A 70172-nucleotide genomic window follows, 5' to 3' on the forward strand; every position below is an offset into this window, starting at 1 on the left:
TCAATGTTCTTTGATTCTTGCTGTTTGCTGCCGTCGTTTTGTCGCTTCTGCTCTCTTTGGAACGAACGCGCTCAGATTGTCGTCTCTGTGCCGCTTGTCTCCTTGTAGCTCTAGCCACTCAGACGCAATGCACAACAACAACAACGAAGGTTTTGATTCTTGCTGTGTTTGCTGCCGTCTGCCGTCGTTTTGTCTCTCCAGCTCTCTTGAATGTCTGCTCACACTAATGCGCCTTCTTCGACAAGTGTCTCTCTCGCACTTATAGGCCAGACTGCAATTCAATTTCGCACCGCGACCGATCTCTTGTGTCACCAGTCTCGTGTTCGCCAAAATTTCCCAATACACGCACAAATCTCACTTGCAAATGTTGTTGTCTTGGGCTTATTTTCGGACGAGCCCCCAATTTGTAGTAGTTTAAGTTGCTTGATGGCAACGAGTAACATTTATTTAATAAGTATGTTGGACTTAAAATTATAACAGCTCCAAGTTTTACAAGTATGTTTGTGACTAATTATATGCGTGTACGTCTGATGCGTGGCTGAACTGACAACTGACTGATCTCTCTCTCTTGCTATCGGCTCTCTCAGAGCCGATTACTGCTCTATCCCGACGACACGACGAAAACACGACCGCTTCGTGTCTCTCCCTTTCCTTCGTTTCCTACAAACATTGTGTCGACCGTGTTTGAGGCAGTCAGCAATGATCCGGGCATGGATCGTCTGTTGGCCGTGCTGGAGCGCAATCGCAAGGGCTCCCTCAAGAAGCCCAAAAACTTCTATCAGATCCGGAATGACAAAAACGATCAGTACCTGCATCAGACGGATACCATGGTGCGGGAGACCATGGCGGCCATTAGCGACATCATCGACAAGCAGGTGCGGGTTCGGTCCTGCATTCCCCTGCGCCCAGACCTGAGTGAGTTCTACGACCTCATCCTGAAGACTATGGATGAGCAGAAGAAGTGCCGCGAGAAGCGAGAGAACGCGCTTAGTGGTCTGGCCGACGACTTCAACCAGGATGTGGGTTTACTCGATAGCGACAAGATTGCTTCCCGGTCTCGCATCGTCAAGAAACTGCTGCGTCAGTACGAGGAGCTTCCACTGGCAGATCAGCGTTCGGCGGCCAATGTCCGAGATGAACTTCTCATGGACCTCATGTACCTCCGCAAAATGGCAGACTCCGTGGAGCGCAGGCAGCGAAATGCCAAGCTGCAGGAGGTGCTGCGGCAGACCAGCATGAACAACGAGTACTCGCCTCGCTTCACCGCAGAGCTCTTCAAGGAGGCGGACGAGCAGCAGGCTAGGGCCTTTGTGGGACTCTAAGGTGGTTATTTTTTTATTATACCCGATACTCAAAATGAGTATTGGGGTATATTCGATTTGTGGTAAAAGTGGATGTGTGTAACGTCCAGAAGGAATCGTTTCCGACCCCATAAAGTATATATATTCTTGATCAGCATCAATAGCCGAGTCGATTGAGCCCTGTCTGTCTGTCCGTCTGTCCGTCCGTCCGTCCGTCCGTCCGTCCGTCCGTCCGTCCGTCCGTCCGTCCGTCCCCTTCAGCGCCTAGTGCTCAAAGACTATAAGAGCTAGAGCAACGATGTTTTGGATCCAGACTTCTGTGATATGTCACTGCTACAAAAATATTTCAAAACTTCGCCCCGCCCACTTCCGCCCCCACAAAGAACGAAAATCTGTGGCATCCACATTTTTAAAGATACGATAAAGCCAAAAACGCAGAATCGTAGAGGATGACTATATGTTCTAGAATGTAAAGTCTCAATCAGATCGTATAATTATTATAGCCAGAATCAAGAAAACAATTTCATTCTTTCTCGCTCTGTCTCTCTCTAACACACAGGTTTCAGGGTCGGCTTTGCCAATTGCAAAATATGAGTTCAAGGATCTCAGAACCTATAAGAGCCAGAGCAACCAAATTTGGTATCCACACTCCTGTGATATCGGACCTTGACCGTTTCGTGTCCAAATTTCGCCACACCCCCTTCCGCCCCCGCAAAGGACGAAAATCTGGGGCATCCACAAATCTCAGAGACTATTAAGGCTAGAGTAACCAAATTTGGTATCCGCACTTCTGTTAGAACTCACTATAAAACGTATAACTCAGAATTTCGCCCCACCCCCTTCCGCCCCCACAAAAGACGAAAATCTGTTGCATCCACAATATTGCACATTCGAGAAAACTAAAAACGCAGAATCATAGATAATGACCATATCTATCAGATTGCTGAATCTGGATCAGATCAGATCATTTTTATATCCAATAGGAACAAATCAATTTGCACTGGCTACGCAGCCCCCGACGTCACGCTCAGACTGATTTTCTGTCTCTCTCGCACGCACTCCTTGTCGTGTCGTTTAATATTAGCGGCGTCTGCCGGAGGAGAGCCATACTGACTTAGTATCGGGTATAACTGTAGAGTTGCGGTCTCCGCAGCAACTCACAACGTTCCCCCTCGTTTTTATTTGCATTTGAAATTCGATATATTCACATTTACCAAATTAATAGTAGTTTTATTTTATGTCACTCACTTTAACCGACTGTCAAGATAAACACGTATAAGATGCAGGTTTCATTGCTGCATCGATGCACCAAGATGGTGTTGCTGAAGAAGCAGGTGAGGCGCAAGGGCTGGCACCTGAGGAGCTACAGACACCAGGCCTATCGGCGGCTGCGCATGATGAGCCAGATCAGCGATGAGCTGCTCCGTAAGGTGCGCAAAGCAATAGAGGCCAGGCAGAGAGATATGGAACAGGTGCAAAGGGATCAGGCAAGGCATGAGGTCGCCAGAACGGTAGCCACATACAAGAGATGGCTGCACAGTTGGTCCAAGTCGCTGATGTCGCAACGCTGGCTGATCGTGCAGCAGAGGCAGGAGGAACGCACCCAAACCCAAGTGGCAAGTGGCAAGTAAAGAACTGACTCCGAAAAAATCCAAAAGCCGAAAACCCAATTCAGATCAAGCTGGCTGGGAGGCAGAACTTTCTAATTGAGTTTTCTCTGTACCTTTTGAAAGATAATCTGAATTGGAACGAATCGTACCCAGATTGGAATATGATTTTCTTACAATTCTGGTGGACTCTGATGGTGCTGGGTGGTTCCAAGTTGCTCCCGGCCGACTCGGAGCCGTCGAGCAGCGAGAAGTTGCGCAGTTTCAATCGGGCCGTGAAGGAGGCGCGCGGCAAGATTCAGGATCTCTACGGCCAGGATCAGTACCGAAGACAGCCCAGGCACACCATCGACGATATGCTGGCCAGCTTTGCCCAGACCAGCAGCGGAGAATCGGAGGACAATGCCATGGCGGAGGCAGCCAACGCCTGGTATCGGGACTTCCAGACAGGCCACAAGAAATCACATACTGTCAGTAAACAGAGGGGCACGAACTACGAAAGTAACTACTTGAAGGATATGCAGAGCACAGAGATCGGCAAGGTGAAGCAGAAGTACAAGGATACTGCGGTGGATCCCATCACTCTAGTGTTCGAGACCACCATGGCTCCCTTTCAGTACGGTGGTAGCGGTCTCACCTACCTGGACATCAAGCTGAAGCAGGCCCAGGAGATTCTAAACGAGCATGAGAAGACTAGCAAAAGGGATCCATACCGGGTGAAGGAGTATCACAAGAAGGCAGAACTCAACGACGATCTACCGGAGTTTGAAAACAGGCCAGTGCCGGACGGGTTGTATGAGCAAACATTACTCCGGCTCGATTCGCCCAAATGGAGGCCGAACAATCTGTTGCACGATTCCAACTACAAGCTGTCTAAGATCGAGCAGGAGGCCTCTGAGAACGCCCAACGGAAAATTCCGCCCAAGGGCAGGGGTTTGAACAAGCGCAGCTCCTATCACGGCTTCAATCCAATGAACGAGATCAAGCTAAAGACAAGCAACCGCCTCATGCTCAAGGGCATGGGACCCTCGCTGCCGAGCAATGCGCTGGTGGAGAGCCAGCATGCCCATCTCGTGGACGAACTGATAAAGCGCCGGGAGCGGAAAATGAGACGGGAGCAGGAGCAGCAGCAGGATCCAGATCTGTATCTGGATCATTATCAGGAACAGAATCAAGAGGGATACATGAGCGATGGTGGTGAACGGCGGCAGCAGTACGATGGCCTCAGTCCGATGACCAACAAAATGAGGCAGTCTCCGGAGGTTGTATCCTCCGGTGGCCACAACATGTTGGATCTGCCCCAGAGCTACGACTATCGCCTGCCCCCGTACGATCGCTTCCATGCTCTCAGCCAGCGGCAGATGCCCAACATGGTCGACTACTTGCACCCCAATCGCAGGTCCGTTGGGGACCCGGGACGCTACAAGCGGGAGCATACCTTAAATATGACCCTGGCAACGACAGCGAAGGTGGCCGTGAATGAGTCAGGAACTAAGGCCGAGCAGCTGGACATCCCGAGTGTGCCTGCGCACAAGGAAAGTGAACCAAAAGTCGAAGAACAACAGGATGTCAAAGTGGAGCCGGATAAAGAGCCAATCGACAGCAAGGTGGTGGGTAAAGCTACTGCTTTCGAAAAGGTGCAAGTCGAGGCTGAAGCAAAGTCACTGAAAGTGAGAACGGACATTGAGGTTAAGCCTACGGAACCTACAGAGCTGAAAGATGATGCTGTATCTGTATCTGAGGCGGACATTTCAACAAAGCCGGAGGTGGGCGAAAGTGCTCAGGACTCTGCTGTTAAGGTGGAAAGCATCGAGGCCAAGACAAGGCTAGAAACAGATGCCATCTCTGAAGCCGAGGGTAGCCTGGAGACCCAGAATAAGTCAAACAGCCATGCCGTCCTACAATCGGTACTTGAACAGCCACAGGTTCAGGAGAAATCCCAGGCGGCAGCCAGCATTAAAGATGCAGTGCTGCAGGAGAGCATCAAGCTGACTGTGGAGGAGTCGTTCGCGTCCAGGCCAGCCGATGAGGTTTCCGCAGAGCCTGAGAGATCAAAAATAGCACCAGGTACTCCCCATTTGCCCAATCCCGATGCAGTGGTCAAACTTCTAGCCAATGAGCTGTCGCATTTTAGTGGCGACAAAGATCGCAACAAGCGGCACATCCAAAGCCTACGTCGTCGCTGGTCTCCCAGGAAAAACCGGCGCTCCAAACGGTCCATCGGAGAAGAGCAGCAGCCCCCGGAATGCCCCGAGAGAACCAAGCGCATGGCTGCTCCTCAGCTGGACGACCTGGAGGACCACAATGGGAATCACTTGCATTTTGGAGACCTTGGAAGTGGCCTTCTTATGTCCGATGTCGAGGAAGAGACCGATCCTTACGGAGAGGACGAGGCCAGTCTCTATGATGCTTCTAGCGTTCAGGTGCCCATGATGAATCAGCGAGCTAATGGAGTCTACCAGTTAACGCAGCAGCCTCTGCAGATACCACAGCAACAGCAGCCGCAGCAACAACAGCAGCAGCAACAGCAGCAGCAGCAGCAGCAGCAACAACAGCAGCAACAGCAGCCGCAACAGCTACAGCAACCCTCCAATTTCAAGGCCAGCTTCAATTTGACTAACTTTTTTAATGAGCTTCAGAAGCTGCAAAAGAATCGTCCGCTTCAGCTGCAAGAGAATCGTCCAGCGCAGCAGCAGCAACAACAACAACTGCAGCAGCAACAGCAGCAGTCACCGATTCAGCATCAATATCTGCCACAGCAACAACACTTTCCACAGAAGCCATATCTGCCAAAACAGCAATACCTGCCACCTCAGCAACAGGCACCTCTACAAACCCAGCAAAAGCAGCTGATAGCGCCGCCGCTAATGAAGCAATCCGCAGTCCATCGATACTTTGGTCCTTTCTTTAACAAGCAGGTCAAGAACAACATGTTGTCCACAGTGGATCCATGCATTACACAAGTTGAACCACTGACGCGGCCCTCAGTGTCCATAACCATTGATCCCAATTGCATATCAATTACAACGCCCGTCCCCAACATGATGACGGAGTCGACTACACCAGGGTTTGGTGGAAACAAAACGAGTATTCCATCCATGACGAATACTACCGATACGTCAACGAATGCAACGGACTCAGGAGGGGCTGATCAGGGTAAAACTTCTGGACCTGCTGTGCCGACCGGCGATGTCTGCTATAAACCAGATGCCCTGAGGTTGAACGTGTCCATCAACGCGAACGTGTGCGGGGATCCAAAGACAAAACAGTTCTATGGCAACGGATCAATCAACATGCAGCCAGCCTTCGATCAGATGAACACCGACTTGATGCTTGATTGGGCGGATTCGGCGGATTCGGCAGAGCACGGGAGTGACGATACTTTAATGCAGAATGATGATCGATATGCACGCGAAGCGGGTAGAAATTGGAGGGATAATACCGGCCACAGAAGGAATAATAGGTGGGGCAAAGAGAAGTCCAAGGGGAAAAAGGAGTACAAGCCAGAATCGAGCAAATGGTAAGTAGTACGAGATCCTGTATGGAATGTTCCTTTGTTCACATCCACATCACATCTCTTCTTGCAGTAGTGGAAATGCCGAATCCTGTGATGACAGCTTGGAGAAGCTTATAACTGGCAAAACGTCGGAGGACATTGTGTCGGCCGTGTTTGAGGCAGTCAGCAATGATCCGGGCATGGATCGTCTGTTGGCCGTGCTGGAGCGCAATCGCAAGGGCTCCCTCAAGAAGCCCAAAAACTTCTATCAGATCCGGAATGACAAAAACGATCAGTACCTGCATCAGACGGAGACCATGGTGCGGGAGACCATGGCGGCCATTAGCGACATCATCGACAAGCAGGTGCGGGTTCGGTCCTGCATTCCCTTGCGCCCAGACCTGAGTGAGTTCTTCGACCTCATCCTGAAGACTATGGATGAGCAGGAGAAGTGCCGCGAGAAGCGAGAGAACGCGCCGAGTGGTCTGGCTGACGACTTCAACCAGGATGTGGGTTTACTCGATAGCGACAAGATTGATTCCCGGTCTCGCATCGTCAAGAAACTGCTGCGTCAGTACGAGGAGCTTCCACTGGCAGATCAGCGTTCGGCGGCCAATGTCCGAGATGAACTTCTCATGGACCTCATGTACCTCCGCAAAATGGCAGACTCCGTGGAGCGCAGGCAGCGAAATGCCAAGCTGCAGGAGGTGCTTCGGCAGACCAGCATGAACAACGAGTACTCGCCTCGCTTCATCAAGCTGGTGAGGACCGCAGAGCTCTTCAAGGAGGCGGGCGAGCAGCAGGCTAGGGCCTTTGTGGGACTCTAAGGTGGTTATTTTTTTATTTGTTTATTTTTTCGATGAGTTTATTTTACTATTAAATAACATTCTAAATGTCAAATTAAAATTCGTTCTTTAGTCTATTAGAACTTTAGTCAGAGATTAGAGAAATCGTCCAACTGGCGCTTAAAAGTGCTACCGCGAGAGTAGAGAAGAATAGAGAAAATTTAATGATTTAATGTTGAACCAATCGGTTAAACAGATTACCTTTGAGTTATTCTTTTAGGATATCAATAGTTTATTATACTCGATACTCAAAATGAGTATTGGGGTATATTAGATTTTTGGTAAAAGTGGATGTGTGTAACGTCCAGAAGGAATCGTTTCCGACCCCATAAAGTATATATATTCTTGATCAGCATCAATAGCCGAGTCGATTGAGCCCTGTCTGTCTGTCCGTCCGTCCGTCTGTCCGTCCCTATTAGCGCCTAGTGCTCAAATATCTGGGGATATTCACAAATCTCAGAGACTTTTAAGGCTAGAGTAAACCAAATTTGGTATCCGCACTCCTGCTAAATCTCACTTTAAAACTTATATCTCAAAATTTCGCCCCACCCCCTTCCGCCCCCACAAAGGACGAAAATTTGTTGCATCCGCAATATTGAGGATACGAGAAAACTAAAAACGCAGAATCATAGATAATAATCATATCTATCATATTGCTGAATCTGGATCAGATCAGATCATTTTTATAGCCAAAAGGAACAAATCAATTTGCACTGGCTACGCAGCCCCCGACGTCACGCTCAGACTGATTTTCTGTCTCTCTCGCACGCACTCTTTGTCGTGTTGTTCAATATTAGCGGCGTCTGCCGGAGGAGAGCCATACTGACTTAGAATCGGGTATAACCGTAGAGTTGCGGTGTCCGCAGCAACTCGCAACGTTCCCCCTCGTTTTTATTTGCATTTGAAATTCGATATATTCACATTTACCAAATTAATAGTAGTTCTATTTTATGTCACTCACTTTAACCGACTGTCAAGATAAACACGTATAAGATGCAGGTTTCATTGCTGCATCGATGCACCAAGATGGTGTTGCTGAAGAAGCAGGTGAGGCGCAAGGGCTGGCACCTGAGGAGCTACAGACACCAGGCCTATCGGCGGCTGCGCATGATGAGCCAGATCCGCGATGAGCTGCTCCGTAAGGTGCGCAAAGCAATAGAGGCCAGGCAGAGAGATATGGAACAGGTGCAAAGGGATCAGGCAAGGCATGAGGTTGCCAGAACGGTAGCCACATACAAGAGATGGCTGCACAGTTGGTCCAAGTCGCTGTTGTCGCAACGCCGGCTGATCGTGCAGCAGAGGCAGGAGGAACGCACCCAAGCCCAAGTGGCAAGTGGCAAGTAAAGAACTGACTCCGAAAAAATCCAAAAGCCGAAAACTCAATTCAGATCAAGCTGGCTGGGAGGCAGAACTTTCTAATTGAGTTTTCTCTGTACCTTTTGAAAGATAATCTGAATTGGAACGAATCGTACCCAGATTGGAATATGATTTTCTTACAATTCTGGTGGACTCTGATGGTGCTGGGTGGTTCCAAGTTGCTCCCGGCCGACTCGGAGCCGTCGAGCAGCGAGAAGTTGCGCAGTTTCAATCGGGCCGTGAAGGAGGCGCGCGGCAAGATTCAGGATCTCTACGGCCAGGATCAGTACCGAAGACAGCCCAGGCACACCATCGACGATATGCTGGCCAGCTTTGCCCAGACCAGCAGCGGAGAATCGGAGGACAATGCCATGGCGGAGGCAGCCAACGCCTGGTATCGGGACTTCCAGACAGGCCACAAGAAATCACATACTGTCAGTAAACAGAGGGGCACGAACTACGAAAGTAACTACTTAAGGGATATGCAGAACACAGAGATCGGCAAGGTGAAGCAGAAGTACAAGGATACTGCGGTGGATCCCATCATTCTAGTGTTCGAGACCACCATGGCTCCCTTTCAGTACGGTGGTAGCGGTCTCACCTACCTGGACATCAAGCTGAAGCAGGCCCAGGAGATTTTAAACGAGCATGAGAAGACTAGCAAAAGGGATCCATACCGGGTGAAGGAGTATCACAAGAAGGCTGAACTCAACGACGATCTACCGGAGTTTGAAAACAGGCCAGTGCCGGACGGGTTGTATGAGCAAACATTGCTCCGGCTCGATTCGCCCAAATGGAGGCCGAACAATCTGTTGCACGAGGCCAACTACAAGCTGTCTAAGATCGAGCAGGAGGCCTCTGAGAACGCCCAACGGAAAATTCCGCCCAAGGGCAGGGGTTTGAACAAGCGCAGCTCCTATCACGGCTTCAATCCAATGAACGAGATCAAGCTAAAGACAAGCAACCGCCTCATGCTCAAGGGCATGGGACCCTCGCTGCCGAGCAATGCGCTGGTGGAGAGCCAGCATGCCCATCTCGTGGACGAACTGATAAAGCGCCGGGAGCGGAAAATGAGACGGGAGCAGGAGCAGCAGCAGGATCCAGATCTGTATCTGGATCATTATCAGGAACAGAATCAAGAGGGATACATGAGCGATGATGGTGAACGGCGGCAGCAGTGCGATGGCCTCAGTCCGATGACCAACAAAATGAGGCAGTCTCCGGAGGTTGTATCCTCCGGTGGCCACAACATGTTGGATCTGCCCCAGAGCTACGACTATCGCCTGCCCCCGTACGATCGCTTCCATGCTCTCAGCCAGCGGCAGATGCCCAACATGGTCGACTACTTGCACCCCAATCGCAGGTCCGTTGGGGACCCGGGACGCTACAAGCGGGAGCATACCTTAAATATGACCCTGGCAACGACAGCGAAGGTGGCCGTGAATGAGTCAGGAACTAAGGCCGAGCAGCTGGACATCCCGAGTGTGCCTGCGCTCAAGGAAAGTGAACCAAAAGTCGAAGAACAACAGGATGTCAAAGTGGAGCCGGATAAAGAGCCAATCGACAGCAAGGTGGTGGGTAAAGCTACTGCTTTCGAAAAGGTGCAAGTCGAGGCTGAAGCAAAGTCACTGAAAGTGAGAACGGACATTGAGGTTAAGCCTACGGAACCTACAGAGCTGAAAGATGATGCTGTATCTGTATCTGAGGCGGACATTTCAACAAAGCCGGAGGTGGGCGAAAGTGCTCAGGACTCTGCTGTTAAGGTGGAAAGCATCGAGGCCAAGACAAGGCTAGAAACAGATGCCATCTCTGAAGCCGAGGGTAGCCTGGAGACCCAGAATAAGTCAAACAGCCATGCCGTCCTACAATCGGTACTTGAACAGCCACAGGTTCAGGAGAAGTCCCAGGCGGCAGCCAGCATTAAAGATGCAGTGCTGCAGGAGAGCATCAAGCTGACTGTGGAGGAGTCGTTCACGTCCAGGCCAGCCGATGAGGTTTCCGAAGAGCCTGAGAGATCAAAAATAGCACCAGGTACTCCCCATTTGCCCAATCCCGATGCAGTGGTCAAACTTCTGGCCAATGAGCTGTCGCATTTTAGTGGCGACAAAGATCGCAACAAGCGGCACATCCAAAGCCTACGTCGTCGCTGGTCTCCCAGGAAAAACCGGCGCTCCAAACGGTCCATCGGAGAAGAGCAGCAGCCCCCGGAATGCCCCGAGAGAACCAAGCGCATGGCTGATCCTCTGCTGGACGACCTGGAGGACCACAATGGGAATCACTTGCATTTTGGAGACCTTGAAAGTGGCCTTCTTATGTCCGATGTCGAGGAAGAGACCGCTCCTTACGGAGAGGACGAGGCCAGTCTCTATGATGCCTCTAGCGTTCAGGTGCCCATGATGAATCAGCGAGCTAATGGAGTCTACCAGTTAACGCAGCAGCCTCTGCAGATACCACAGCAACAGCAGCCGCAGCAACAACAGCAGCAGCAACAGCAGCAGCAGCAGCAGCAGCAACAACAGCAGCAACAGCAGCAGCAACAGCAGCCGCAACAACAGCAGCAACAGCAGCCGCAACAGCTACAGCAACCCTCCAATTTCAAGGCCAGCTTCAATTTGACTAACTTTTTTAATGAGCTTCAGAAAATGCAAAAGAATCGTCCGCTTCAGCTGCAAGAGAATCGTCCAGCGCAGCAGCAGCAACAACAACAACTGCAGCAGCAACAGCAGCAGTCACCGATTCAGCATCAATATCTGCCACAGCAACAACACTTTCCACAGAAGCCATATCTCCCAAAACAGCAATACCTGCCACCTCAGCAACAGGCACCTCTACAAACCCAGCAAAAGCAGCTGATAGCGCCGCCGCTAATGAAGCAATCCGCAGTCCATCGATACTTTGGTCCTTTCTTTAACAAGCAGGTCAAGAACAACATGTTGTCCACAGTGGATCCATGCATTACACAAGTTGAACCACTGACGCGGCCCTCAGTGTCCATAACCATTGATCCCAATTGCATATCAATTACAACGCCCGTCCCCAACATGATGACGGAGTCGACTACACCAGGGTTTGGTGGAAACAAAACGAGTATTCCATCCATGACGAATACTACCGATACGTCAACGAATGCAACGGACTCAGGAGGGGCTGATCAGGGTAAAACTTCTGGACCTGCTGTGCCGACCGGCGATGTCTGCTATAAACCAGATGCCCTGAGGTTGAACGTGTCCATCAACGCGAACGTGTGCGGGGATCCAAAGACAAAACAGTTCTATGGCAACGGATCAATCAACATGCAGCCAGCCTTCGATCAGATGAACACCGACTTGATGCTTGATTGGGCGGATTCGGCGGATTCGGCAGAGCACGGGAGTGACGATACTTTAATGCAGAATGATGATCGATATGCACGCGAAGCGGGTAGAAATTGGAGGGATAATACCGGCCACAGAAGGAATAATAGGTGGGGCAAAGAGAAGTCCAAGGGGAAAAAGGAGTACAAGCCAGAATCGAGCAAATGGTAAGTAGTACGAGATCCTGTATGGAATGTTCCTTTGTTCACATCCACATCACATCTCTTCTTGCAGTAGTGGAAATGCCGAATTCTGTGATGACAGCTTGGAGAAGCTTATAACTGGCAAAACGTCGGAGAACATGTAGTAGTTTAAGTTGCTTGATGGCAACGAGTAACAATTATTTAATAAATATGTTGGACTTAAAATTATAACAGCTCCAAGTTTTACAAGTATGTTTGTGACTAATTATATGCGTGTACGTCTGATGCGTGGCTGAACTGACAACTGACTGATCTCTCTCTCTTGCTATCGGCTCTCTCAGAGCAGATTACTGCTCTATCCCGACGACACGACGAAAACACGACCGCTTCGTGTCTCTCTCTTTCCTTCGTTTCCTACATTCGGCTGTCCTGACGGACCATTCGCCTCGGATGGGTCTAGCCAAGGTTTCATATATTCTGAAACTGTAGAGGTCTTATAGGGACCCTCAGTATCCCCAATCTTCTCGACTTCGTACCTTCCATGATTCTTTACCCTAACCACCTTATACGGCCCTAGATACTTTCCTTTTAGCTTTAATCCAGTACCATACTGAGAACGCTTGATAGCTACTAGCTCATTAACCTCATACTGTCTATCTAGTTTCCTTTTTAAGTCAAAACTCTTCTTGTTTTCCTGCTGTAACCGTGAAATGTTTTCAACTACTTCCTTTCTAATTTTTTCGCGGTCCTTGTTCAACTCTTCGATAAGTGATTCTTCCAATATTTCTTTTATTTTTGGATCCATTCCTATACGCATGTCTAGCCCAGTCAATATCTTGAAATGTGTTACCTTGGTACTTCGCGGCTCAACACTGTTGATCATTTGCTGTACTTTTCCTAGATGCTTATACCAACTACCGGAATTACCCTGACACAATTTCGACAACATAGGCACCACTATCTTGTGCATCCTTTCGACTTGACCATTCCCACGTGGAACGCCTGTGGCAATCATTAAATGCTGTATTTTCTCTCTCTCACACTATTCACGAAACAAGTTGGACATAAACGCTGCACCCCTATCCGTCACTATTCTGTTCGGATTACCAAAACTAGTCCCCTGAATTTCCAAACACTTAACGACCTCTTTAACGCCTGTACTACGTGTAGAATATAACCAAACAAACTTAGGAAATCCATCAACGACAACCAGTATATAATTGTACTGTTTTTTAGTCATTTCCATTGGTCCAACGTGATCAATGTGATACGTTTGTAACGGCCTATCACCCTTGTCTATTGGTTGCAAATAACCCTCACGTTTTCCTGTCTTTTAATTGACAATGATACACTCGACACAACTATTTATTACGCGCCATACTTTGTCTTTTAACTTCGGAATATAATACGACTTTTCAATGATATCTTGTGTCTTTTTAACTGAACAATGTCCTTGCTTATGTGCTATTGATATAATCTCATTTTCCAACTGAGCTGGTACTACGATAAGCTCCTTATCCGGATCCTTAAACAAAATCTGATTCTGAATATAATAATCCTCATATTCCTTGTCCTCCACAATACTTTTAACAGCCTTAACCCAATCGTCGGTTAGCTGAGCTTCTTTCAAACGATGAGCTATACTTTCGGTCACCATAAAACAAGATACACGACTCAACGCGTCAACGTGCCTCATCTTCGCTCCTGAGCGATGTTCTATAACATAATTAAAATCTTGTAGGTACATGGCCCAACGTGCTACTCTCAAAGGAACGTCTTTCTTTTTGATCGTCATTGTAAATGCATTACAATCTGTGACAATTTTGAACTTTATACCCAAGACGTATACACGCCATTTCGCTAAAGCTTCGATAATTGCCAGAACCTCAAGGTCATAAGCAGGATATTTATTTTCACATGGCTTAGTCCTACGGCTCATATATTGAACTGGATGGAATTGGCTGTCTTCCAAACTCTTTTGCAGTAACACGGCTCCATACCCCCATTTTGATGCATCAGTATGGATTTCTGTCTCCAACTTCGGGTTGTACATTTCTAAAACAGGTCTACTAATCAATGCTACCTTTAGTTGTTCAAACGCAACCTGATGTATCTCCTTAAATTCAAATTTAACATCCTTCCGCAGCAGATCTGTCAATGGTTTTGCAATAACAGCATAACCCTCAATAAACTTTCGGAAATAAGAAGTCAATCCTATGAAACGCTGCACTGTTTTTTTATCAACTGGCACTGGGAACTTTTCGACTGCCCTCGTCTTCTCATCACTTGGTCTTATCGTATTCTTTTCTATTATATACCCCAGAAAATTAACCTTTTGTCGTAACAGCTGACACTTTCTCCAATTTATACGTAGCCCATTCATTTCCGCTATCTTCAGTACTTTTCTCAACTTTAACAAACCCTATTCTATATCTTGACTACAAATAATAACGTCATCCATATAGACTGCTGCTTCATTATTCTTTACCAAATCTCTCAACACAGCCATTATAAATCTGGTAAACACCGCTGGAGAATTTGAAATTCCAAATGGTACATATAAAAATTCGAACTGACCATTCTGAGTCACAAAAGACGTATATTTTTGAGACTCGACTTCTAAAGGCACATGGAAAAAACCATTCGTTAAATCCAACGTGGTGAAATACTTTGCACCCTGCAGTTTCTCCATCACTGTATCCATATGTGACATTGGAAAGTTATCGCGAACTATTTTCTCATTCAGCTTTCGGTAATCACAGCAGAGTCTCTTGCTACCGTTCTTTTTGGGTACCAACACTACTGGTGATGCATACTCCGATGTACTTGGCTTTATAATCTTCTGAGCCAGCCACTCTTCCACTTGCTTGTCCACGATTTCCTGTTCACACAACGGTAATTGTTCCTGTCTTAGAAACTTGCATGTCCACATGATCCAGAATAGTCCTTCCTAAAATGGCTTCAAAACCAATATCCTCGTCTGGAATGACATAAAATTCTACCTCCATTTCAATCTCATCGATTTTCACTGGTATCGAAAAGCTACCAAAAGTTACAACTTGACTATCTCCAATACCTGTTAAACATTTCTCCTGGCCGATCAGTTCAAGATTTCCAAATTTCAAAAATACCCTCCTGCGAATTAAACACAAGTCTGCTCCAGTATCAATCAAACCTTGGAATACCAAATTCGCGTACTTAATATCCTTTAATTCCAAACCTGATGGAGTGAAAATACCTGACGGCTTATCAACGACTTTCTTATCTCGAATAATGTTCGTATTCGATCTCTTTTCTTGTCTGGTTTCGACCTTGACATTACAGCTTGCAGCACGGTGTCCTGGTTGGCCACATTTGAAACAACAAAAATCATTTTTGGGACAATCTTTCCTCAAATGCGATTTGTCTCCACACTTAAAACATTTCCTAAAATTCTCTGCCATCGACCCTTTCACCGAACTCTCACTTTTATTACTCAGCGGCCAATTCTTACTCATCGGCTTGGATCCGCCTCTAGCTTTCTGGTAAACATCGATCTGAAATTTAAGCTCCTTTAAGTTTCTAGCTTGGTACAACATTGCCTTACTTGCCCTAGCGTCTGGTATACCATCCACAAAATATTCGATTAAACTCTCATCATCTAGTTTAATTGGCTTGGCTATCTCCATTAACGCATACAAAAACTCATGCAACGACTCTCCTTTTTTCTGGCGCTTTTGCAACATTCTATGTACTTCTACGGACGACAGTTTAACACTAAACTCATCCAACAGAGTTGCCTTCAACGAATTCCAGTTACGAATATCACGCAAACTACGAGCGAAAGATTTTGCTGCACCAACTAACAACTGCTTGGCATAAATGAATAATTGTAATTGACTCCATTGAACAGTAGCTGCGCATTCTTCTAATTCCTCTATCCATTGATTGATGTCGGGGTTATTAGAACCAGAAAATTGTGACACACTACCTTCCACGTCTTTTAGCGTAAGCCAAGATTTATACTCTGCCTGTCGCGTACCTGGTTGAACTGCTACGGTATCATCCACTGCTGTTACTACGGACTCATCCTCTGACTCTTCTTCATCCTCAACTGGAAAGCCGTGATGTATTAATAGTCTATCTTGCAAATCGCGCTTTCGTCCCGTCGTCTGCAACGCAAGCTCTCTTAACTTCTCTCGCAAATCTGCGACTCTCAGTGTCATTATCTCTTCAACTTGCATCGTGACGATTTAAATACAAAATAATTGATATTAGCTTATATCTAAGAAAATGTAATTAAATCAACTTAAACAACCTTATTACTGCTGGCCTGTTAACAATTTTCCAGTTAACATCGACTCCGAAAACGCCTTTAAAGTCGTCACTGTTAACGATCGCTTCTCTGGTAACGCTCACCTTACTATGGGTTTACCCTTGTTAACTCTCGCTTCTGCGCGGCACTTTCCAGACTCCAAATTTGACGCACACACACCACCACATCCAGATCTCGCTTGCCTGTCGATGTCGCTGTTGCCGTCCTCTCTTTGTTGCCTTGCCTTGCTCTCGCTGTTCGCCGTTAACTCGTTGTCGCTTCCCGAATCGTCGCTGCTTCTGCTGTTACAAAATGGTCGTCTCCTTGCTGCTTGTCTCTTCTTGTAGTTGTAGTCTCCGTCCGACGCAGTGCAACACAACAACAATCAATGTTCTTTGATTCTTGCTGTTTGCTGCCGTCGTTTTGTCGCTTCTGCTTTCTTTGGAACGAACGCACTCAGATTGTCGTCTCTGTGCCGCTTGTCTCCTTGTAGCTCTAGCCTCTCAGACGCAATGCACAACAACAACAACGAAGGTTTTTATTCTTGCTGTGTTTGCTGCCGTCTGCCGTCGTTTTGTCGCTTCTGCTCTCTTTGGAACGAACGCGCTCAGATTGTCGTCTCTGTGCCGCTTGTCTCCTTGTAGCTCTAGCCTCTCAGACGCAATGCACAACAACAACAACGAAGGTTTTGATTCTTGCTGTGTTTGCTGCCGTCTGCCGTCGTTTTGTCGCTTCTGCTCTCTTTGGAACGAACGCGCTCAGATTGTCGTCTCTGTGCCGATTGTCTCCTTGTAGCTCTAGCCTCTCAGACGCAATGCACAACAACAACAACGAAGGTTTTGATTCTTGCTGTGTTTGCTGCCGTCTGCCGTCGTTTTGTCGCTTCTGCTCTCTTTGGAACGAACGCGCTCAGATTGTCGTCTCTGTGCCGCTTGTCTCCTTGTAGCTCTAGCCTCTCAGACGCAATGCACAACAACAACAACGAAGGTTTTGATTCTTGCTGTGTTTGCTGCCGTCTGCCGTAGTTTTGTCGCTTCTGCTCTCTTTGGAACGAACGCGCTCAGATTGTCGTCTCTGTGCCGCTTGTCTCCTTGTAGCTCTAGCCTCTCAGACGCAATGCATAACAACAACAACGAAGGTTTTGATTCTTGCTGTGTTTGCTGCCGTCTGCCGTCGTTTTGTCGCTCCGGCTCTCTTGAATGTCTGCTCACACTAATGCGCCTTCTTCGACAAGTGTCTCTCTCGCACTTATAGGCCGGACTGCAATTCAATTTCGCACCGCGACCGATCTCTTGTGTCACCAGTCTCGTGTTCGCCAAAATTTCCCAATACACGCACAAATCTCACTTGCAAATGTTGTTGTCTTGGGCTTATTTTCGGACGAGCCCCCAATTTGTAGTAGTTTAAGTTGCTTGATGGCAACGAGTAACATTTATTTAATAAGTATGTTGGACTTAAAATTATAACAGCTCCAAGTTTTACAAGTATGTTTGTGACTAATTATATGCGTGTACGTCTGATGCGTGGCTGAACTGACAACTGACTGATCTCTCTCTCTTGCTATCGGCTCTCTCAGAGCAGATTACTGCTCTATCCCGACGACACGACGAAAACACGACCGCTTCGTGTCTCTCTCTCTTTCCTTCGTTTCCTACAAACATTGTGTCGACCGTGTTTGAGGCAGTCAGCAATGATCCGGGCATGGATCGTCTGTTGGCCGTGCTGGAGCGCAATCGCAAGGGCTCCCTCAAGAAGCCCAAAAACTTCTATCAGATCCGGAATGACAAAAACGATCAGTACCTGCATCAGACGGAGACCATGGTGCGGGAGACCATGGCGGCCATTAGCGACATCATCGACAAGCTGGTGCGGGTTCGGTCCTGCATTCCCTTGCGCCCAGACCTGAGTGAGTTCTACGACCTCATCCTGAAGACTATGGATGAGCAGAAGAAGTGCCGCGAGAAGCGAGAGAACGCGCTTAGTGGTCTGATTCCCGGTCTCGCATCGTCAAGAAACTGCTGCGTCAGTACGTCAGTGCGTCACTGGCAGATCAGCGTTCGGCGGCCAATGTCCGAGATGAACTTCTCATGGACCTCATGTACCTCCGCAAAATGGCAGACTCCGTGGAGCGCAGGCAGCGAAATGCCAAGCTGCAGGAGGTGCTGCGGCAGACCAGCATGAACAACGAGTACTCGCCTCGCTTCATCAAGCTGGTGAAGACCGCAGAGCTCTTCAAGGAGGCGGGCGAGCAGCAGGCTAGGGCCTTTTTGGGACTCTAAGGTGGTTATTTTTTTATTTGTTTATTTTTTCGTTGAGTTTATTTTACTATTAAATAACATTCTAAATGTCAAATTAAAATTCGTTCTTTAGTCTATTAGAACTTTAGTCAGAGATTAGAGAAATCGTCCAACTGGCGCTTAAAAGCGCTACCGCGAGAGTAGAGAAGAATAGAGAAAATTTAATGATTTAATGTTGAACCAATCGGTTAAACAGATTACCTTTGAGTTATTCTTTTGGGATATCAATAGTTTATTTTTATTTGCATTTGAAATTCGATATATTCACATTTACCAAATTAATAGTAGTTTTATTTTATGTCACTCACTTTAACCGACTGTCAAGATAAACACGTATAAGATGCAGGTTTCATTGCTGCATCGATGCACCAAGATGGTGTTGCTGAAGAAGCAGGTGAGGCGCAAGGGCTGGCACCTGAGGAGTTACAGACACCAGGCCTATCGGCGGCTGCGCATGATGAGCCAGATCCGCGATGAGCTGCTCCGTAAGGTGCGCAAAGCAATAGAGGCCAGGCAGAGAGATATGGAACAGGTGCAAAGGGATCAGGCAAGGCATGAGGTCGCCAGAACGGTAGCCACATACAAGAGATGGCTGCACAGTTGGTCCAAGTCGCTGTTGTCGCAACGCCGGCTGATCGTGCAGCAGAGGCAGGAGGAACGCACCCAAGCCCAAGTGGCAAGTGGCAAGTGGCAAGTGGCAAGTAAAGAACTGACTCCGAAAAAATCCAAAAGCCGAAAACCCAATTCAGATCAAGCTGGCTGGGAGGCAGAACTTTCTAATTGAGTTTTCTCTGTACCTTTTGAAAGATAATCTGAATTGGAACGAATCGTACCCAGATTGGAATATGATTTTCTTACAATTCTGGTGGACTCTGATGGTGCTGGGTGGTTCCAAGTTGCTCCCGGCCGACTCGGAGCCGTCGAGCAGCGAGAAGTTGCGCAGTTTCAATCGGGCCGTGAAGGAGGCGCGCGGCAAGATTCAGGATCTCCACGGCCAGGATCAGTACCGAAGACAGCCCAGGCACACCATCGACGATATGCTGGCCAGCTTTGCCCAGACCAGCAGCGGAGAATCGGAGGACAATGAAATGGCGGAGGCAGCCAACGCCTGGTATCGGGACTTCCAGACAGGCCACAAGAAATCACATACTGTCAGTAAACAGAGGGGCACGAACTACGAAAGAAACTACTTAAGGGATATGCAGAACACAGAGATCGGCAAGGTGAAGCAGAAGTACAAGGATACTGCGGTGGATCCCATCATTCCAGTGTTCGAAACCATCATGGCTCCCTTTCAGTACGGTGGTAGCGGTCTCACCTACCTGGACATCAAGCTGAAGCAGGCCCAGGAGATTCTAAACGAGCATGAGAAGACTAGCAACAGGGATCCATACCGGGTGAAGGAGTATCACAAGAAGGCAGAACTCAACGACGATCTACCGGAGTTTGAAAACAGGCCAGTGCCGGACGGGTTGTATGAGCAAACATTGCTCCGGCTCGATTCGCCCAAATGGAGGCCGAACAATCTGTTGCACGAGGCCAACTACAAGCTGTCTAAGATCGAGCAGGAGTCCTCTGAGAACGCCCAACGGAAAATTCCGCCCACGGGCAGGGGTTTGAACAAGCGTAGCTCCTATCTCGGCTTCAATCCAATGAACGAGATCAAGCTAAAGACAAGCAACCGCCTCATGCTCAAGGGCATGGGACCCTCGCTGCCGAGCAATGCGCTGGTGGAGAGCCAGCATGCCCATCTCGTGGACGAACTGATAAAGCGCCGGGAGCGGAAAATGAGACGGGAGCAGGAGCAGCAGCAGGATCCAGATCTGTATCTGGATCATTATCAGGAACAGAATCAAGAGGGATACATGAGCGATGATGGTGAACGGCGGCAGCAGTACGATGGCCTCAGTCCGATGACCAACAAAATGAGGCAGTCTCCGGAGGTTGTATCCTCCGGTGGCCACAACATGTTGGATCTGCCCCAGAGCTACGACTATCGCCTGCCCCCGTACGATCGCTTCCATGCTCTCAGCCAGCGGCAGATGCCCAACATGGTCGACTACTTGCACCCCAATCGCAGGTCCGTTGGGGACCCGGGACGCTACAAGCGGGAGCATACCTTAAATATGACCCTGGCAACGACAGCGAAGGTGGCCGTGAATGAGTCAGGAACTAAGGCCGAGCAGCTGGACATCCCGAGTGTGCCTGCGCTCAAGGAAAGTGAACCAAAAGTCGAAGAACAACAGGATGTCAAAGTGGAGCCGGATAAAGAGCCAATCGACAGCAAGGTGGTGGGTAAAGCTACTGCTTTCGAAAAGGTGCAAGTCGAGGCTGAAGCAAAGTCACTGAAAGTGAGAACGGACATTGAGGTTAAGCCTACGGAACCTACAGAGCTGAAAGATGATGCTGTATCTGTATCTGAGGCGGACATTTCAACAAAGCCGGAGGTGGGCGAAAGTGCTCAGGACTCTGTTAAGGTGGAAAGCATCGAGGCCAAGACAAGGCTAGAAACAGATGCCATCTCTGAAGCCGAGGGTAGCCTGGAGACCCAGAATAAGTCAAACAGCCATGCCGTCCTACAATCGGTACTTGAACAGCCACAGGTTCAGGAGAAGTCCCAGGCGGCAGCCAGCATTAAAGATGCAGTGCTGCAGGAGAGCATCAAGCTGACTGTGGAGGAGTCGTTCACGTCCAGGCCAGCCGATGAGGTTTCCGAAGAGCCTGAGAGATCAAAAATAGCACCAGGTACTCCCCATTTGCCCAATCCCGATGCAGTGGTCAAACTTCTGGCCAATGAGCTGTCGCATTTTAGTGGCGACAAAGATCGCAACAAGCGGCACATCCAAAGCCTACGTCGTCTCTGGTTTCCCAGGAAAAACCGGCGCTCCAAACGGTCCATCGGAGAAGAGCAGCAGCCCCCGGAATGCCCCGAGAGAACCAAGCGCATGGCTGCTCCTCTGCTGGACGACCTGGAGGACCACAATGGGAATCACTTGCATTTTGGAGACCTTGGAAGTGGCCTTCTTATGTCCGATGTCGAGGAAGAGACCGATCCTTACGGAGAGGACGAGGCCAGTCTCTATGATGCTTCTAGCGTTCAGGTGCCCATGATGAATCAGCGAGCTAATGGAGTCTACCAGTTAACGCAGCAGCCTCTGCAGATACCACAGCAACAGCAGCCGCAGCAGCTGCCGCTGCAGCAGCAACAGCAGCAGCAGCAGCAACAACAGCAGCAACAGCAGCCGCAACAGCTACAGCAACCCTCCAATTTCAAGGCCAGCTTCAATTTGACTAACTTTTTTAATGAGCTTCAGAAGCTGCAAAAGAATCGTCCGCTTCAGCTACAAGAGAATCGTCCAGCGCAGCAGCAGCAACAACAACAACTGCAGCAGCTACAGCAGCAGTCACCGATTCAGCATCAATATCTGCCACAACAGCAACACTTTCCACAGAAGCCATATCTGCCAAAACAGCAATACCTGCCACCTCAGCAACAGGCACCTCTACAGACCCAGCAAAAGCAGCTGATAGCGCCGCCGCTAATGAAGCAATCCGCAGTCCATCGATACTTTGGTCCTTTCTTTAACAAGCAGGTCAAGAACAACATGTTGTCCACAGTGGATCCATGCATTACACAAGTTGAACCACTGACGCGGCCCTCAGTGTCCATAACCATTGATCCCAAATGCATATCAATTACAACGCCCGTCCCCAACATGATGACGGAGTCGACTACACCAGGGTTTGGTGGAAACAAAACGAGTATTCCATCCATGACGAATACTACCGATACGTCAACGAATGCAACGGACTCAGGAGGGGCTGATCAGGGTAAAACTTCTGGACCTGCTGTGCCGACCGGCGATGTCTGCTATAAACCAGATGCCCTGAGGTTGAACGTGTCCATCAACGCGAACGTGTGCGGGGATCCAAAGACAAAACAGTTCTATGGCAACGGATCAATCAACATGCAGCCAGCCTTCGATCAGATGAACACCGACTTGATGCTTGATTGGGCGGATTCGGCGGATTCGGCAGAGCACGGGAGTGACGATACTTTAATGCAGAATGATGATCGATATGCACGCGAAGCGGGTAGAAATTGGAGGGATAATACCGGCCACAGAAGGAATAATAGGTGGGGCAAAGAGAAGTCCAAGGGGAAAAAGGAGTACAAGCCAGAATCGAGCAAATGGTAAGTAGTACGAGATCCTGTATGGAATGTTCCTTTGTTCACATCCACATCACATCTCTTCTTGCAGTAGTGGAAATGCCGAATCCTGTGATGACAGCTTGGAGAAGCTTATAACTGGCAAAACGTCGGAGGACATTGTGTCGGCCGTGTTTGAGGCAGTCAGCAATGATCCGGGCATGGATCGTCTGTTGGCCGTGCTGGAGCGCAATCGCAAGGGCTCCCTCAAGAAGCCCAAAAACTTCTATCAGATCCGGAATGACAAAAACGATCAGTACCTGCATCAGACGGAGACCATGGTGCGGGAGACCATGGCGGCCATTAGCGACATCATCGACAAGCAGGTGCGGGTTCGGTCCTGCATTCCCTTGCGCCCAGACCTGAGTGAGTTCTACGACCTCATCCTGAAGACTATGGATGAGCAGAAGAAGTGCCGCGAGAAGCGAGAGAACGCGCTGAGTGGTCTGGCTGACGACTTCAACCAGGATGTGGGTTTACTCGATAGCGACAAGATTGATTCCCGGTCTCGCATCGTCAAGAAACTGCTGCGTCAGTACGAGGAGCTTCCACTGGCAGATCAGCGTTCGGCGGCCAATGTCCGAGATGAACTTCTCATGGACCTCATGTACCTCCGCAAAATGGCAGACTCCGTGGAGCGCAGGCAGCGAAATGCCAAGCTGCAGGAGGTGCTGCGGCAGACCAGCATGAACAACGAGTACTCGCCTCGCTTCATCAAGCTGGTGAAGACCGCAGAGCTCTTCAAGGAGGCGGGCGAGCAGCAGGCTAGGGCCTTTTTGGGACTCTAAGGTGGTTATTTTTTTATTTGTTTATTTTTTCGTTGAGTTTATTTTACTATTAAATAACATTCTAAATGTCAAATTAAAATTCGTTCTTTAGTCTATTAGAACTTTAGTCAGAGATTAGAGAAATCGTCCAACTGGCGCTTAAAAGCGCTACCGCGAGAGTAGAGAAGAATAGAGAAAATTTAATGATTTAATGTTGAACCAATCGGTTAAACAGATTACCTTTGAGTTATTCTTTTGGGATATCAATAGTTTATTTTTATTTGCATTTGAAATTCGATATATTCACATTTACCAAATTAATAGTAGTTTTATTTTATGTCACTCACTTTAACCGACTGTCAAGATAAACACGTATAAGATGCAGGTTTCATTGCTGCATCGATGCACCAAGATGGTGTTGCTGAAGAAGCAGGTGAGGCGCAAGGGCTGGCACCTGAGGAGCTACAGACACCAGGCCTATCGGCGGCTGCGCATGATGAGCCAGATCCGCGATGAGCTGCTCCGTAAGGTGCGCAAAGCAATAGAGGCCAGGCAGAGAGATATGGAACAGGTGCAAAGGGATCAGGCAAGGCATGAGGTCGCCAGAACGGTAGCCACATACAAGAGATGGCTGCACAGTTGGTCCAAGTCGCTGTTGTCGCAACGCCGGCTGATCGTGCAGCAGAGGCAGGAGGAACGCAAGCTGGATCGCCGGCTGCGTCTGCTGCGCGAACAGCTGGGGAGGCATCGCAGACCGCAGCGACTTCTGAACCGGTGTCTGCTTAAGTTGAAAAAGGGCCTCCACCCAACCATTGAGGGTCAGGCGGACATCTGGGAACAGGAGGTCGAGGAGGTTAGGCGGTATTTGTCGGCGCCTTACGACAGTCGAAAGAAGTCGCGAAAACCACGTCATAGCATCCTTGGTGGGTTCTCCGATTTTTGGGATATGGAAGTGCTCCGCAAGAAGCGTCCCCGAAGAGACTATGTGACAGCCGTGACCCAGAATCCCTCCGGTCAATTATACGTCGTGCCAGCGTTGCCTGCCAGGCCATCGAAGCCATGGAAGCCAAAGAAGAAAAAACATGCTGACCCTGACCCCGATACCGATTATGTTAATTTGATTGAGCTGCCCGCCGAGTACAAGAGCAAGAGGTTAAAGAAGAAACTCAAGATGTTGAAACGCAGTGATACCAGTGATACTCGTCTTCCGAAGCCAACAATCGATGAGCTGTGGCAGATGTATGCGGACCTGGTGGAGGCTGAGGCAGGACGACAATCGAAGGCGAAAAAAGCACAAAGAACAAGGAGGCGCAAGCGTTCAAGAACTCCACGCCAAATGAATCTGAAGAAATTACTAGATCTGGATAGGCCCGCTGATGTCAACGTAGTGCTGAACAGAAAAGTAGCTGGAAAAAAGTCGGGATCTGGAAAACGTAAGAGTTTATTAATATCATACGAATCTGAATCCAAATAATCCGGAAATACTTGCAGATGAACCGATGGAAAGCGGCCTACTAGAAGAGAGTAACGCAAAACCAAGGCCAGAGAAAAATCAGAGTCTGCTAAAAAGAAAACGTAAAATGAGTGGCTTGCCGCAGAAAACTGAAACACTTTCTGATATAGGCCCTAATCTAAAAAAAGTAAGAAAACACCAAAAGAAAGGTCGATCAGTTTCAGATGAACTGGACAGCCATACATCCGACATAAATGAGAAAGACAAATCGTCTGCGAAGAAGAAAAAAACTGAGAAAGGAAAAGAAACTGAAACTGAGAATGAACAAGACCGCATTGCATCCAAAAGAGACGGGAAAGACGCCATTCGCGGTGAGAATACATCCCAAATATCTCCTTTAGAAACTGAGATCACATTGGAGAATACGGAAAGCGAGAGTTCTTTGCAAAATAATGTGAACATATTCAAGAAGGACAAGCAAGCCAAGTATTCTATGGATACTGATCCAAAAGCTTTGGTAAAACTGTCCAAGAAACAGAGAGGCGTTCGAGAATCAGGTAAGCCTGGTTCCAAGCAGAAAGAAACTAAAGTGGAAGAGTTAACGCCGGGCAAGAGGAGATTACTGAGCACTGAAGAGCTCGATCCACCATATTTCGATGAGGACCGCGACTTGGGGTCTGATCCAAAAAACTCCGAAAATAATGTGAATATGGTCAGGATGGACATGCAAGCCAAGTATTCTATGGATACTAAACCAAAAACATTGGTAAAATTGTCCAAGAAGCACAAAGGCTCTCGAAAATCAGGTCAGAGCAAGATCGGTTCCAAGCCAAAAGAAACTAAAGCGGAAGACGTAATGCTGGGTAAATGGAGATTTCAAAGACCCGAAGAATCCGCTCCAGCAGATGGCCACAAGGTAGATCCACCATATTTCGAAGAGGACCACGATGTTAAGACAAGACCAACCTTCCATTTGAGGGACTTGAGGTCTGATCCAAAGTACTCGGTAGTGCAGCGCCTTCTGAAGAACGTTATAGAGAGTAATAGTGTCTTAGACGGCACGGGCGATATTCGTGCTCTAATGACAGTTGTTGGAAAGCATAATATGTGGAATAAGCTGGCAGGTCTGTACTCTGAACTGCAGACAACGGGAATCGCCAAGTCAGATATTGTGTCGCTCCTCTCCAAGAAGTATCTGGACTACCTCAGGGGCGTTGAAAATGAGTATTTGAATAATCCAACGCCGAGAGGAAAGTCTTTCACCGAATCCAGTTTCAAAATCAAAACCATTGATGTGCCTTCCGAAATAATCGACAACATCGGATGGCTCAATGAGAGCATGAGAGGTGAACACGAACATTCCTCAAACTTCACTTCTCACGATCCTTCGAACGACATGCTACACGATATGGGCAATGCGTCTGAGATAATGGACAGTGATCTGATCAAGAAACTAATCGATCAAGAAAAGCAAATGGAACGCGAGCTGCGCGATGAGCGGCGAAGAAAGCTCAATTCTGCCTCCTCCGGTCGATTTCCCTCTACGTCAAGCATGTCTGAAATTTTGGAAATCGATCCGAAGGAAGAGAAGAACCTGCTGAACTTCGAAATGCGGTACTCCTTGAAGAGCATACGAAATATGATGGAACAGTATACGCAATACTTTAAGTCTTTGGCCAAGAGTCCGGTTATCATGGCCCTCGAGAAGGAGAGGAGGCTCATTGAAGCCAATCTGGAGGCCTTGCGGGACCAAAGTTTGGCCACAAGCCCAAAGACCACTATGGCCAGACGAAGGCCCTACATTCCAAAAGAGAAAAAACTTCGCCCCGCCCAAAAATTGTTCTATTCGCCTCGTCAGACGTGCCGCGTGAAGAACCTCAATGACGACCCAGATGACTGGGAGTGCTGTTCAGTGTGTTCCCATGATTCTTTAGTGGAAGAAAGGCCTCGTGTCTATGAAAAGTGCCCGCGATGCGGAGTCAAGGTCGAGCTACCCGCGCCCACGCCCCAAGAAAGCCTTCGATCCCTGTCCCAGGGCTCCATTGAGGCCTGCGCCAAAAACAAATTGCTGCTCAGCACTGTGGCAGATATTTGCACCCACTGCGGTTATATACACGACAAGGGCCAGTCTTGCCCACAGCTGCCCATCTGTCCAGTGCCGCTGCAGCATCTGCGGCGTGTTGAGGAGGCAGTTCAAGCCCAGATCCCGATGCAGCCCCCCGGGAAGAAGCCAGGAGTACTCTTGTGTTGCTCCCCCTGCGGAATCCTCAGGAAGCCCACAAGATACGCTGATCGGTAGATGGCAGAGTCAATATGGTCTGCTCTTCGGATGTGGTCTCCTAATCGCTCTGGAACGCAGAAACTGTGGGCTTGGACTGCATACACCGCCTGCAGTATGTCGAGTGGATAATACTCCCATCAAAGAGGTACAAATCAGTTGGCTTAGGCGAAGGAAACATTTTGTTTAAGTGCTAAATAAATTCCAGTAATGAGTTTGCCTCGCCCGTCCGGGCAGGCCGTCCTGCAGCTCGGGTGTTCTGTTCCATCTGTGTGTTTCTGTTAAATGCTTCGGCAAGTTTCATAAAATATGCAAGGACTCTGCTCTCACATACACAGATATAAGTTTACACACCCACACACAATGCACTCACGTAACGGTAAAATGGTTGCTGGCTTTTAATACAATCCTTGCCCCCCTTTTGCTTCGGCCCCATGCGCTCCAAGTGTATGCAACGAAATTTCTTCCGGCACTTCCTTTTTTCGGCCAAGTTTTTAAGTCGGTCCATGTCTGCTGTAATGGAATTTTATTGCACACTCGCACTCGGCTTTCCCTCTGTTTGCGCAAGCGAAACATGTTTCAGACATTTCCATAAATGAAAACTCCAAAGCAACTCCAAAATTGGCTTGCACGACGAAGATCGTACACGCTTATAAGCGATCCTCCGAGATGGCAAAAGGGGCAGAAAAGATATGTATGTACTTCTGTACTCATATCATAGCTCTGTAGATAGCCGGTTTGATACTGAGTGGAAGTTCGAACCTTGTGGAAGGTGCAAATTCTCTGCAAATTCTGTGTCTGTGTCTGTGAATACCCGACCAATATCTATTATTCTTGGGGGAGGGCTACCAATTGGAGATTGGAAATTGATTCTTTCAGATATTGATTTAGTTCTAACTAATTTAAATGACCATTTTAGTGTGTATTGAATAAAGCAAGCTTACTATATGGAATAAATAAGCCAACTATCATACAGATTCGGTATGCCTCAAGGCTTTAATGAGCCCTCGGCTACCAGCAATCGGCAAACTGTCGAATGTTTGGCAATAACATTTTTGGGAAATTGATGCCGGCGATCAATCATTTCCCAGCTTGCGAGTTCGGACATATCGGAGAGCTGTAAGGAACACCGCGCCCGGCACTTGGCAGCCTTTGTGGCCTGCGGCGGCATTTTCATTAAGGCCGTTTCACTCTGTCTCTCTCTCTCTTGACTACCATTCCGTAAGTTGAGACGTTTTCATTTGCATTTTTGTACAAATCGCCAAGATGGCGAGCATTCCTGCTCCTCCTGCTCTGTAAAGGGACTCTTCTGTTCAATTTGCGATGACTGCTGTAACATTATCTTGTTTGCTCATGACACGCGACCAGGCCCAGGCCCAGGACCAGGCCCAAAGCCCTATCAAGTCAGACCATTTCCGGCTGCCTGGCTTTGTCCGGCATTTGGCAGCTCACCCGCTAGTCGCGATTCACGATTTGCGACAGTCTTTTGTCATTTTCCTCCTCTGGGCTTCCTCTTCTTTTTTGTGGCTTGTCAAAACAAGCGAAGAGACGAAATGAAGCGTGCAATTGTCTGCTGTTCACAACTTAAATGGCTATTGTAACGAGCACATTGCGATGGCCATCACAAGATGCTGTACACTCGCAGTGATTGCATTTTATTAGCTGTCAGATTTTAATTAATTCCCAACATCTTGACTGTCCTTTACGCATTAATATGCTGAGTCCCCCCCCCCTGACAAAGGGGAATCACGCAGAGAATGGCAGGGGAACCGTAAGCCGCAATGCAAAGCCACGAGACAATGGGGCCCCCATTGAGAAAGGGTCCTCGACAAAGCGTGCACGGTAATTACTGAGCTCAGGTGTGGGCATGGACATGGAATATGGAGCCTGCCTTTATGGAGCCATAAAGGAGCAACAAATTGGACTCCTCGGAGGAGACGGGGTAAAAAGTAAGCACAAAAGAAGAAACACGGAAGATAAATGGGCCAAGTTATATTTGAATGGCTACGGCTCCACTCGAGAACCACTGAATGGAGGAGGGATGTTCCTGCACTTAGCTCGACTCGAAGTGTGAATAAAGATCAGACCAAAAATCTAAATGAAATTAGCAAGAGAGAGGGAGGAGATGAGAAAATACATCAGTAAGGAATGTCCGAAAAGGCATGAAATAACTAAAACAATATTTGTATAACAAATATCTAAAAAACTGACCATTGCATTATTCTCGTTATCGATTATGGAGATTGACCAACTTAATTGGAAGGAACGAACTCCCGTGGTGTGTGCGATATATGTGTGTAATATAATCGATGTCCCGCATGTCCTTCATCCAGCGGATACCATATGCTATAAATACTTTGACTTTTACTACATTAGAATCATATTTCCTAAATAAAAACTTAAAACTTAAAGCTTAAAACACAACATCTAGACAATACAAAGGCTACCACCAGCAAAACCTTAAAGCGCCCCATATTATGTAACCTACCTGAGAATTGCATGGCTTGTAGAGGTTGTAGCTAATCTCGAAAATATAAATTTCGTACTTTTTTCTTGTTCAAATCCAGTAATCAGTAATCCACAAAACGTGGCACACCCGAAGGATGCGAATACGATCTAGAAACAAAACATAATCCATTCAATATCAGTTTCAAATGTATAGCTACGGCTATAAAAATAGCACCATAAGGCTAATGTGTATTGACGGCTTTTGTTTAAAATTGGTAAAAAGGAAAGGATTTAATCAGAAATTTAGTCACCAACAAAAATAGCACTAATTTAAAAAATTTTCAAAAAACTATAAAATACTAAGAAGTTTTGCACCATTTTTAGTAAAATATGTTACTTTAGTTGTATTTACAGGTTGATATTTTGTTGTATAGCCTTTGGCATCAGCAAAATCAGCTGAACATCTCGGCACTAAAGTTTTCTTTCCCTTGGGATACTGATCCACAAACCTAGCAAGATACCCCAAAGATCTTTATTTTTCTTTGATTCCGCATTAGAAAGAAATTTGTAAGCTTTACGCCAAATATTTGCAATGGGGTTCAAGTCTAGAGACTTAACAGGCTAATCCATTACATTGTAGTATGTGCATATATTGAGTGTACACTGTACCCAATGGTTAACAATAAATGTATCAGCAACACATTGTTGCAGTACACAAACAAAACCACTTCAAGTGAGCGTGCAATATGATCGCCGCTTATGCGCTAAGCTAAGTCAGCATTCCCACTTGAAGCATATATGTATATATATACATATGTACATACGGCTCTTGCCCTCTCGATTATGCTGATAAGACAAATATGTATGAAGCCGCTCCGCTGTTGGCGTAACCGGCAGCGGAGCTATGCGGTCTGAGTTATAAGAATAAATTCAATAAAGATATTCTAAAAACCGAACCCAAACGGCACAGACGTGCCCGTGTTGTAATTGAACAAGTGACATATTACAACATTAAGTGGATTGTTCTCGAACTTTCTTTCTGTTGAGTTTTGGGTCATTGTCCTGCTGGAAGACACAAAAAAACTGGATTTCGTATTCCGCAAAAGCCAGAATCATTGTTTCATAGATATCAACACAGAAATGTTGATCCATCATCGATTTGTTCCATGTAATGGATAACTTTCCTAGAACGAAAATCATGCCCATACGATTAGAGATTTGAGGAAATGTGCGTCAGGATAAACGTAAAAAGAAATTTAAATATGCATTTAAAAATTGGGCTTAAGTTCGTAGAATAATACGTAGTAGAGTAAGTTATATATAAGAGTAAATATATTCGTAATCAGTATGAGAATAGTCGTCTATGTAGAAATGTTCGTCTGTCTGTCTGATTTTTTCTGTGCCCACTAGTCTATCAGTTTTCAAACCATCTTTATGGGCTTCTTCTAATAGTATAATAAAGAAAGGATGTTTACCGAAATACCACGACCGTCGCGACACAGTACGTATACCGCCCTGATGCAGGCGAGGTAAGTCTACTGTGGCGAACCTTTGAAAAATGCATCTCAATATAGCAGTACTACTTAATTACTAGCCACTTCTAAATGTTCCCAAAAATATTTCCTCCTTCTTAAGAGCTTAAATAGAAACAAATTTAAGAATATAATAGAATCAGCGAGCATTTGTTCTTGGGAAGTCCACTATCATTATCATCTAGGGAAATTGTGTATGAGAAATACTTACGATAACTGCAATTTGCACTTAACCCTTGCAGGCGGTGTCGGTCTCCAAGTGCCACCGTAGTTTCTTGGGCTCTCGGCACTCCCCTGGAGCTTCATCCAAGGCGTTGGCTGCAACGCGTCGGCCGTGCTTGCTCACTTGGACAATTAGAGGAGCAGCAGCAGCACCCGCACAACCCACATATCTAGGCCCTCAGCTAACTGGCTCCTGGTAACCACTCCAGCCACTTGAAAAGTTGGCCGCAAAGTGCGAATGCATAATTAATTCCAATTATGAGTTCAGCCAACAACATTGGCAACATTGGCACTCGCCTTCATGCTCGAGACGAGACGAGACGAGTCGAGACAAGATGCGTTCGATGGGAGGGAGACACACACACGGGCCAAGGGGGAGAGCATCGTGGGGGACAGACTTATCAGTGCATCGACAGCACGAGGCGAGGCGAGGCGAGGCCCCCTGTTTCCCCTGAACTTTGAAGCTGGCAACTGTCACCCCTGGTTCTCCTTGTGCTCCTGCTTCTGCTTCTGCCCCTTGCTTGTTGCATAGTTTGAGTGAGTCAAGTGCTTGGCATGTTTAAACACATGCTCAAGTGTCATTTAGACAGTTATCTGCCCCACCAAAGGGGTGGCACTATGAGTGTAGGTGTGGGTGTGGGTGCAGGAGTCCTGGATCTGGGGTATCTGGCGCATCTTGGTGGGAGGCAGACAATTGATGGTCCTACGATAAGTACGTATACCAGGCGCAGTCTCAGCCTCAGTCTCGGGCAACTTTTCCCTCAATTACAAAATGCTAAAAATTGCAATATCAATAACATTTTATGTACTCACAGCAGGGGTTTCGTGGGTCGGGGGTCGGAAGGGCAGGCTGGCTCTGAGGGTTTAAGGGTAACAAAAAGTGCTGCGTCTAAGTGTTGTTGCCGCCAGCCTTCAAAGCCGCCTTCACTATTAACGGAAATGCATTCTGGTTGTGGCTGTTGTTTGGAGAGCGTCGCGTCTCGTACCGTCTGCCAGGCTCAAGTGTTTTAATGGATTTTCCAGATGAACACAAAAAAATATACGTACATGCATATGTACCTAGTAGTATATCCCGACGACATACATATACGAGTAGGGAAGCAGAGTCAGAGTTGGATTTTCCCTCATTTTGATTTAGCAAATATTTTTTTTCAGCCTGACAAGAAATGTCAAGATTTTGGGCTCATGTTTCGCCGTGACATCTTTGCACATGCATCAATCATTTGGACCTGCCGCCCGCATCCCCAGGACATCTGTGGTTACTCCATTAAACCAATCAAAAGGAAGTTCAGTTCATAAAAGATAATAGCCTGGCTTAGCCGCTTGCCGCATGCCACTCAAGGACCTAAATCCGAGGAGCAGCTGCAGCCTCTACCACCCAAGGAAAGCCTATAAATTTGCAGATTATTTGCATATTGCGTCTCCTCCTGGGGCACGGCACGTTCATTTTGCTAAGCTTTTCCTTCTATTTTTTCTGTCGCTGTGTTTTGCGTAATTTTCAAGAAAAAGCACAGGAAATTCAATTTGCCCCGCAGTACAAACTAATGTAAATCAAGCGACATTAAACGCATAATGGATATAATCATAAATTTTACTGGGAACGGGAGCGAAGGATGCAAGAATATAGTCGGGGACCATCCACATGAGTGTAGACAGAAGCAGGAACTTTTTGGGAGAGCAGCTGATTTGGGGTTGGGGCTCAGACGAATAGACAATATTTGTTTATATTGTAGTGTCGTGGCCCACCTCCAAAGATATCTTTGATATATCATATTCAGAAACAAGTAATAATATCAAGTATAATATCAATAAGATTATCGTTTTCACAATCATCGCATCACCAATAAATAATAATTGATATAGGGAAAATTCAATGAAAAAATGTCCACCGTTCAGCTTTAATCAGTTACGTCTGCCTCTGTCTTAATTGTCTTCACATACCTCTCAAATTAAGCGTTCGTTTGGTGGCAAACATGACGCCAGTAATTCCGGACGGGCTGTGGCTAGTCCCGCAATGAAATTATCCGCTTGTCAACGAGTTAATCGAACAGAATGTGTGAAATGCAAGTTAAAAATGGAGCTCAACTACAATCTGAATGCCTCGCTCGTCTGTCAGCAGTATGGGAAATGAGATGGACAGGGACAGGGACAGGGACAGCGTCAGGGGAAAGCCCAGGGACATGGCTGCAGTGCTGTGGAAATCATTGCCGGACGCCAAACGTTTTAATTTATGCGTTTCCATGAGCCATAGCCATACCATCATCCAGGACTGTCCAGTGGCTCTTCCTTTAAATCATTTTTAATGAAATCTTCTCTGGGGAGGATGGGAGTAGTCAACTGTCCAAAGCTCTCTCCACTCAATGGTGCCTGCTGACAGCCAATGCTAATCCGAGTACTGCAATTGATGAATGAGTCATTTGCCTAGTAATTTAAGCATTCATTCAATAAGCGGACTCTTGCCGGAGGGTTAGCTGGTACGAGTATGGCTCTAAGATTTGTGTAACCAAATACTCATTACATAAGTTGGTGGCATGCGGAAGCTGCCAGGCAAAGGAATATGCTGATGTGAGGGGTTCAGTGTCCCCTCTGCGTGCTATTTAAGCCAAAAACAAATATTGACTGCAAAGTCAAATGCCTGACGAGACGGGTATGAGGACGGGTCCTGGGGTATGTGCGGCATAGCATTTAAAGTAATCGAGTGTTAAAAACGGCAAACGCAGGCCAAACACTGGGCCAGGCCAAGTCAAACAGAACCAGAACAGAACTGCCTCCATCACACCGTCCTCCACTCTCCCTGTAAATATTTAGTTTCTCATAAATTACGAGTGTGTGTGTGAGTGGGTTGTGTGTGAGGGGGAAATCAGAGTCAGGGCTTTAATGCCTCATTAAAATATGCACGATGGCAATAAAATTCAAGCTGACGCCGTTGGAAAATGTTGAAGCGATCTGCGACCTGCGACCTGCGACCTCCAGTCCTATGGCAACCTTCAACCTGCGGCCGTGTCATAAAAATCTTCGGAGGCAGCTTGACAAAGTTTTCACATAAAATAAATTGCTGCCAAATAATAGTCAGGAAACCCGTTAACGTGTCGAAGGCGCTGACGACGGCTGCCTGCCTGCCTTCCATGCCTGCCATTTTGGCCAACGGCAATTGATACGAGGCCGAGCAGAGGGACGGATGGATGGATGGGAGGTTCGGCGGGTGAAAGGCTTCGAGCCATCAACTTGTTGTTTATTAAATTACAAATAAATAATGAGACTGATGGCCTCCTTCACTTTACTTCTCTCATCGGCTGCCTTCTGGCTGCCTGGAGTTATTAAAAACTTTACAAAAACAATTAACACAGTCACTCGATGGTCAGAGGGTGGGGCGTGGATGAGGCAGGAGGAGAGCCGGCGAGGGTGGGCATGCCCGGAGTAGTAAGAGGCTTTTGTTTCCTGTCAAACATTTTAAAGCCAAGCGACAAATGGAAAATACAGGATTTCTCTTTAAGCTGCAGTTCCACTCCAATTCTGCTCGGTCCTCTGGCTGGCTGGCTCGGTGGCCAGAGCATTAACCAAAGTTGCAACCGCAACAATAACCGGAGTAGCAAGAAGCAACCCCCTCAAAACCCCAACCCCAATCCCAGCCCGAACCCAGCCCAACCCCCGGTGGTAGCTGGAATTGGAATTGCAGCCGCAAATAAATTTGTGCACAGCAAAATATATGGCAAAAATATAAAGAATTGCATGTGCATAAAAGTAAAGCCATGAAGCAAGAACAATGCCAAAAGCAACAAGCAACGAGTTGCTGTTGCTGCCCCCTTTTTCATTACAGCCCTAGCCGAAGCCCCAGCCCCCGAAGGGAGAGGAACAGGGAATAGGAACTGCCAGGACAGAGCCGGATACGGATGGGCTGGGTTAGGGGTAGAGATACTCAGCCCATTGTTTGCAGGCGCGCGCTCTGATTAGAGCGGGAAAAAAATATATAACAAGAGGTATGCAGTCTCTCTTTTACGAGAACTCGTATTTGCTGTGTTCTTCGTTGTATTTTATTTACAAATGCGGAATCAAAGAAAGGCATAGACCCTATTTTTAAACACTGAAAATTGAAATAACTCTTTCGTATGCCAGAGCTGGAAGAAGGGGACAAAGAGATCCGCCTTACAGATATGCTTAGATAAATCTACAATCTTCGTTTTAAATAAATCTGCGACGTAAATATATATACTTAAGCGTTTAATTATTGTCTGAAAAATTCGGCGTAAATTAAATTTGAAGAGCGCTTAATGGGGTATACTTTTATATCTTCGGATACATTTACCAAACCGTTCATCTAATATAATAATATAATATAATAATATGATAGGATAGTAAAGCAGCGTAGAGTGTAAATCTTTGCTTAAATAATATCGTTTTCCAACTGATCATTCTTATGTCCTGTATACAACATTTGGTACAATTTTATGGCAGAGTGATATGATCTTTAAGGTTCTGACTAAAATACTACTTTGATTTGAAGTCAAACTGTGGGAATACCTCATTTGCATAAACAATATCAGACGGACACGCGTATGTGAACACTTATTCGGGTTGATCAAGATCTCCCCTCCATCCATCTTTTGTTGTGGTCTTCTCTAGGCTTCTGTAGAGAGCCATGTTAGTGACCGCCATCTGGCCAAGTTTACCATTAACCAGCTGCAGCTGTCAGCGACTTTCAAATGTGGCCTCCCACGCCCACGTCCATGCCCACGCCTTGTGCTGCCTCTCTCTTTCTCCCGCTGGTGCCACTCATCAGAGCGTGCGTTTTGTGCTCTAACCAAAGCGCTCGGTGTTAGTCTTTGATTTGTCACACCAAAGCGAGCTTTTCATGGCGTCCTGTCAGAGTTCTTTTTCCTATCTGCCAGGACACGCAGACGTGCAGACAGACAGAGCTAGCGACTGTTCATCGGTTCAAGAGAGACAGAAAGAGAAAAAGAGATAGGGACAGGGACAGGGATTGTCCTCTTCGCGCTATTTCCATGGGGGATCTGGGGGCTCTGTTGTGCCTGTTTCACGTCCAGTTTTAGCCGTTGGCTGATTTTTGATGAAAAGTTTTCAGTTTCATATTATTCATGTCTTCCCATCCCCCCATCCCCCCATCCCCCATCCACGGGACCACAGTTCCGGACCCTCCCATGTTCCTTCCAATGCAGACCATCCCCCTCCCCACCCCTTGTTTTGCGGTTGAATGGAGCATGCAATTTTTTTTCTATTTCCTCTTATTTTTTACCGAAAATTTTGTTGTTGTTGTATTTTAATTTTGCGCAAATGGAAAATAATAATCAAGAGAAAATAATAAAATGGACGCAGGCGACAAAGGTGTTGGCTGAGAGAATGGGGTGGATATGGGCCGCGCGGGTGGGGTCCTGGGTACGGGCGATGGGGGAGGATTGACAAGGCGACCCGGCATGACAGCCGCCATCCTGGTGGTATAGGGATGGATGGAGTAGGTTGCAAGCCCGCAGCATTGTGTGGCTTTGTTTCGAGTGATTCTCTACAAAGCGCAGTGCACTTAATTCTCTTTACGCACACACACACGTAGAGAGATAGAGAGAGAAGAGGGAAGAGGGAGATGTGGCGTGCATGGCAGACATGTATGACAGGCTTTTTATGCCTAAGTATCTTAAGTTGTCAACTTGAAAAGGCAAAAGAAATCCTTTAATTTGCAGTAAAATGCAAAACGCAGCCAGCCTCAATTTGTCACAGCCATCGCAAGGTGGGGGTGGTGGTGGTGGGTTTTGTGGCACGAGGCATGTGTGCATATGTGTGAGTGGAGAAGAAGGCAACAAGTCGGCTACAGCTTCGGCTGCAGCTTCTGGCACGGGAGCACATTGGACTTTGCCACTTGGCATAGGAGCGCAGGCGAGTGGCGCCTCAAGGTATGCAGTAAATTAAAATACAGTGACAGGGGCGGGTCTAGGGATTGGGCTTGGGGTGGGGGTGGTGCTGCTCGTGCTCTGGCAAGGAATGACATGCTTTCTTGCATGAGGGTTGCACTCTCCTTTGCACTTTTCACATTAAAAACTTTTGCCCGCAGGCCGCCTGCCCACACACTCACACTCAACCCCACACCCACACCCACACCCGCAATACTTACATATACTTATAAAAAGGCAGAGGAAGTGGAATGCCAACCTCAGTTTTGACAACACACACACACACTGTGACTATGCATTGAGCCATAAGCGTACGAGAGACTTTGATTCAGTCTCGGGTTGCCAGCAAACATGGAATAGGCCCGTGGCATACGCGGACACCAGCCAGTCCACAACTCTAAGCGCACACCTCGCTGCCTCTATTTGCATATTCATATATGTACGAGTATGTATGTGTGCAAAATAGAGGGTGAGGAGCTTGGATAGCGCTTATGGCCACGTTAATGGCAAACTAAACTGCAAACTTTGCTTTTGCACCGACGCACGCATACGTAATAAAAGGTGTAAATGAGCAAAAGAACCGACTGCCAGGGACAGCAGGGACACTGCAAGAGACTGTTGGAGGGGGGAGAGTGGAGCCTGGAAGTCAGCCAGGTGAACAGGCAGCCAGACATGGACTGCCGCCTTGGCCCATTATAAGGGCCACTTGCCGCCTGCTGCCTGCTGCCGAAGAAGACAGCTTGGTATTTATGTGGCAGGCATAGTGGGATCAAAATGCCAGCTCTATCTAATCAAAATGATGCAAATATTTTGCTTCTATTCGGGATGTTTGTAGCTGGAAATCAGGAGTTTATTGCAATTCTAGCAATTTAGTAATTATTATAAAATAATTTTCGAATTTGCGAGAGAGAGAGAATCAAAACGCCCCACTGTGCGGGATGTGTATTAAACTAAATTTAGCGCCACTTTGAATTACGGCAACTGCGAGAGGTAAAGCGAGTGGCAGTGGCAGCAACAGTGCCCGGCTATTACAATGCGAGAGCCGGAATAGTCACGGGCTTGCTCGTGGTCGTGCTTGTGGTTGCGGTTGGGAGTCGAGTCGGATGGGAGGAGTTCGTATAATGCGCTCCACCAAGGACATCATGTTTGCAAATTTATGTCGTTGTAAGTTGTGCCAAAGGAAATGCCATAAACATGAAGAACAGGATTGTGCGGGCAGCGGACACAAGCAACGGACGGGCGGACGGACAGACGGACGGACAGAAGGATGAACAGCCGGACGAACAGATGGATGGATGAAACGTCGCCGTGACAAGCTCGGACGCGTTTAAAGTGCAATTAGCGCACGTAATTGTAATCGAGTTGCCCACCTGGCCACCACCTCCCACTCCCACTTTCCGTGCACCACCCAGTGACTGCCACCGGAGCATTTCATTGCTGCCTGTAAGCCACGCGCCATCCGGCAGGTGGTGACTCCGGCTTTTGCTTCTGTGTGCCTGCCCACGGGGCTCTCCGCATTCTCATTCTCATCCTCATCCTGATCCACGTCCACATCCTCTCGCTGTCGCTGTGGCTGTCGTTGTCCTTTTGGAGGTGGAGTACGCAGGCTGCTTTTTTAAAGGCGACCGGGGAGCTGTAAATAAATTTGGCACTTAATCATATTTACGGATTTTGCGGGCACATTTATTTATGTGTCCCACAGTGGCCTCAGCTACTTACTGCACTTTCCGTACTCCGAAACCGCCTCTACGTTTTTTTCGAGGCCTTTTGAGGCACACTCCAGGATTTCTTGGCGGAAATACAATGCTGAGGTGTGGGCGTAGTCCATGGTCCAGGTCCAATTTGTGCCCCATTCTGAAGTGGCAGGCAGCGAGTCGGGTTTTCGCCTAATTATGCGTTCCAGCATTGTCACGGATGCGGGGACAGTCCCCGAAATCCGAATTCTCAATTCCAAAATATTCTCGGCGCTGCTGCCCACGAGGCTAATTAGGCCCAAAGCGCCGCCATTGTGCTCACCGTTAGGCAGCCATTGTCAAACTCTGCTCTCCTGCCCCGTGCCACCCGTGCCACCCTGGAAACTTCCGCTCTGGTGGGCTTATAAATAATTTAAGCGTTTAACGGGACGCTGTTGCTGAAAAAGCTAAAAAATTAATCCGTGAAATTGATTTATTTACCAGTTGATTGGACGGGCGATTGGCTGATCGGAATTCAATAAACAAATTTCGATTTCGGCTTTGTTTTGTTTTGTTGGACACTTTGCGGCTTTGCGGGTTTTGCTTAATTTTCATAAGTGCTGCACTTCCATACCAAAATCCATGTTTGTATAATTTGCGGTTTGTTTGGAACGGATTTGTTAAATGCAACCAAAAAACACGTGTTTAGTGTCACTGGATCTGATCCAGTATGAAGTTACCATTCAAAGTCCGTATTCCCCATTTAAAACATTCAAAATTCAACCGGTCATGGAACGCTTTTACGGCATTTACTCATTACTCAGCCTGCTCAGCCTCTATCGATATTCCCCACTATTGTTGTTCCTGATTATTGTTAAGTGCACGTGGGAATGGGGAATGGGACTACGGATGGGACTGGATGTGGCAAAAACTGTCACTTGAATGCATTTTCATTACACCTCATTACATTTCACTTGCATCTGCAATTGTGTCACGTTGCTGCTTTTAGCTGCCTTCGAGCCTATGTATGCCGTGAGCCCTGAGCGCTGACAGCAAACCGAATGGATTCGTCGGCTGAATGGGCTGTGAGTGTTTTTAATTGAAAACAATAAAGTTCTGCTGGTGGAACGACTCTGTTGCTCAGCAAAAGCCATTTCGAATTACAGTTGGCCAGGTGATCAAATCGACTTTCGAATGCTCTTTCTGGTGTTTCGAATGAATAGATTCCTACGGTGATTAATTCCGAAGGAACTTTCGCAGCTATCTTTTAGAGAGATATGTTTAGTTCGTCCATAGTTAATACGAATTCAAATTCAATATTATACAAAAACACTATCTGTAGTCTTTAATTCAAATTTTCTGATTTCTTGAAACAGGAACTCCCTCATCAATAGTATTATTCCATCGGGAAAACAGAGCCGTTCTTGTTTGAAATTCTTTTTATTCCCCGATATCTATTCTAGTATTTCTCTTTTTTTATTATTCAAACCCTCTGTGCAATTCTCGGCAATAACCAAGCATACCCTAACTGATAGAGGGGTGGAAAGGGGTTTCGGGCTAGAAGAATCTCGCTCTGAGCTAAAAGCTGAGCATTCCATGGATTGTTCGGCTCGCTTTCTTTGTTCGAGGTGCAAAAGCACTGGAAATGGATAGATACGAGTGGGAGGCCTGTTCGAGGCGAACAATACTCGTACACAAAATGCGAAAGTGATAATTAAAAATCGCGCCATATACTCGTATGAGCTGATACCAGATATTGTTGTTGCTGCCGTTGCCTTTGCCGTTGTTTTCCAACTGATTCTTTCTGGGGCTGGTAATGGTTATTGTTTATGATTTTTCTGCTGTTGCTGCCTGAGAGAGTCCCAGGCAGGATACTCGCATTGAAATCAGCCTTGGAAGGGTATGGAAATGGAAGGCAAAAAGGGATGTGGGTGTGAATGTGGATGCGGCACGAATGAAGTGATCAATGCGCCAAACAATAATTGACGGCACATCAATAGGGGGAAAGCAGCACTAGGGGGAGTGCCATGAAAAGGCTGTCCCCCGCCAGCTGCAGCGGACAAACAATTATGCAAAATTGCAAACGATTGCAGTTTTGTGGAAAATTAATTTTGCATTTTTAATTTTACATGTTCGAAGGAGCAACGCAACGGAGTCTGAGAGCACCCGTCGCAAGACTCTCGTCAATGAAATGAAAACTGCTGCGACGACAAATGATTGATAAGTGCTCGACTGAACAGTCTGGCATGGGGTTGCCTTGGCAGCATCGCGCGAGCAGCTATCTGGGTTTCGGTTCGGTACCCCAGAATTAGGGCCACGTAGCCCCAATGGGCACAGCATGGCCTGATGCCGCTCCAGGCACAAGACACAAGCTCATTCTGTTGGCAGAAGACGTCGCTGTTGGTTGTGTAAAATGTTTCAAGCGGACCCCCAACTCAGCCGAGTCCCAGGACGACGTCAGCCGAAGCCAGAGCTGGACCTAAAGACTGCGTCCAAGCAGGATCACCTACGAATGGTGATCGTAATGGACCACCAAAGTCCTGGCAAGCTGAACATGCAGTTCCCGGACATCTGGCTGCGGGACAATTGCCGCTGCGGGGAGTGCTACTTGCCCAAAACCTTGAGTCGCCTGCCCCAGCTGTGGAACAACTTGGACACGAGTGTGCGAGTGCAGCAGCATAGTGTGGATGTGGATCAGGAAATACTGTACATCACGTGGTCCGATGGCCACGCCTCCCAGTATCCCTTCGCCTGGCTGAGGGAGCGTGACTTCTCGCTGGCGAACCGCACGCGTTACCTGAGCGACTTTTACCTTCCCGAGCCGAGGCACTGGAGCGGGACGGACTTCGAGCACATCCGTCGCGAGTTCCAGTACCGAGATCTGCTGGCCAGCGACAAGGCTCTGCTGGAGTGGCTGGACCATCTGGCAGTGTACGGAGTGGCCCTGATCAAGCAGGCCCCTCTCGAGTTTGACGTTCTTCGGCGGCTGTGTAATCGCGTGGGCTTCATGCGCCGCACCACCTACGGCGATGAGTTCAGCGTGCGGGCCCAGCCGGGGGCCAGCAACTACGCCTACCTGGCCGCACCCCTGCCCCTGCACACGGACATGCCTTACTTCGAGTACAAGCCGGGCGTGACGCTATTGCACACCCTGGAGCAGTCGGACTCGCCTGGCGGCGTGAATCTCCTGACGGACGCGTACCACGTGGCGGATCTAATGCGCGAACGGTATCCAGAGCAGTTCCGGGTGCTCTGTCAGACGTCCGTCGATTGGGCGGACATTGGCCGGGACGGGGAGCTGGAGTTCCACAACATCTGGCGTGCCCCAGTCATCAAGTGAGTTTCAGAAATGCTTCCCTCTTTCTAACAGGCCCCTGGTAACTCCTGTAACTCTCCTAACTCCTATGCTGTTGCAGCTTGGACGCCGAGGGTCGGTATGTGCGCATCAACCACAGCATTCCGCAGCGAGACAGCCATTTCACGGTGCCGCTGGAGCAGGTCCGTCCCTGGTACGAGGCAATGGCCCTGTTCGTTCGGCTGGCCCATGAACAGGCATGCAGTTTCAAGACCACACCCGGCGATGTGTTCACATTCAACAACCTGCGCTTGGTCCACGGTCGCACGGGGTACGACGACACGGACCGCAATGTGCGGCACATCGTTGGCGCCTTCATCGACTGGGACATTGTCTACTCACGCCTGCGTGTCCTCAGGAATGCCAAGAGCAACTCTTGAGTAAACCCGTTGAGTGGCCTCAATCGCCGAGCACAAATTCGAAGTTCAATTTAATCAAGACTCCGTCAACGACATGTCTCTGCCAGTCAATAAACATTATTTTATTACTTTGTAATTTTCAATATATATTTTATATAAACGCTATCTCAATGGGAATTGATCTTTGGAACATTGGGAAACTTAATTGATGTGATCCAATTAGCCAAAGTTGAGGCTTGAGCTCTTACCCTACAGCATCAGCATGCGAGTTCATTTCAAACTAATCTGTTTAATGTACGCATCTGGTTGATTAGTTCCCCAATGAAATCTGGCTACCCTGAAGGCACGTTCCGGGGGGATATTAGTATATTGGCTATTGGGTTTTGGGTTCGGCTTAAGTCTAAAAATATACAAAAAGCTTTATATTTTGAGCAATACTTTTCATCGTCATCACTTGAGGAAAGTCAACCTATTTTGTTGGGAATGAGAATCAAATAAGATGTAATTTCTGCCTTTAATGAAGTATCCCTAATAATGCGAGGGCTGCGATTCCTATTCGTAGAATAATAGTAAAGGACTAACAAGAAAACATTGCAACAGAGGTGCATCGCAGTACTTTTGGCACTTGGAAAGAATTATCTCTAACACTAGGCTTTTTCTGGATGAGTTATTCAAGTTGTTCAATTTATTTAGATGGTAGATAGATGACGGAAGGGAAATATTCCCTTTCAACGACACTCCCATTTCCATATCAGACTTAAGAACAAAGGGGTATTGTACGGGTCCATTCAAATGATACGCACAAGGTCCGCTACAACGTTTTAAACAGCCGACAAAAAGTGAAAGTAAAGCACACGTCATTGGTTACGCCGGACAACAAATTAGCTTATCAGAGACCGGCTGATTCAGATGACAACGCGGTGCTACTATTGCGAGCATTCTGAGCATACTCTTGCATGTGTGATTAGCCGGTTATCAATTTATGGCATTGCCGAAATAAGCATTGACTTGGCTGAGCTCTTGGATCTTTTGTGTGTAAATCACACTCGTAGGCAGCCCAGAGACAACCCTCGGATGTGGCTAACATTTTCACGGTCCAGGAAGCAACATTTTCTGGAGGGTTTGGTTTGCTTTGGTTTTGGTTTGTCTTGGATTGGGTGCGATGTGGTGTGGTGTAGTTGCACGCAGGCAAATCCTTTCGAAATCTTTTTATTTATGTCAATGGTTCCACCAAAAATACACAGCCAGACACACACGGCTCCTGCTGGCATCCAGCAGCCACAGTGTGGCATCCGGAATGCGGAATCCGACTTGGAGCACATGAATTTGTACATGGCAGCAAGTAAATCCCTCTAATAATCCACGTAATAAGCACTGGAGGTGGCGGTGGCAGCAACAGGCCGAAAGGGTTGCTTGGGGGGTGGCTGTTGCCAGGGCTCTTGTTTATAAGTTCATAAAAGCCAACGAGCCGGGAAAGGCGCGGCAGTGCTGGCCACATAAAAAGCGGTAGCAAATGCAAAGGGCGAACGAAATAGCCAAAAGGAAACCCGAAAGGAAAAAACCAGTCGCAAATCCAATTTCCACTGGCTCCTCAGCAGTCGGTGTGTGTGTGGGAGGGAAATTTTACTGCAGTTTTGGGTAGACCATGCAACAGTCATAATGTGTAATTGAAAACCTGGACTGAATCGCACCCTTGGGTGATGTATACGCGCTGCTCCCCACTTTGGTGGCACTCCTTCTTCACTTGGTCACCCCCTAATTGGCAGGCTGGTCGGGACAGCCAGTATCGTTGCTAAGACACAAATTGTATGATAGACACGAGTATAGCCATCCGTATGTAAAGAAGCCGCCACCAGAAAGAGGGAACCCCACAAGCAGGAGGAAGGCAGAGAAAAAGACAGTCGCAGCACTTGCACAATTGCGAAACTAATACGCTTACATACAATTTCCACAATTTCCACAATTTCCACTCTTGGCTGTGGCTGTGACCGTGGCGGCGGTTGTGGCTGTATCTTCCTTCCATTTCCCATTCCCCTTCGCATCTCCATCCATCTCGAGGGCCTGGATTTTGGCCACGACAATGCCCCGAGTTTGGTTGTCTCGATGATAAACATGCGGCAATTGACGCAATCATTGTCTGTCCATGAATTGAATTAAATCAACTCAAGTGCGACACTAGAAGGAGCGCGTGGTGGGTCGTCTTGTTATGCTGACACTCAGAAAAGAGATGGCCGCAATCACAATCCTTTCCCTTCGATGCATACGTATACGTATATATTTCTCTGACATTCTTCAATATTAATGACTTGGTCATGCATGCCCTGGCGCTGAAATCAACTGAAAAGTATAGGTTACAGCATACAGCATGTAGGATTGCCAGGGTTGGGGGGCTTGGTGGTTGGATGGTAGGGCGTTGGGTGTTGGGCGGTGACCGTGCCGGGGCGAGTGGGAAGTGTGCGAAATGATTGGATGGGTGGGTGGGTAATGCCCCATAATTCCGTTCGTTTCCGTTTGATTCCGTTGCAGGACATTAGCGGGGGCTCAACAGCGCATTTTGCTTATTAGAATCCGTGCGTGTGTGTGTTTGTATCTGAGTAGTGTTTTCTGTTTGTGTGTGTGTGATGCCGCTGGAGTGTAATAAATTCTCGTACTTCCCCCACACTCTGACGCCGCAGGCTCTGTCTCTCCGGCAATTTCAAAGTTTATCACCAAAGCGCGTCTGCAACTTATGTCGTCTGCTTCTTCTTCTGCCACATTCTGCTTCTGCTCCTGCTTCTGCTGCTACTTCTCCCCGTTTTCCCGTTTGTCTGCACGTCGGTTGTGGTTATGTGAAATCACATCGTAAAAATGTCCAAGTCCAAATACTGCTGCCTCTACGGACGGACGCTTGTGTGTGTTTGCGTGTGTGTGTATGTGGGCAAAGGCAAAGCTTATAAGTCCTTCCTGTCTCACCTGACTTAGGTGTCGCGGGCGGGCAACCCTTTCGCCTTTCAATTTATAGATGTTGCCCATATAAATATTTATTTCTATGTGCAGCATGTACTGCCCCACACCCCGCTCGACACCACACGCCGTGGCATCATTATTGTTTTTATGTGAGCGTCTTAAAAGCATTCCGCCGATCAATAAACCTTCGCTGCGTCTCGCGGGCGTCTGTCTCCGGTTGCATCCTTTCCAATAAGCGAAAGTGCTTCTCCCACCAAATATTCTTCTCTCCCACATAGCACAATTAAAGGTCAGCCCCGCCCGATTGGGGGGCTGAAGAGGAAGGGCAGCAGGCAGTACTAACTGTGCCACGCCAGAAAGGACGCAACACGGCCGCGCACTTTCCTCATTCGGCCATGGAACAATGCAAATATTTTGCATTTAGCTGCCGGCAGAGGCATTTGGCATTTTTAATTAGGCCAAAGCGGGTGCGCGGGGAACACTGTGGAGCCCTATCAGCGCCACTTGAATAATTCTGAGTATGTGAGCGCAATGAACATTACATATGTATAGGATCGATTGAAGATCCTCTTTGGGAAGGGAACACTCTTTGAGAAGCAGCAAATTTAAGTAAATGAGATTTTAAGAAAGGGAATTTTTTTTAATGTTTTTTACATACAAATACAAGAAATAATTTTTTTTTCGACTTTTCCTTAGTAGTTGAGGTACAAATATGAAAAAAATACCGTAGAAAAAATATAAATTTTGTATGCGAAAGCCAAATCCTTCCCAGACGGTAAGCTGAACCTACAAAAAGCTTAGGTCCTATTTACAGGTTATTTTAAAGTTCAATGCAACCAAATGTTAAATACTTAAGCTATGTGGAAAAAAAATATTAGCTCTAAAAGAAAACATTAAAAAATATCATTCTTTTCAATTAAAAAAAAATCTTGACAGAATAAAGAACTTTCTCAAAGTAATTTGGACTTTTTTTATTTTTTAACTGAGTTCTTTTTAGTTTTACTACATACTTCGTATTTTAAGAGTTTAATTGAATACGATAATTTTTGAGGGTGTAGTCCTTTTACTGCTTCATTTGGATGGTTATATCGACTAATGGTTCTAATGGTTAACTTGATTCCCAGTTTTTGGGATGTGGAGCATTGAGGGAGTAACTTTTTATAAACCCAATCAAATTTTCTCATATTAAGGAAACTCACTACTAACTGTTGGCAAATGGAATATCTTAGGCCATCTTTGTTTCTATTCAAACTATTTTTCCACCAAAAGTCTCCCATTTCCTGTCACATCCTACTGTGCCGTCGGCTTCAGCGGATTTCTCTGGATGCCTGAACATTTAGTTCATTTAGTTGCAACCACCGATAGGTGCAACTGCACACTGGAAAATATATACATACATATATATTGCTACATCTATACGGTGCAGATGCAAGCCTCATTACAAATACCACGATCTGAGCTGTTTGAAGCAGTTTGCCCAATCACTAAATCGACATTTACATCTACAGCGTGGAGCTAAAGCAGCAACAGCCTACAAAGTGCACGAAATTGAGCAGCATTTTGAATTAATAACATTTCCGGTATTATAATTTGGACAATATATCACGAGCGTTATCGCCTTGAAGGGCGAGTGGCAGCACAGTTGGAATGGATTTGTTGCTGCTGCTGTGGCTTGTGGCATGCAAAACGTAACGGTAAATTGGTTAACAATTACACAAATCTCATAATGAAGTTTAAGGCCCCCGTCCTTCCTTGCCGTGCTTTGTGCTACCATTACCATGGCGTCGTCATGGCCCGGAACATCGCCATTGCCTGCGGTCAGCAAAATTTCCATCGTCATAGCTCCCTCTCCCTGTCCCGTTCCCGTTTTCGTTCTCTCTCTCGTTATATAGCTGTCTCTCTCGTTGCTTGCGTCCTGCAAATTGATTAGTTATTGTTGTTGCTGCTGTTGGGGTTTGTGGTGGGGGTGGTGCTGGTGTTGGTGATGTCGCTGGTGTGGGTCGGTCGCCTCTTAGCTACAGCTGCACTTACCGCCAGCCAATTTGCAGCTTTGTTCTCGAGTGTAACTCTTAACAGGTGTTGATGTTTGCTAAGTAGCTCCTACATCCCGGCCCAGCCCAGCCCGGCACGGCCCGGTCCGGTCCGTCCTGCCTGGCCCTCCAATGAATACTCGTGCCAGGCAGGACTCTGGCTCCTTCTTCATGGCTAGTTGCACATTGCTTTGATTATTTTCTATTTTCTACAAATTGTATGCAAATAGTTGAGGTTTACCTTTATCCAGATGCCGTGCTGGGGTCGATCCGGGGCAGACCGACCGCACCGGGAAGCGCCTGGGGCTGGAAGCAGGCAGACCTGAAACCAGAGACAGTTAATATTTTCCAACAACAGCCGCAGTATTGACTTTTCCACCTGAGCCAAATGAAGCAAGCACTCAAATGCTGTTTGCCCTTACACCTCCGACCTAGGACCTCACAAAAAAGGTCTTTTGTCTTGTGGTCTCTGACAATCTTCCGGATGAAGGCCAACCTTGGTATAGGGGCGGACAGTCTGGCCAATTAAGTTTTCTAAAACATATTTATTCCGGGCTAAAAATACTTCTATGATTGAATGGAACATACAACTAGTCTCATTGACATTTGAAATAGCAAACAATGATGTATTCCCGAAGTAATTGTTGGTTGTCGGTGGCATCCATTTCATCTACGCCTACCTTCAATTATTGCTTAGTTATTGCTTAAATTTTAAAACTAAGACTTAACCCTAGATTGTGTCATCTATTATTTCCATTAGCCTTCGTCGTTTTGAACTAATGTTTCATACAGCTCCAGCCGTTGCTGAGCTGCTGCAGTCTGCCCAACAAGTCCTTGGATCACCTGTAACTACTGTTTTTAACACTTACTCAAAGCTTGAGCGAAAGTATTTATTTCTTTGCTGAGAAGAGTTACTTGATCAGCTAAAGTTGTAGAAAACATTTCAAGTTTATAACTGAAATGAAAATTAAGAAGAACACACAAATCTAGATTTGCGCTAACTCTCACCACCAAGTATGTATATCTCTTCGCTTCTTTTATAAAGAAAGGGAACTTCGAAATGTATCCTTAATTCGAATCATATACTAGTATTTAAAAAATGTGATTGTTTCGTCAAGGCACGGACTTTAACGTACTAAAAATAAGCATGACCATCTAGGGTTAAATGTGTATGCCATTATATGTATTTGCACCGAGAGTGGAAATATTGAAATGCAAGTGTTTCCACTTACAGTTCGGCATTAATATGAAAATAATTCCTACAAATTTATGTCATATTTACTTGCAAGTGGTTTATATTTATTGTTCGGAGCAGTCAATAATTATTGGCCAATCCAAGTGACTGCCTTTTAATTTTACTGTGTTTCCCTATATTTAAAACCCGAATATTTCACTGAAATTTGGTGTATGTATTTAATGTAACTTAGTTTCGTTGTGGTAGACTTCCTCTATTCCTATTTCCCTCTACTCATCTGTATACAGTTTTCTCGAACTATTCACAGATATAGCAATATATATGCCCAAATGTGTATAAGTAGTGGCCGTATACAGAATTTTCATTGTTTTGGCCCTAAAAAAGAAGTGCACGAAACTTATAAATTTCAATTTCCTTTTTAATGGAAATCTGGGAGATTGTGACCCAAAATGCCTCAAGGGGAGCAGAGAGGTTAAATTTGAAGTGCAATTTGGATAATTGCTTTACAACCACACACAGGTGTATCCTGGCACAAAAACCACACACCCACACACATAGAATTACACCTCTAGGACACGTGTGTGTTAAAGTATCAAGGTGCGGACGCGTTTTTCCCGGTGCTCCCGTGTGGACCGCAAATAGCAGGAAAACCTGCAGGAAGAAAGCTCGGTCAGGAAACAGGCGGACACAGGGTAGGACTACGTACCAAATGGTCACCTATGTATAGCGCGCACAAACTCAGCCCAGCGTAATAATCCAGACACTGCAAACGGAAAATCCCGGTCGTCTGCCAGGGGCGAGGGGTGAGATTTTGCCCTCTTTGTCTCTCATTCCAAGCATGCCACTAGTGTTGTAATCAAATATCACTCTATGTTACGTGCCGTCTGCTTTGTTGCAAATTGTAACAAGTCATGCCAGCTGATCGAGCCGCCAGCTGCTGATCGGTGCTTCGCAGCCCTGCAGCAGCCCTGACGCGTTGCCGAAAAACGACAGCAGAGGGCGCTGACGGCGATCCAACAAGGTCGTTTAGAGCTACCTACAGGGGGCGCAGTGTGCAGATCTACCGGAGCCGCCAGGCGACTACCCTCCGCCAGCGGGCGCTTTATATCGGACGCAAAAGACGGGCAAAAGGCTGCTTCAACTGACGGGCATCCTGCGAAAAGCACACGCGAGCGGACAGCAAAAGGGAAATGGCAGGCTACCAACCTGCCCGTAGCACCGAACCCAGTAAGGTGCTCCGTATGGTATACTGGAAGCCACTTAAGAATTTTTCTGCTATAGGGCTGACGGCAACGGCATTCCATGACCTCAATAGGCAGCTTGATACGCTGCTGAAATGGCTCATGGGCTAATGTCCTTGCCGCCCCCGTCCCGTTAAAACCATGGCAGGCCTCTTCTAACGCTCGGCAGCTGCACCATTAAGTTGGCTGCGTAGGTTTGGTTGATTCCATCCCAATCAATACCGATCTGGCACTGAACTCTGCAGCCCATAAGGCCCAGAGTCAACCCTCGCATGGACCTCACTCTCGGAAAGGTACCCATGGGATCATGAAGGTGGCTACGCAATACAGCTGTCGACAACGGACTAGAGTTGGGACCCACTAAAGGAAATGACTTCAACTAGCAATAAATTGACGGATGTGCTGAATTCTCAGCAAATCGAGATATCAGAGGACGTGGTATTCGGGAGACGGAATATCATAGGAAGATCGCCACCTAAATCTGCCCCGGCGGCCGAAAGAGTCGCACGAATCGCGCAGAGGACTGGGAGCAAGACCCAGGAGTCCATGCCCAATATGAGGGAATCACTCATCAGCCTAGGCGAGAGAGTAAAAGAATTGACAACCATGATGAGCGAGCAGCGGCACGTTAACACTGCCATGAGGGATCTCGCGGCAGGAATAGGAGACCTGCAAACAACGGTGGTTAAATGCTGGGAGAGCTCGACCAAGGAGAAACCCTCCAATGAAGGGAAAACGCTGAAGGGAAACCCACATATGGTAGAGAGGGCCTCACAGACCTCGCCAGAGAGGGAGGCGGATAAGAGAGGAAGCGTGTACAAGCGGGTACGAGAGGAGTCACACAAGAGCAGGCGTTTCTCACCAAAGCGGCACAAGGGACCGCCGCAGATCCGAGTCCCCCACAAACTGATGCTGCCAGACCCAGGTCAAGGACATGCGACAGTGGGCGGCGAGAGCACTCCCACAACCGCACCAGTAACCAGAGGGGATACCCCCAGTAGTAAGCTGCAGAAGTGGCAACTCGTCGACAGAAAATCACAGCGGGAGCGGACCGAAAGGAGACACAGGCCGGATGTCATAATCATCCAACCTCAGGGCAACCTAACATACAGCGATATGCTGCGGATGGTCACCAGGCGGCAGGACGACAAGCTGAAGGCCGTCAGCGAAAACGTCAACCGGGTCAGGCGAACAGCGAAAGGAGATCTACTGCTTGAACTGAAGGGCGTGTGCAGCAGCAGCAACGAGAGGATGAAAGAAGACATCCAGCTGGCGTTGGGAAACCAAGTGGGCATCAGAGCCGTGTCAGAGGAATCCTGCGTGGAGATAAGGGATCTCGACACCCTGGTCACAAAAAAGGATGTTGTTGCTGCAATTGCAAAACAGGCGGGGCAAGAGGTGGTTACCAGTGCGGTCAAAAGCCTTAGACAGGCCTTCGCCGGCACGCAAATGGCAATAGTTTGCCTCCCACCGTCGGTCGCCAAGGAACTGCTCAAAGAGGGCAGGCTGAGGATTGGTTGGACCAGATGCCGGGTCAGTGAACGGCGAGCACAAAGGAGATGCTATAAATGTCTACAGTTCGGCCATATAGCGGCGAACTGCACAAGCGCTGTTGACCGCTCGGGCTGCTGCCTCAAGTGTGGCGAGAGCGGCCACAAAGCAGCAACGTGCCAAAAGGAGCCAAAGTGCTCTGTATGTACAGAGGGAAACCGGCAGGACACCAAGCACTATGTTGGCAGCAGGAGATGCCCAATGGTGCAGGGAGGCGCTCGTACCCAGCGTATAAAGTGAAGTTCCTGCAACTGAACCTAAACCATTGCGCGGCAGCTCAAGATCTGTTGAGCCAAACGACCAGGGAGGAAAAGGTGGACGTAGCTATCCTTAGTGAGCCGTACAGGACGAGGAGTGACGCTAACTTTGTAGTGGATGCTTCAGGAAAGGCGGCGATCTGGGTCTGCGGATGGAATCAGTGGAGTCCGCAAATCACTACGTCAGAGCTAAGATCGAGGAACTCTGGGTCTACAGTTGCTACCTACCGCCGAGCCTGCAGGCTAACGAGTTCTCGGCCGTCCTAGACGAGCTAGCCGAGGACGCAAGAGGTCGTTCTGGAGTGGTGATAGCGGGGGATTTCAACGCCTGGGCTGAAGACTGGGGCTGCCCGTCAACAAACGCCAGAGGAAGAATTTTACTGGAGAGCCTGGCCTCACTTGATATTGCCCTGCTGAACGCAGGAAACGAGCACACCTTCAACAGGGGCGGCATCGGATCGTGCATAGACCTGACTTTCGTCAGCAGCTCCCTTTATACGCGGGCTGAGTGGAAGCTGAGCGATACCTACACGGCAAGCGATCACTCTGCAATATGTTGCGAAATAACCACTGGCAGCAGAGCCCGCCAGGCAAGGAACCCCCAGGTAGCAAGGATGGGCTTCAAAGCCGGATCACCCAACACAGCGGACTTTTCCGCGAACCTGGTCACCCCACCGCCAGCGGCCGATGCCTCTAGCGAGGCGGACAGAGTGATGGAGGCAGTGCTGCACGCCTGCAGGGCGAGCATGGAGAGACGCTACGAGTACAGGAGTCACCACCAGCCGGTCTACTGGTGGAACCAGCAGATTAAGGATTCGCGACGGAAATGCCTGCAGGCCCGCAGGCAGTACCAGAGAGCGCGTGGCCGGGCAAATTATACGCAACTCCAGGGCGAATACACAGCTGCCCGCAGGGACCTGAAGCTAGCCATCCGGGATAGCAAGCGGAAGTGCTTTCTGGAACTCTGCGACTCAGCGGAGCATGACATCTGGGGAAGGGCCTACAAGGTGATAATAAAAAAAATGAATGCCCTGAAAGCGAAGGCACCGGTTGAAGCAGAGAAAATGAAGAATATCGTGGAGACTCTATTCCCCCGTATGCCTCAGGAGGGCATCCCACCAAGGCAGGGGTATGCGGAGAACCAAAGTGAGCTAGAGCAAATTAGCGAGGCAGAGGTCAAGGCCGCAGCTAGGAGTATCCCAGTTGCTAAGGCTCCGGGCCCAGATGGTATCCCAAACAGAGCACTAAAGACGGCCATTATGCTCCACCCGGAAATGTTCAGCAGATGCTGGGCGGAAGGAATCTTCCTGGAGCGGTGGAAGCTACAGAAGCTAGTGCTGATCCCGAAGCCAGACAAACCGCTAGACAAGCCCTCGTCCTACAGGCCGATGTGCCTATTGGACACCGCGGGGAAAATCCTCGAGAAGATCATGTGCACAAGACTAGAGCGAGCCATCCAGCGAGGGGGCGACCTGTCTCCAATGCAATTTGGCTTCCGCAGGGGCCACTCCACACTAGACGCGCTATCAACGGTGGCAGACATTGCAGCAAAGGCAATCGAAGGCACCCGTTGGAAGGGCGGTGCCAAAAAATACTGTATAGTGGTGACACTAGATGTACGAAACGCGTTCAACACTGCCAACTGGGATTGCATCCTGAGGGCGCTAACGGGCTTTGGAGTTGAAGGCCATCTCATGCGCATGGTCCAAGACTACTTCCGGGACCGGGTGCTAATGTACGAGACTGAAGAAGGTACTAAGAGACACGAGATAACTGGTGGCGTCCCACAAGGATCGGTCATTGGGCCACTACTTTGGAACGCTATGTATGATGGCATCCAGCGTCTGCAAGTACCCGAGGACACGAAAATGATAGGGTTCGCCGACGACGTGGCACTAGTGGCCGTATCAAAAAATCTCAAGGATGCGGAAGGCAAATGTGACGCCTCAATAAGGAGAATCAGAGAGTGGCTGGGCTCCGCTGGGCTACAACTGGTCGACCACAAAACGGAAGTAGTCCTGATCAGCAGCCGAAAAAAAAACCGAAACAGCGCTGGTGAACGTGGGATCTTGCAGGATAGAGTCCGTGAGAGCCATACGGTACCTGGGAGTGATGCTGGACACACGGCTATGCTTCCGTGAGCACCTCAGCCAGGTGAGCATAAGAGCTGCTGCACTGGGCAGGGCACTAAACAAAATAATGCTCAACACGAGGGGCCCGAAGCAAGGACGGCGGCTCCTACTACACAACGTGCTAAAGGCTACAATACTATACGGTGCAGCGGTCTGGGCGAAGGCGGCCAACACAAAAGCCTATATGAGGAAGATCCAGGCAACATATCGGCTGGGAGCCCTGCGAGTATGCAGTGCTTTCCGCACGGTATCCGACGACGCGGCTCTGATCATTGCTGGGACGGCACCAATCGACCTTTTAGCAAGGGAGGCGGCCAAAATATACTCGCAGCGAAGAGATATAGCGCCGGCGGAGCCAAATAGGGACGCAATCGGACAACGGGAGCGGCAGCAAACAATGGCCGAGTGGCAGCGCAGATGGACGGAGTCAACGAAGGGGAGATGGACGCACACCCTAATCCCAAGAGTCGAAGAGTGGTGCAAGCGAAGTCACGGGAGTGTAAACTTCCACCTGACGCAACTTTTAAGCGGCCACGGTTGCTTTAAAGCATACTTGCATAGGTTTGGCCACGAAACAGACGGAGAGTGTCCTGCCTGCGACGGAACGCCAGAGGACGCGGAGCACATACTCTTCAACTGCGCGAGATTCGCAGCGGAGAGAGAGAGTATGGAGAAAGGCTGACAAGGGAAACACTGGTGAGAGCGATGCTGGAAGACACGCGCAAATGGGAGGCTGTATGCAACTTTGCGTGCGTTGTAATGCGTAAGCTACGCGAGGCCGAGCGCGCCAGAAGACGGCAGACAGGAGGGGCATAGAGTGCCCGCCCGGGCCCTGCGACGCAATACCTGACGGTCGTCCCGCAGGAGCACCTGGCAAACCAAACATACCTACTTAAACACCTAATACTTCTTTCTATACTACTAATTTCTATCCTACTGTATATATCATGTAAACGCTTTTCCCTTCCGTTTTGTCACTACCTAATAAAATATGGAATTAAAAAAAAAAAAAAAACCTCTAGGACACGTGCGTGTGTGTGTGTATCCTGGTTGGCACTTGTTGGCAACTGCTGGGCTGGCCATAATTTCATGAGCATTTGCCGTTTTGCCTTTAAATACTTGACAGTTTTATGAACTTAATAAGGCAATAAGCCAAACATTTTCTCAAGCTAAGCAAATGTGGCATGCCAACATATATTCCAGTATATTTGCTTAGGATGGGTGTGACGGTGTGCGCCTGTCAACCCCTTTTTCGGTGGGCCTCATTAGACGCCGACACATTGGCATTGACTCTGGGCCGCTCGGAATAAAACTCGGCTTTTTATGCGAGCTCGTAAACAGAATCGAATTGCTGCCAGAGCACCCCGAATGAGCTCCACTCTAGGAGTTTGAGTCCCCCCTCTAATAGTGAGCGAGCTGAAGTGTTGGCCCTTTGTGGGACCCAGTGGCTGACACCCGTGCTGGGTGCCGAAGCCACCAAAGCCGAACCCTTCTTCTGGTGGCAGCCTCTGTTCCTTTTCCGGTCAGCAGTCAGTGCGATTCGGGCTTATTGTTGTAAGCCCTATTGTTGCAAATTTTCTTTTATGCGTTCTGAGCGGGGTCATAAAAACGGCATCGCATCGACCGGAAATTACAAATGTCCATATAATGTCCATACAAGTGCAGATTAGTGGTTGTCATGTGGGTCGTTAGGTGGCCAGCCCAGAGGGTGGCGAGAGGGCGAAGTATGGGTCTTCGAATATTTAAAGGTTGCCCGTCGGATCGTTGTTTGCTATTTGCTTTAAACAAACACAACGTATCTGAACGCCGGAAGTCATTTGCATGTGCGGAAGGGAGTATTCGTATCGTGTGGGCTGCTGGCTGTTGGTGTCTGCCTGCTTAGATGGATTGGCCGATTTGTGGTCCTGCTGCTGCTGCTGCTGCTGCAAATGCATTAAATGCAAGCTCAAACAGAGGAGAGCCCGTGGCAGTCCTGCCTGCAGGACTGTGGCCACCCTGGATGTGCGTCCAGTTGGGCCTCGCACAACCAGCCACGCCTACTTGCTGCTGCGGCTGCTGCTGTTTTGGCATTTGTGTTAATTTCATGCCAAGTACCGACACACATACAGCACACACACACCCGCCCAGACATATTGCATAACATTGCGGTCTCTGGTCGCATCGGTGTGCGTGTGTCTGCATCTCTGAATTATGTTTTTGATTTTAGTTGACAATGAGCGGGCACAAATTTATTGTCGACAACTGCAAAATCGAAGCGCTGACAACAGCAACAGCAACAGCAACAGAAGATGCCACTGCAACGTGGGCGTTTTGCACAGTGCCAACTGCGACAAGGCGTGGCCCTGACAGCTACATAAGCACTGGGCTACCGACAAGCCAACGCCTAAACGCATGCAATGCTCCTACGCACTCCGCTCGGACCCAGAGAGCGGTGCGAACAGTGGCGAGGAGTGAGTAGGCTGTTGTTGCCCTTCGGACGGAGTGAGTACTTCCGAAGCAAGGAACTACAAACACTTGTGATTAAAGTTTAGAGTTGATTCTCATATAAAATACTGATTTTTATTTATAATACAAAGCTAAGGATTCGATCTGATCCAGATTCGGTAATCTGGCAGATATGGTGATTTCCTATAGCCACGGGTTCTTAGTTCTGTCGTATCTTCAAAATGGATGCCCCGGATTTTCGTTCATTGTTGCGGCGGAAGTTGGCGAATTTTTGAAAAACACTTAATACAGTGTGATATCACAGGAGTCTGAAAACAAAATGTCGTTTCTCTAGCTCTTATAGTATCTGATAACTAGGCGTCAAACAAGACGGACGGTCAGACGGGCGACAGATATGACTCTATCGACTTGGCTATTGACTCTTATGAAGAATATATATACTTTATGGGGTCGGAACCGCTTCCTTCTGGGCATTACACAAATCTAATATACTCCTATACTCCTTTAAGTACCGGGTATAAAAATACCAGGAGGCAATGGATATTATATACAAGTTATTAAAGATGGTCTCTATTGAGCAGCAGCATCCTCTAGAGATTAGAAATAGCAGACGAATAACAGATTCATCACTTTTCATCAGCGATGAAAGCTTATTTTCGAACATGGATCTAGGGTATCATTGATGCGTTCTAGCCAAGAGCCTAAACCAAGAAAAACGCTGTGCTATCCACACATGGAACACCCAGGTACCCTGGAGGTTGTAGAACACTCGAAGTGCCTCTATCTATCGATTAAAAAATACCAACCCAAAACAACTGACTTTAATGAAAACTGTTTTTATCATGATATCCCACTAACAGCAGGCTCTCAAGCATTAACAACATCATTTCGGTATTTTGCAGCATTTCAATTTGAGTTTGGCAAACATTTTATAGCTCTTCCGGGACGGAAGACGCAACTTTTACATGTCTACAAAATTAGTAACTGGCCCATTACGCGACTTTATGTGTCGCTCTCTACCTCTCTGCCCCCCTCCCCTTCTCGCTTTCACTATATGTGTGTGTGTGTGTGCAACATCATAAACTTGCGGCTGGGCTGCCAGGCTCTGAAGCAGCCCAGACTTGGTCCGCACTTTCCTGTCCACGTCGTAATCACTGGGTGACAGCGCAGTGGATGCAGCCTCCATTCGGTTCCGTTCGGTACGGTACGGTTGAGGCTGTAGCTGTGGCAGTATTTTTGGCATGCAGTCAAGATGTGGGATGTGGACACACTCCCGGAGACACAGCTAGAGAAGGGATGCGGCCATAAACGTGTTTTTACAACTGTCAAGCCGTTGGGGAGAGAATTGGGGATGGAAGTGCCCAAGCAGGGGACATGAGGACATCACTAGGACCTCGCCGGATGGGCAGCATGTTGTTTGCATCGGAGCCATGCAGTCGATATTTGCACGGCCACGGATGTCTGACAGTCCTCCGACTCCGACTCCGACTACGACTGAAACTCGGACTCATGTCGTGCTCGCTCTGCCTGCTGCTAAGCGCCAGGGATTGGCTGCCAGGCAACTGAGTGGTTGAACGAGGGGGAAGGGGGTGCTAAGTTGGCTTGCAGGTGTGATTTTATGCAATTTGCTTTCATATTAAATGAGTGCCCTGCTCTGGCCCGAACGCCTGTAAAGAACTTTCATTCATTGCTTGGAACCGAATCTCTGGGCTGTCGGCTGGCGGCTGTCGGAGAAGACCCCTATGGATGGCTCTGCTCTGCTTGCCTCTTCTGTGGCTCTGCGGCCACTCTTGCTGCTGCTGGCAAAGTAACTGTGCAAACGTTGCAGCTGCAAATCCGCAATCAGACAAAGCAAATAATTTTGCAAAAATAAATATGAGGGATTATTGTGCTGGCTGCCAGGCGGGCCACAGCGAAGCGGCTGGAAAGTATGCTATAATAAAATGCAGCTAAGTCGATGGGTATGTACGGCAGCGGCGGCGGCGGCGGCGGCGGCGGCGGCAGCGACAGCAACAGCGAGGACGATATTAAATTTCAAGTGCATGTGCTAAGCCCCGCTACCGAGTGAAGGCCCCACTATTCCGTCTGCTGCCATTGAAAACGCTGTCCTTGCTGCATCAGCAGCTTCTCTAGTTCACCTTGCCTCATCTGGCGGCTGCCCCTGCCTCAGCGCGCTCCTCAATATCCACGACATTCATTTGAATGCATTTGCCACTTGAGAGATTAGCCTGAAACCGTCTCTCAAGCCTCGCTCCCCCCTCCGCCATTGTTGGAATTTTAAAATTTACTTTTGTCATTGCTCTTATTTATTCTTTTTTTTCTATTTATGCTGTCTATTTGGTGGCTTTGAATCATGCGCTACCCCCACCGCTGCCTCTTCAGAGTCATTATTTTGATTATGTAACATTTTTGCGGCCTTTTTTCGACAGGTTTGTTTGCATTTACTCTGCCTGACCCGGCCCATACCCAGTCCCAACTATATCATTATTTAGAAGGCACTGCCATTGTCCTGGGGGCTTCTTCCTGTTGTTATTATTACTGGTTTTTGTTAAAATTATTTTAAAAATATTAAAAAAGGAATGTCGGCACTCCACTATGGGTGGTGATTTTTTTCGACAAATTGTATGGGTTTCACGGTGTGTAAGAAATTTATTCCGAGTGCTTGAAATGTGCTTGGAACAGATTTATTTCGTTTAAGAATGGTCCCATATGAAGTCTTAGTCTTAGATAACCAAATTGGATGTCCACTAAAAATATCGGCTACCTGTACGAAATCCAATTCAGCAATGTGGGATTTTTATACATATGTATGTGTGAAATAAAAAAACACGAGATGATTATAAGAAGGTCGTAAAAGAGCAGAACGACTATTAATTTTATGGTAGAGTGACACAGTAAGTGTGAATTTACATCTAGGCTGTTCTCTATTTGGACATTACATTTGGTTGTAGGCCTTGATGAGTAGATCCCTTCCTTATGCTTTGAAATTACAATATAACCACAAAGTCGTCTTTTGAGCACACAAATTGATGGATTGAAAAGAGACTTGTATGACCATTCACAGGATCTTTAATTCATGTCTATAGAGCGGACATACCTTTACTATTTATAAATCAAAATGCTTCAAAATGTATTAATCCGCTAACCGCAAGTTATAGGATGCATACATTCTGCGGTGTGGTATTCCGACTTTGGGACCAGTGGTTCCTTGGTGTGACTGCGATTTAATTAAGAGCCCTATCCTCAACCTAAATGTAAGCCTCAGACCCAACCTCAGGCCAATAATGACGTGGCATAGATCTGTGCGGAGTTAATGACAAATGCACGTCATTTGGCTTATTAGTGGTTTTATTTCGCTTTGGGCACTCCACTACAACACAATTACCCCAACACATTCTCGTACAGAGAGGCACGCCTTTTGGCCATGAAATGCTGGAAATCAACGCTCTCTGCCTCAGTTTTCTCCCTTTCCGCTCCTTCGATGGGACGCGCGGCGCCAATTTGCAATTTCATTACAATGCTTAATCATCATTATAGCGGGAGAACTCCATATGTGAGCCACAGACTGAGAAGGAGTGTGTATGGAAGTGTGGCAGATTCACAATATTGCGTTGGCACTTCCGCTACACTCACACATTCACACAGATAGCACACATACACACACGAACACGCACACGATAAAAATCCATAGGAAAAATGGCATTCTCACTGCCATATCGTGCCTGCCATGTCACCGTTCATATGGCTGGACGAGTCGGTAGTATCCTCGCATTTGTTGCTACTATTTGATTATATATGTAGCCATATCATGCACCGTTCCATGTCGTGTTCTTCCCTCCTTCACGCATACAGAGACAGAGAAAGAGAGAGACAGAGGCAGACAGAGAGAGAAAGAGAGAGAGAGAGAGAGAGAGAGAGAGAGAGAGAGAGCAAAATAGAGCGAGTAAGCGAGAGAGAGAGACAAGCGCGTCAAATGCAGTTTATGCCCTGGCCATAAATCAAAATTTTTGGTTTTCTGCTGTCAGGCCATGGCATAGCTTTGAGCATGAGGATCTACAACGGCCATGCCAGAGGCAAGTGGCAGGCAGAATGGGATTGGGGAAGGCGGAGAGAGAGGTCCATGGCTAGAGCCAGTGCTAGAACATAGTGCACATTGCACATTGCACATTGCACAGTTTCTGCCTTTTTGCGTAACTCGTTTATTTTTGTGGTCATAATTTGCCGATGCCGGCAGCGTTTGCTCGACGGTTTCGCCATCGCCATCGCATTCCATTCCACCACGAACATAGGGCTTTAGGATCTGGTCCCGCCGAGTTCTCTTTGCTAAAATATTGGTTTAGATTGTGTCAAACAAATTGAATTTGCGATTTGATGATGGATCCAAACGAGAGCCCAAAGGCAACCAAAAGGACATGAAGTTCGGTTATGGCTAATTGGCGGTGTGGTGCTACTTATTCAACGGGCCCAAGCCATTGAACTTGGGTGTTGATTTAGCTAAAATATGCGGACGTTTTTGCAGAGGTGATTTGCACAGAGTTCTATAGAACTCTTGAAAAGTTGTATCTTTATAAAAGTTGTAGAAAACTTCTACCTTGGGATATACGAGGGGAACATAATCACGGTTATAAAATAAAAATAAATATTTCGTTGGTATATTGCAAATTCTAAATATGTGTGTGTGATCTACTCATTCAGACCTACAACCTATGATCATATATCATCAATTGCTTGGGTTTATTGGAAGTATTTATTACATTTGAACAAAAACACTAGGAACACTACGAGTATATTTTTATGTTAACCTGTTCGCTCTTAATGCTTTTCTTTGCTTTTATTTGAAGCAAAGCCGATTATAGAAGGATCGCTTTAACGAGATTCGCCAATTTATAAGAGGTTGCATCCAATTACTGCGTGACGAACACAGAAGGGTCTCTCGATGTCGATTTGGTGCTGTTTTATAATCCACAGCGGAGGAAAGGATTACTACCTGAAACTACAGACGAATAGGTCTTGTATTGTCGAATACAGTCTTTCCAAACTGTATTTCTAGCATCCAATCACTTTGGATCAAATCGTACCAGTATGTATGTATTCTTTTTACATGGGTAGTTCCTATGTCTCTATCTATTGGTGTTTGATTGTATGTCCCATGGAATGATTTTATTCCTCTTATTCTAACCCATTCTGGGGTGAACAGGAAGCTATGGATATAGTAGCCATCATCTTCTATATCTTACTCGAAATTTCTTCCATTATCTCGTCCTTACTCTACCCCATGCTCTCCTTCATCGCTTGCTTTGTTTGCTCTCATCACATTCGCGCTGCTTCCCTCTCACGAGATGGTTATTGCAGCTTATGTCTAATGGTCAGCGCATGGGGGCTTGCTGGTTCCCGTTTACCCCACTTGCAACCGTTGCAGCCCCAATGGTGGTTGGGCATTCTACGACACACGATATGCGGTTCACTTGCTCGGATTTCCCAACTCATCATCAGCAGCTGCAGGAGCAGGAGCAGGAGCTGGAGCAGCAAGACCTCTTCACCTTTGGGAGCTGAATTTTTCAGATCTGCACGTATTTCCAGTTAATACGAAAAACCGAATTAGGTTCTGTTCAGGTCAGTTCTCCGCCGCCAGCCACAGCCTGCCAACCATTCTGCCTGCCTTTTATTTAAACATAAATTCCTGCACAATGCACTAGACGAAAATTTTCCACATGAATTGTAAATGATTTGGAAGCACACACACACACACACACAGACACACCGACTCAGACACACTGAGAACGAGATTTTCCCGATTGCCTGTGACTGGAAATAGGGGGAGGGAAACGCTTCTCACCGCTGCTCCATTCTGCTCCGTTCTTTTTCTATACATTTTTTTATCGGTTGCCATCGATCTTGGGTCTTTGCGTTTGACAGATCGAAATTAGAAATCACCGCTTTATGGCTGCAGCAGCCACTGGCGGCAACAACTGGCAACCAACTGTGCTTTGTGCCGCATTCGTGGCTAATTGAATGTGGCAAGTGGGCAAAACTCGAGTACGATACAAAATACGAGTACGAGCCGGGCTAAGTGCAAAAATTATATACGGTTTTGTTGCGAGCCAGCCGTGCAACCAATTTGCCAGCAAACAGCCATTTCCGGTCGCTTATCGAGTGGGTGCTTGCCACACCCACACCCCACAGCCCTGTCCGCGCCGCACCACATCCCCCACTGATTTCCCAACGATTTCTTGGCCTTTCGTATGCAAAGGAGCTGGCGAGGAGCACTCGACTTGGCCCGGAGCGTGCCGAAATATTGCCCTCTTAGCGGTTTATTTTAATGGTAGCAGCACCAAAAGCAACAACAGCAACAATTTATGTCAGGTAGGAGATTCCTGGGCCAGCCCCTGCCTCCCTTTTGCCGCTCTCCGTGTTGTATGTTTTGTGCCACTTGAACGCTGTTAACAAATTTGATTTTCGTGTTTGATTTGATGGCTGTGGCTCGGTGGCTAGGTGGGAAGGTGGCTCTGTGGGAGTGTCGGGGGAGGTCAGGAATCGGGGGCACGGCACGCGTGTCTGCGAAATGGAAAGCCAGCCCCGCGATGGTAGCCCCACGTCTGGCGGCAAATGAGTGCCGACTATTTATAGTCCGACCCCGACTAAATGAAACTGTAAATTAGAGCCAGAGCCAGAGCCAGAGCCAGAGCGAGAGCAGGAGACAAAGCCGGCGCATAATAATAACTGCACTGCATTGAAGCAGCGGCCAAAACGAAACGAAACGAAATAAAACTGGATCCACCGACAGGAAAACCCGCACACCCGCCCACTAACACCATCGCCCACCCACATCGCTGGCAGTGGCAGTGGCAGCGTCAGCGGCAGCGGTGGCAGCATGGAGGGGAAATGCCAAGAAACTCGGCCGAAATGAACTCCACTCCGCTGGAAATGAACGTGAGCCGAAGGCCAAACACGACGACGAACGACCAAAAGCTGAGCTTTTGGGAGGAGCTTTTTGGGACAGTCCATGCGCAGGTCAGCCGATGTTCCCCTCTCGGCAAGGCTGGATGCTGCTGCTGCTGCTGCTGCTGCTGCTGCTGCCGCCTCCAGCTGTGTGTGGGAGCAGGCAACCGTCACTCTGAGGGCTTATCTCTGCATCTGTGTAAGTGCTCGAAGGCTGCTCCGCACCGCACCGCTCTGCTCTGCACTGCTCTGCCGAAGCGTTCCGTGCGTCTTGCGCTTCTTTTCTTTTGCATATCCCCACCCGGAAAATTCATCGTTCGGGATGGCGATGGCGCGGACAGCGGTATAAAAACCCCCGCAACGCATTTCGCTGCTCACAAGTTGAAGTCATTGCGTCCTGTGTGTGTCTTGTATCCAGTAACTGTAACCCACCAGCGTCACCCAGCAGCAGTTTCAAAAGCAGCTTCGTTTCTGGCAACGAAAATCTACAGCCCAGTCGAATCCGAAGTAAAGGAAACCAGCCAGAATGGAGTATCATCCAGGAAGCATAACGAACATCAGAACATCAGAAAGTGTCAAAAAGTGACTAAAAATCGAGAGGACGTGGCTGTGAAGTTTTTTTTTTCTGGAAGTTGATTCTATCTCCGGACTATAGTACTCGTACATGAGGCGCTATCAAGTTCGCAGAAAAACCTGCACGACACAGTACTCGTATTTGTATAATTTCATATTTTCAAAGTCCTGGCGGCTGTTTAAAGAGTTCGCTGCCAAAAGGTAATTTGCATAATTTGTGGACCATGTTGATGGTGTTTTTCATGTCTCTGCACTGGGGTCGGTTTCGCTTAACTGTTGCCGCTGGCTAATGCGTTATTTATGCGAATGCCTGCTCAACACCTAGCTATTACATTTACAATTACGAAAAAAGTATGAATGGTACTTGTTTGACCTTGCTGGACCGCATCCGCATGTAATTAACGGACACACACACAATGGCATTAACGTCAGATGTGGGGAAAAAATTAGCAAATGCACTCGCTGGAAATGATTAAAATGACATTTCACTGCAATTGAACAAGCTTTGTTGATTAAGTATGCAGTACTGCAAAAAATGTTACAAGTTACAAAAACTGAACCGAATCGCCATGAAATTCAATTGAAAATCATTCAATCATTAATATGCAAATTTCTGCTCTCTCGCTCACGCCCTTCTCGAGGTAAGTACACACTCACACACACATATATATATGTATGTTAAAATTCATTAATACCTCCGCTCGCTCGGCATTAAATGAGCATTTTAATGGCAAAATTACATCGCCTAACTGGCACATTAATTAAACTGCGGACAGCTCGTCCCGTCCGTTCAAATCTGCCCCACAACGATGTAATTTATATGCTTTCGTCCCGTTGATTGCCCGGCAGTACCCCCAGGCAGTGAACTCTGCACTCCCCACTTCACCCACTCCACCACATATATTAATCCTTTGCATTTATTTTTACATTTATATTTATATTTATATGCAAAGCAAACACTTTACATTATTAAAACCTGCCACCTGCTCACGGCGAAATGCGCCACAAATCGTGCCATTTTTTTGTTCATGTAAATTGGCTTTTCTTTCGAGTTATTATTTTCGTTTCTTGTATGCCACAGTTTTTTCAATTAAATAGCAAAAGCATAGCATACATTTATAAATGTATACATAAGCACGTCAATGTTCGCTTTTAATATAAATAGGATTAAAATGTTACAAATAAATCTCACAAAGTTCTGATCACTATGTGTTCCGGCTATATCACGAGTATGTTCCATAACAAACAGATCCCAGATCTTTTACTAGAAGCTGTTGATAATTTCCATGTCAGAGAAAGTCACAATCAATTGAATGTTTACTGGGGCTTGCCGATAAATAATTGCAATGTAATTTTATGAAATTCCCGCAAAATGATGCGTAATTAAAGGACTGGAAAACGCAAATAAAATGTCATTCAAATGAGCATGCAGTATAAATGAACTTTGTTGCACAAATTGTGTGAATAATTGATCCCATTCCTCACATAAGTTGAACACATTTATTCAATTTATTTTGTTAGCCAAAGCCGATTATTTGAGTAAAATTATCGATGGCAAAGGAAAGAGCTGTCAAAGGGAATTCCTCAGCAGGTGCTCTGCAAGGGTATCACAAGGAAAAAGGATAGATAGGAGTAAACGGCGGAGCGGAGAATGCTGGGAATCTGAATCCCAGACGCTCGCTCGCACTCGCTTGCTGCAGCACTTTAAATTCCAATTAAAAGGAAAATGTGAATAATTGCAAAAAGTGCTTAGTAATGCGGCAGAGCTCCTCGCCTCGCATGTGTTTGTCAGTGGGAGAGAGGGAGAGAGCGGTCTAAGCCTGAGGTTTAAGGCAGCAAAAAGTCTTGTTTCAGCTTGGCTTAATTGCATTTTAGTTGCCAAGCTGCTGCTGCTGCTCCTGCTGCTGCTGATGCACACACCAATGCCCACATAACAACAGCACCAACGACTTCCACACACTTAAGCACACACACACACACTCATATATGTACATGCCGCACACACACAAACACACACACACAAGTGCATACATTTATAGAGGCATAAGCCTGAACGCGCGCTGTTGATTTTGCGCCTTTTGCCTGCTTCAGCATTTCCCGTTGGCGTTGCCGTAGCCGCTTCCATTCGCTTCCCTTCCCTTCCCTTCCCGCTGACAGTTTCAGTTATTTTCCGATTTCCAAGCCATGCCCAATGCTAGGTTTTTCCCCGGCTTCCGTTACCCAGTCGCAGTCGCAGTGGCAGTGGCGGTGGCGGTGGCAGTGGCAGTGGCACTGCTAGTCCCAGTCTCTGCCACCAACATGTTTGCCAGCTAAATGTGTTACTGTGTTTGCCTCAAATCAGCTTCCGTCATATGCCAAGCGGCAAAAATAAACAGAACAGAGAAGGCAGCGCATAGAAGAAAAGGCAGAAAAAAAATATTCGTGCAGCGGAGGCAGAAGCAGACGCAGTGGCAGTGGCAGGACTAGGACTGAGGACCATCGCGTATGCTCGTTAAAGTTTGGCTTGACTGGTCCTGGGCGTCCTGCCTTCTGCATCCTGCGATAAAGTGCAAATTTTGTTAATTATTCGTGCGTTCGTGCGCTTCGCCCTCTGTTTCCAATGTTTTCCCAGCGCAAGGGGAAAACTTTTTTCCTCTCAGAGTCTCAGGCCCCGTCCCGTCTCATTCTCCTCTAATTGCCACAATTCTAGCTAGGGCTCTGCTAGGGTTCTGCTAGGCTTGCCAGCCTGCGAATTTTCATGCACTTTTAATGACGGAAAAACCAGGCTTCATTTCTAATTAGACTCCGTGTAGATTGCTCCACTTATTTGAACAAGCGATTGTGGATCTGCACATGCGGAGACCAAGGGGACAGTAGATGACCAGTGAAACGGTGCTTAATATTTGGGCAGAAGTACGAGTATGTGGTTGAGGGAGTGCAGCCATGTGTGGGCACTCCCGAGTCCGCTGAGATTTGCGCTCGGTTCGCATTCATGGCCAACAATCGCACACACACATCCAGCATAAATTATGCAGCCAAGTGCAGAAAATATTTACTTGAAAAGCAGCAGTCTCAGTGGCAGTGGCAGTAGCAGCAGCGGTGGCAGCCACCTGGTGGCAGTCAAACAAGACCGCACACACAGCGTGAGTTTCTGTGGCCGCGCTGGCGTGTACGTAATGTGGCATTACTGCTGCTGCTGCACCCCTCCACACCCCTCTACTGCCCTATACTGCTGTGGCTGTGGCATACAACCTTTCATAGTTGCAGCAGCTGATACAGCAATTTATTTCGTCAGTAACTCCCTCTCTCTATCTTTCTCTCTCTCTCTCTCTCTCGGGCAGTCCCTCTGCGAAGGACTTAGGGTGGACTATTTTTAAGCAGTTACTGTTGATGGTCGAGAAGTTGATGTTCTCATTCTGCCAATTAAATTCTCTAATCGAATGCCGTTGCAGATCACAATCGTATCTAAACTAATTTTCACATTTTTGTCTGCCCGTCTGTGAATGCAGGAAATGTCCTGGTGCTGGGAATTTCCAATTGCATCTCTTGGCTGGTCTGGTGTTGGCTTAGGGAAAGTGTCATGCGTATGTATGTTATGATTGCAAATACACTTGACGGCGTATTCAATTCCTGGCTCAACTCAACTCAGCTTTTCGCATCCTTATCCCTATGCTTTGGCACATCCCTTTCCTTATCCGTGGCCAAGGACCTGCACAAGCACACCTACTTCAAAAGCTTTCACAGAAGTATTTATGCAGAGAAAACTGTTGTCGCATCCAATTTGTCAGCGAAGATGAGATAGATGGGACGGATGGATGCCTTGAGGAATTTTGATCTCATTAGCTGATAATTCGGAATGCGTTTTAAGCTGTTCTCTGCACTGGCTCGGTTCCTGCCTGCCCTTTGACTCATCTCTGTTCTCCTCCAATCAAAAAATTTGTTTGCCTGTTGGAGGGAATACTGCTCAGTCACCAATAGAGGATGAGCAAAAAGAGGAACAACAATGAAACGAAACTAGAAAAATGTGAAGTAAAGCGAAAAAGCCAAGAGCAAAGCTGACAGCCATTACAGGGGCTGCAGGAAGAAAGCACAGGGAAAGCAGAAAGAAAGCTTGCAATAATAAAGTAAACGTACTGCTCGCTGCTCAAGTGCAATGGCAATTGTTGTTGCGCATACAGTGCTGCTGGGGAGTCGGAGTGCGCGCTGCCAGGGCACTCCATTTTATAAGCAACTGTAAGCAAAGCAAAGTAATCCACGCTCGCTCATTTCCACAATTAGGGACTGGGGGCTGCGGACTGCGGACTGGGGGCTAGCAGCTGGGGGGATGCCAGAGCAACTTTAAACAAAATGTTCTGCTATCCAAGTCCAAGGCTGGAGCTCGGTCTTTGTTTTTCTGCGAGCAAGAAACGAAGAAGAAGGAGAATTTGAACAAACAAAAAATTCGCCATTTTTAGTGTTTTTTTCGGGGCTGCTCTTGACGTCGTCGTCGTCGTCGTCGTCATGGTCCTCCTCGTCCTCGTCGAGTGCCAGTCCTCGACGTAGTCGCCATCGCTATGGCATGCTTGGAATTTGCTTTGCTTTATGCTCTTCTCCCTTCTTAGCTCCACTCGCTCTCCCTCTCTGACTGTTTTCAGATGGGCTGAGAGTGGTTGGAGCGGGAGTGAGGTAAGTGCACCTTATTTCTTTCATTTTTGCATTATAAAAGGTAGGAATTAATGCATAGAAGAGTGAAAGAGAATGTCCAGAGAAGTATTCTCAGTCCTGTCCTGTCCTCAAGTTCCTGAAAGTGTTGGGAACTGTTTCGTGGTTTCTTCTTGTTTTATGATTCAAGTTTGCACTGGAGAAGGCTGAGGCTTGGTGGTGCGGGGTGCGGAAGAGGTTCCAAAGGCAGAGTGTGGCCCAGGCAGGACTTTAAATATGAATACTAAAAATTACATGATGAATTTTTCCGAAATTATGACAGTCAAGAGTGATGGGATGGAATGGGAGGGGAATTCTAAGAAAGTCCTTCATGTTTCATGGTATAATCTTGGTAATTGTCAATAGAATTTCCACTGCCACTGCCACTGATGACCCTTGGGATCTGGGATTCTAATTTGTTCTGTTTATCCTGGCATATCCATCGAAATATGTACATATATGTTTATCCCAATTTGTGCTTCCCAAAATGCAGCTCCAGACGAAGCCCCACCATATTGCTTATCTATTAAAGCAATCCCAAATCGCTCAACTTTGCATAATGCCATTCGCCCCAAAAAACTTGATAAACATACACATACTTGTATGTACTCCTATTCGAATGTACGGATGGAGCTCTCTGCTCCTTTCAGCTATCCTTGCAGCAGCCTCAATCCCATCTCCCTCCATGTTCCGGTTGCTCTGCTGGCTTTTCAAAGTTTTCCCAGCCATTGCATGTCATTTGCATAGTTTTCATTGCCCAGAGTCCTGCTCTGCCTCGTTCTGGGGCTGTCTGCCTCTCCTCTCCATTGTTGTTGCTGTAACGAGCTGTCAACAATCTTTTAGTTTTGGCTATCGGCAAATGTATTTGCCAGTTTTTCAATTGAATTGTCGAAAGCCCCGTTGATATCACAGGCTTTCCAATTGGCCGCTCCTGCCGCACCGCCGCACCGCCCCACCGCCCCACCGCGCTTATCCTCCGCTGTCGGAAAAATATTAACTTAATTTACGATAGGGCCTAAACAAATTGCTCAACTCGACTCGACTGGACCTGTTAATATTTCAAATCGTCTGACAAATTGGCGGCAAGAAAAGTGTTGCCACTGGATGGATGATTTATGGAATGCATTGCTCGGTGCGTGCTGTGGCAGAGTGGCTGCTCAGACAATGCAACTAAATGTGCAACCTACTTTCCAATTATCCCGCACCTGATCCTGTCCCATCTCTGTGCAAGGACCAACCACATCATCAACAAAATGAACAGTGGGATGGATCCGAGCAGGCAACAAAGCGTCCTGCCTCTACGGGGTAGCCGGGGATG

At 47.4% G+C, this 70172-nt stretch overlaps 6 protein-coding genes and 1 long non-coding RNA gene across 9 annotated transcripts; 6 read left to right on the top strand and 1 right to left on the bottom strand.

Moving 5' to 3' along the window:
• The first annotated feature begins 3004 nt into the window (after positions 1-3004).
• Positions 3005-7261, top strand: LOC117187896. Its single transcript, XM_033390832.1, has 2 exons — positions 3005-6428; positions 6496-7261. Exons 1-2 carry the CDS (start codon positions 3073-3075, stop codon positions 7229-7231), a joined length of 4092 nt encoding a protein of 1363 aa, XP_033246723.1. The 5' UTR covers positions 3005-3072; the 3' UTR covers positions 7232-7261.
• A 1502-nt stretch (positions 7262-8763) lies between these two features.
• Positions 8764-12308, top strand: LOC117187766. The gene is made up of 4 exons (XM_033390584.1): positions 8764-9642; positions 9739-11022; positions 11116-12125; positions 12193-12308. Exons 1-4 carry the CDS (start codon positions 8764-8766, stop codon positions 12263-12265), a joined length of 3246 nt encoding a protein of 1081 aa, XP_033246475.1. The 3' UTR covers positions 12266-12308.
• A 6434-nt stretch (positions 12309-18742) lies between these two features.
• On the top strand, positions 18743-19581 carry LOC117187901. The gene is made up of 2 exons (XM_033390838.1): positions 18743-19386; positions 19500-19581. The coding sequence occupies exons 1-2, from the start codon at positions 19033-19035 to the stop codon at positions 19506-19508; spliced, it is 363 nt and encodes a 120-aa protein (XP_033246729.1). The 5' UTR covers positions 18743-19032; the 3' UTR covers positions 19509-19581.
• LOC117187897 lies at positions 19447-23711 on the top strand. The gene is made up of 2 exons (XM_033390833.1): positions 19447-22887; positions 22955-23711. The coding sequence occupies exons 1-2, from the start codon at positions 19538-19540 to the stop codon at positions 23688-23690; spliced, it is 4086 nt and encodes a 1361-aa protein (XP_033246724.1). The 5' UTR covers positions 19447-19537; the 3' UTR covers positions 23691-23711.
• Positions 23712-23748: 37 nt separating this feature from the next.
• Positions 23749-27664, top strand: LOC108160960. The gene is made up of 2 exons (XM_017295253.2): positions 23749-25102; positions 25161-27664. The coding sequence occupies exons 1-2, from the start codon at positions 24049-24051 to the stop codon at positions 27419-27421; spliced, it is 3315 nt and encodes a 1104-aa protein (XP_017150742.1). The 5' UTR covers positions 23749-24048; the 3' UTR covers positions 27422-27664.
• A 13858-nt stretch (positions 27665-41522) lies between these two features.
• Positions 41523-43051, top strand: LOC108157945 (gamma-butyrobetaine dioxygenase). The gene is made up of 2 exons (XM_017290089.2): positions 41523-42508; positions 42589-43051. Exons 1-2 carry the CDS (start codon positions 41586-41588, stop codon positions 42905-42907), a joined length of 1242 nt encoding a protein of 413 aa, XP_017145578.1. The 5' UTR covers positions 41523-41585; the 3' UTR covers positions 42908-43051.
• A 3737-nt stretch (positions 43052-46788) lies between these two features.
• Positions 46789-49982, bottom strand: LOC108160543. 3 transcript variants are annotated; one of them, XR_004472487.1, is made up of 5 exons: positions 49764-49982; positions 48242-48396; positions 48104-48184; positions 47864-48037; positions 46789-47747 (listed from the first exon to the last, which is right to left on the bottom strand). It is a non-coding gene; the product is annotated as an uncharacterized LOC108160543 (long non-coding RNA). The 3 variants fall into 3 exon arrangements; XR_004472486.1 differs by having other exon boundaries at positions 47864-48051; positions 48242-49708; positions 49764-49980; XR_001775416.2 differs by having other exon boundaries at positions 48242-49708; positions 49764-49979.
• Between the last annotated feature and the right edge of the window lie 20190 nt (positions 49983-70172).

This window comes from Drosophila miranda, chromosome 3, assembly GCF_003369915.1.
Source record: "Drosophila miranda strain MSH22 chromosome 3, D.miranda_PacBio2.1, whole genome shotgun sequence".
Taxonomy (NCBI): domain Eukaryota; kingdom Metazoa; phylum Arthropoda; class Insecta; order Diptera; family Drosophilidae; genus Drosophila; species Drosophila miranda.

Excerpts from the sequence above, each read along its gene's own strand:
- LOC117187896 (XM_033390832.1), top strand. The coding sequence starts at position 3,073 with ATGATTTTCTTACAATTCTGGTGGACTCTGATGGTGCTGGGTGGTTCC. Across the intron at positions 6,429-6,495 it reads AAGCCAGAATCGAGCAAATG|TAGTGGAAATGCCGAATCCT; the intron begins GTAAGTAGTACG and ends CTCTTCTTGCAG.
- LOC117187766 (XM_033390584.1), top strand. The coding sequence starts at position 8,764 with ATGGTGCTGGGTGGTTCCAAGTTGCTCCCGGCCGACTCGGAGCCGTCG. Across the intron at positions 9,643-9,738 it reads AGAGCCAGCATGCCCATCTC|AATCAAGAGGGATACATGAG; the intron begins GTGGACGAACTG and ends TATCAGGAACAG. Across the intron at positions 11,023-11,115 it reads TGAATCAGCGAGCTAATGGA|CAACAACAGCAGCAACAGCA; the intron begins GTCTACCAGTTA and ends CAGCAGCAGCAG.
- LOC117187901 (XM_033390838.1), top strand. The coding sequence starts at position 19,033 with ATGCAGGTTTCATTGCTGCATCGATGCACCAAGATGGTGTTGCTGAAG.
- LOC117187897 (XM_033390833.1), top strand. The coding sequence starts at position 19,538 with ATGATTTTCTTACAATTCTGGTGGACTCTGATGGTGCTGGGTGGTTCC. Across the intron at positions 22,888-22,954 it reads AAGCCAGAATCGAGCAAATG|TAGTGGAAATGCCGAATCCT; the intron begins GTAAGTAGTACG and ends CTCTTCTTGCAG.
- LOC108160960 (XM_017295253.2), top strand. The coding sequence starts at position 24,049 with ATGCAGGTTTCATTGCTGCATCGATGCACCAAGATGGTGTTGCTGAAG. Across the intron at positions 25,103-25,160 it reads AAAGTCGGGATCTGGAAAAC|ATGAACCGATGGAAAGCGGC; the intron begins GTAAGAGTTTAT and ends AAATACTTGCAG.
- LOC108157945 (XM_017290089.2), top strand. The coding sequence starts at position 41,586 with ATGTTTCAAGCGGACCCCCAACTCAGCCGAGTCCCAGGACGACGTCAG. Across the intron at positions 42,509-42,588 it reads TGGCGTGCCCCAGTCATCAA|CTTGGACGCCGAGGGTCGGT; the intron begins GTGAGTTTCAGA and ends ATGCTGTTGCAG.